The sequence below is a fragment of the Oncorhynchus clarkii genome, chromosome 25, assembly GCF_045791955.1.
Source record: "Oncorhynchus clarkii lewisi isolate Uvic-CL-2024 chromosome 25, UVic_Ocla_1.0, whole genome shotgun sequence".
Taxonomy (NCBI): Eukaryota; Metazoa; Chordata; class Actinopteri; order Salmoniformes; family Salmonidae; genus Oncorhynchus; species Oncorhynchus clarkii.
In genome coordinates this window covers 5,215,742-5,287,830 of record NC_092171.1, presented here as the reverse complement: position 1 = coordinate 5,287,830, position 72,089 = coordinate 5,215,742, and the positions used below count along the sequence as shown (strand labels likewise).

Sequence of the window (72,089 nt, the reverse complement as noted above, 5' to 3'; positions counted from 1 at the left end):
TAACTCGTGTGCAAGCAGTTGCTCCCGAAGCCACTTGGGTACACTGCAGCATCTACCGAGAGGCTCTTGCTGCCAAGGGAATGCCTGACAGCTTGAAAGACGTTTTGGACACTACAGTGAAAATTATGAACTTTGTTAAAGCAAGGCAGCTGAACTCTTGTCTATATTCTGCATCATGAAATTATATGTGCAGTGTTTTTACAACATACAGAAGTGCGATGGTTATCAAGGGGCAAAGTATTGACATGTTTTTTTGAATTGAGAGACAAGCTTAAAGTTTTCTTCGCAGACTATAATTTTCACTTGTCTGACCGCTTGCGTGATGACAAGGCTATGATTCCGTCATTGTATGATTGTTTGTGTGCAAATGAACTCAAGCTTACAGACAATGTCAAATGTGATATAGCGAAGCACCTGAGTGAGCTGGGTGCGCAATTACACAAGTAATTTTCAAAAACGGATGACACAAACAACTGGATTCGTTATCCCTTTCATGCCCTGCCTCTGGTCCACTTACCGATATCTGAACAAGAGCGCCTCATCATAATTGCAAAAAATAGAATTTAATCAGAAGCCACTGCCAGATTTCTGGATTGGGCTGCACTCGGAGTAACCTGCCTTGGCAAATCGTGCTGTTAAGACACTGATGCCCTTTGCAATCACGTACCTATGTGAGAGTGGATTCTCGGCCCTCGTTAGAATGAAAACGAAATACAGGCACAGACTGTGTGTGGAAAAGGATATAAGACTGAGACTCTCTCCAATACAACCCAAGGTTGCAGAGTTATGTGCATCCTTTCAAGCACACCTTTCACCATTTTTGATGAACAAAAAAGGTTTTATATGTAAGATCGCTAAATAAAGAAAGAAAATTATTGAGTATTATTCAATTATTATTTGTGCCCTGGTCCTTCAAGAGCTCTTTGTCACTTCCCACGAGCCGGGTTGTGACAAAAACTCACACTCATTCTTATGTTTAATAAATGTATCGTATAGTGTTTGTGTGGCAGGCTTACAATGATGGCAAAAAACAACATTTGAGAGTGCGTTGACCCTGGTGCTAGAGAGGGTACGCAGCTGGAGGTTGAATGTTTGAAGTGGTACGGGACTAGAAACATTTTGGGAACCACTGGTGTAGAGGGAGGGGACAGGTTAAAGAAGGATTTTTAAGCCTTGAGACATGAATTGTGTTTGTGTGCCACTTAGAGGGTGAATGGGCAAGACAAAAGATTGAAGTGCCTTTAAACGGGGTATGGTAGTAGATGCCTGGCGCACCGGTTTGAGTGTGTCAAGAACTGCAACGCTGCTCGGTTTTTCACGTTCAACAGTTTCCTGTGTGTATCTAGAATTGTCCACCACCCAAAGGACATCCAGCCAATTGACACAACTGTGGGAAGCATTGGAGTAAACATGGGCCAGCATCCCTGTGGAAGGCTTTCGACACCTAGTAGAGTCCATGGCCTGACGAATTGAGGCTGTTCTGAGGGTAAAAGGGAATGCAACTCAATATTAGGAGGTGTTCCTAATGTTTAGTATAACTCAGTGTGTTTGGACCAGTAAGATTGCAAATTCCCCATAAAATGTTAAACTAATGATTGGGTAAGAAGCAGACACAGTGCCTAGTGGAATTCGTCACACCCCTTGCACGGCTGTCGAATGCTGCTGCCTTAAAGGGATAGTTCATCCTAATTGTAAAATGGCATATTAGTTATTTCCCTGTAAGCAGTCTATCAACAAGGTATGACAGCAATCCATGCTTTGGCTTTGTTTCCCTGACCACTGTTTCAAATGCTAACTTTTTAACAATTGTGGCACAAATTCAATGCAAATAATTGGATTTGGGGCGGCAGGATTTGGGGCGGCAGGTAGCCTAGTGGTCAGACTGTTGAAAAAAAAAATCTGTCGTTCTGCCCCTGAACAAGGCAGTTAACCCATTGTTCCCAGGTAGGCCATCATTGTAAATAAGGATTTATTCTTAACTGACTTGCCTAGTTAAATAAAGGTTCAATAAAAAAACAGTGGTACCTATAATTATTATCATTTCCGCGCATTATGTCCAAATCATCCTAAAGTATCTAAAAATGGATTGTGTAACTGAATGAAGTTACTTATAGAGGATTTTGAAGTGAAATTAGAAAATGCTAATATAGGTACCATTGACTTGGATTTGTGGAAGCTACTCTGTGTAGCTTCCACAGTTAGTGTGAACCAGCTCACCCCTAAGACTACACACAAACTCTGGCTCTGTGAGATCCTTCTGGCAGGTATTGCACACCCGACCCTTATCCAATTTCAGCATTCTTTTTGAGGCTTGGGCCTGAGGGGACAAGAGATGAATATGAATACAATGCACAACATGTACTAATAAAACGGAGTCTACTTCCGCATCACGGAAACCCTGAAGATTCCCATTGTAAACAAAGCAAGTGCATCCCTGAAAAAATATTGAAGCGTGTGCTCACCCAAGTGTACTTGTGTCTAAGGAGTTCTACCTGGGCCAGGCCCCTCTCTACCCCTGCCATTCGTCTTTGATGGAAAGTCCCTCGAAGGGACCCCAACAGGAACTGGGAGACCAGCTGAACAGACCAGGAATCCGGCAGAACCTGGAGGACTGTATCCAGGTCAAAAGCAGCAGCGTTGGCATTCAACAGGTCCACGGCCGCACTCGCTAGCTCATTGGAGCCCAGGTAGATCCGGAGCAGGGTGAGGAAAAGGATGTGTTCCAGTTCCCTTTCCTGCCACCCAGCAGCCCTCCTGCAGTAGGCCCCTGCAACCTGGAGGTCTCTCTCTTTGTGGACCAAGGTCTGTAGGGCCTGATAGTGGTCACCAGCTCTCCCGAGCAGGATGGCCTGCTCGGTGTGCAGGACTGTCGGCTGGATGGCCTCTGTAATATCAGTCATACTTATATTATTATAAAACAATAATCACATACACTATTCAATCTAACCTGGGAATCAGGTTTCGAGAAAAAACAAATATGAATGATGAATGAATAGGAAGTTTATTAAGCTACATCAATCCGAATGAATATAGAGTTTAGTAAGCTACATAATTCTTAGAGCAACAAGAGTAATAATTATATTTATCCTGTTAAGTAGTTTTGATTAAATAGTTAGGTGAGTAAGGACTTCCTACATTCATTAAGCATGATACATTTTCATATGACTCACATACCATGTACTGTCATGGTGTCATAGAGGGAAGACTGCCACAGCAACTGTTGCAGTTTATCTCTGGTCATTCCTCCATCTGAATCCATACCCTTTCCATGTTGTAAGGCTCTGAGTATATGGGTGACATATGCGGTGGCCAAAAGGGTATGATGCTTCTCCTCCTGAGAAATGATAAAAAGGGGGGGATACAAATATGTGCCTTTAATTCATTTCAAACAACTGTTTAATATGGGTAAAAGTGGTGTGGTGCTATTGATATACTGGTGGTACCAACCTTGCTTTTCAAATCATGGACCAGAAATTCCAGGAACAACATCAAAGCTAGAGAGTACTTCTTTAAAAAAGTGAGGACATCCTCCTGTGCAAATGTGTCTTGGTCTTCTGGATCTCTTTTTGTGAAAATCTGTATTCCAACCTTAAATGTTACAGTAAAGAAATTACACTAAAATCGGTCAACATGAGGTATAGTTCCGATCAAATAATTATGTTATTTATTATAATTATAATATGTTTTATACTTTTCTACAGTTGCGCTATATGGATACTCAGATACCTCCTGGTTTCTTTGGAGAGCCCAGTCTGCAAACGTCCAAACGACGTCTCTCTGTTTTAGTCGACTGAGAGTTCTCACAATGTGCTCATACACATTTGAACATGAGCTTTCTTCATATTGCCCATCAGTAATTTTCACCCAAGTCTGCAACATCATAAGGACTTTAAGTTCTACCGGGAGTCAACCAAGGTCAAATAACATTTGTGATGACCGTACTTTTACACATCTTATTTTCAGTATGGTCTGAAATCCTAATTTAAGCAGAAACTACATTATATCATTGTTCACTGTCTTATAACACAAAGATGGTACAAAGTAAGATATAAAGAATATGCTATTGATTAGACTGGCTAAAATAAATGCAAATCATCTATTTATTGAATGCTAAACTCAGAGATTACCTGGATTGCTTTGATATGGTGACCATGACTCTGGTAGAGTAATCCAAGTGTGAAAAATCTGAGATGACAGTATAAGGAAATTATAGCAGTATTATATTTAATGAAGCATTGCAAGATTCAAATATATTGTTCTCAGTTTATACTGAACAGCCACCCATTCTCACCTCTTGTGCAGCTCAAGGAGAGGCACACATTTGTCGATTGAGCAGGAATTGGGAGAGGACACAAGTGCATCCAGGTCTACTCTGTCACCTTGCTCTGTGTACATTCTCAGTTGTGCATTATCGATATCCTCACTGCACTCAACTCCCTGCTTCGTCCCTCGAACCACCCTTAGGAAATCGCCCAGGAAGTCTAGATACTGTTGAAATGTGGTCCTGTCCTCTTGCCGTAGTGCCAAGAGCTCCTTTGCATTGTTCACTTTGACCAGCTGGGAATGAAAGGTCTCACAGAGTGGTTCCATCTCTGGATACAAGCTGATGATTTCTCTAGGGTCCAACTCTCCTTTGCTGTCAAAAACAGGAATGAATAATTGAAACATTATTGAAATATTTCAACAGACAGCAGAACTAATAATTCAAACTGTTATAACAAAGCAATACATAATGCTAGTGACATTATCTACTTTTACTATGATTGAAGGTAGTTTCTTTAAATGTAGGGGTCCATACTGAAAATAAGATGTGGAAAAGGACTGTCCTCACATAAAAAGTTCTTTGGCCTCTGAAAAAGACCCCTGGTAGAATTTAATGAATCCATCCATGCAAGTGATGATCTTATGCAGCTCCTGTCAAATCAAATACAACATTTGTCAACTCAAATAATATCACTTATCTTCTAAGATCTGGTACATATTTACAAATAAGCATATTTTAAATCAATTTATTTTTCTCAAGTCACTGGGGCTGAAGTTAATGTATTTGCAACTAAATCTTACGAGCAACACGTTAATGTATGTCTAAATTTAGTACCCACAAACCCAGATTTCAAAGCTTTCGAGACAGACAAAGTATAATGAAAAAGTCATGAACAGAAGGCATATTCATTCAAGAATACTCAATTCAACCCTCGACCTATAACTTGAGAATCTACCATGATTCCAACAAATCTCTGATACCATCTGTTGCCTTCATCATACACCATGTGCAGCTCAATAAATGATGAACATGATTACCCCGATGAAATATTACATTCATATACCATGTTATGAGGGTATTCATTTATTTAATGCTGTCTACACATCAGTTATAAAGTTGTAATATAGAATAAGGTTCTGATGCAATTTTGAACTTGTAGTCCTGTGGATTAGGCTATTGTAGTATGTTTGATTTGATTTTGATTTGATTTGGATCTCTTTTAGTCCCCATTTGGACTAATCTTCCAAGAGTCCTTAAACATTAAAATACAATTTATAATACAAACACACTTTCACATATAACACACTATTACAAACATACATAATATACTAGCATAATGACCCAATAAATACTCAATCTAAAAAATATTGATTCTTCATCTACTATAGTCCCACAACATTTCTATATACTATATTTAAATTGTTTTAAAATAATGTTTAAATCTATATATTGAAAGGTTTCTAGTTTGCTCAGTTAATTTATTCCATTCCTTTATTGCTCTAAATCGAAATGTTATTTTGCCTATTTCTCTTTTCTGTCTGGATAATGCATAGATGGTGAACAATCTATTCCTAGTATTTACGGAATGTCTGTCTCTTACCAACTGAATACCGTTGTGAATAGAACTTGGCCGTTTTAAATGATGTATATTATAAAATAAAATAATAATGTTGTTTTTTTCAATTATCTTGTCGATTGATGACCAACCAAGAACACGGCGCATGACTGCAACAGAAGAACCATATCTTCACCTTAAAATAATCCTTGCTGCTTTATTCTGCAGTCTCCTAACTTGTGAATATGTGAATAGTTGGATTCGTTTTTGTCTTTATTTTCTAGGATGGAAGAGTCAAGGAAGATGAGAGATTAATCATCTGTTAAATTTGTTAAAATCTGTGTTTTACCTTGTAAGAACCCTTGGGTACAAGAGCTTGCATTGTCTGGGTTCGACTTTCCTTTCATTTTCAAAGTCATAACCATGTTTGATTAATTACGTGAGAGTTGTAGTTCTTATTCTTGGTGTTCAGTTAGGCAATTTGATTCAGAGTCAAAAGGAGATCCTGTTTATTGTTAGTGATTACCTTGTAAGAAACCTGTGGAAGATGAGCTTGAACTCCACCAAGCAGTCCCAGTGCCTCCTCCACTCTCTCATACCTTACCAGGGTTTGGATCTGCTCCTCAAATGGTACATGGGACAAACCGAGGATCTCTCTCTCCATAAAAACGTACACACCCTCTGAAGAGAGGATAACATTGACATGTTCTGACAGAAACCCAAAACAGAGTATTTGAACCAGAGTGGAAGTCACAGTATGCAGAATGACCACAATTAAACCTTGTCACATTGTCATTGTCACTGACTGACTGACTGAATGAATTAAATGAATAAACATTTAAATGTGTTATTGGGTGGCAGCTTGATTGATTTGTTGGTCCAATACACTGCAAATAATTTCTTGTAAATTACTGTAGAAAAAGGTACAGCATGTTACCATACTGTATTTTTGCAGTATTCAATACTGTTACTGTGATCTTTTTTTACTATTGTTTTTATTGTAAGTTACAGGCAACTGTCTGCCTGTAAGTTACAGTAAAACAACAGTATAATGCATTACAGTGATCGTATTATGGTAATTGTAATGAATGAACGAATGGGTTAATTCATTAATTTAATTAATTGGGGGTGAATGGGGTTTGTATTTTACCGTAATTATATTGAATTGCTGCAAGCAGGTTGGCTGCTAGGTAATGTGTTTACATATGACAGCATATCAATGAATGCCAGTTTGGAAGCCTTTGTTAAGACCTCCAGAAGTGCAAGTGATATAAGACCACATTTTGGTAATTTATATCACTTGCAATTCTAGATGCCTTAACAAAGGCTTCCAAATAGTGACGGGGCTAAACAGACCAAAGGACATGTCAAATACTCAACCATTAAAGGTTCAGTGAACTGCTACTGTATTTTGTATAGCATATTTTATGGTAAAGTCCAAAATACATCAAATATTACGAGAATGTCCAAAATACGTCAAATATTTTCCAGCCGTTGAATATTTTCACATAATGCTACGTTTTTTTTACGGTAATCTACTGTATTCAGTTTATACAATGATTTAGAGTTTTTCTTTTATTTTACCTTTATTTAACTAGGCAAGTCAGTTAATAAGAACAAATTCTTATTTTCAATATTTTCAATAGGAACAGTGGGTTAACTGCCTTGCTCAGGGGCAGAACGACAGATTTGTACCTTGTCAGCTCGGGGATTACGATCTTGCAACCTTTCGGTTACTAGTCCAACGCTCTAACCACTAGGCTACGCTGCCGCCCCAAGAGTGATAATAACAGGATGGTTTTACAGTGTACCTGTTGTTGAGAGTAGGCCCCTGGCCCTAAGCAGAGGCATAGTCTGTTTGAGATGCTGATCCACCATACTGTAGACATAGAGAGCCTGAGGCTGCAGGGCCAGGATGTAAGGGTAACACACCACCGCTGCCAACAGCTCCTCAGGCCACTGCACTGGAGGCCGCTGGCATATGCCATTCTTCATGACAAACATGCCTGTGGCAAAGAAATAATAGTACATCTATACAACAAATATCCTATAGATACGTAAACTGTACCAACCAACACGTTACTTAAAATAACACATATTAGCCACTCATTTTGTAGTTTATAACGATATCTTACAGTAAATGTGTAAAAACAGGAAATCTATACTTTTCCCAGCAGTGGATTTGTATCCTTCTGTGTTCACTGCCGTCATGAACGGCGATATAAACATGACCATTTATTTTAAACTACTAGTGTGTAGTTGTTTATATTATGTACAGGCACAATGCTTGACTATAAAATCAGACAAAGTAGCTGTCTATAAGGTGTCTGCGTCTGGTGTGTTTGTCCACAGGCATTCTTTTGAAGGGCACAGAGCATGTGCTGCGTGCGAGTGTAATTGCTTTCATGACAGCAGCTCTTACCCAAGGAGCCGGGCCCATTTAAAAGGAATTCCCCTTTTCCTGCGGTGCTCACAATGATATTCTGCCTGCTCAGGTTGTGAGGGAAGAGATCAACGGTGCTTCCACTCTTGTGGTCGTGGAGGAAATACCTGTCACTGGTGGCCACACACAAAGTGTTATCATCCACAGCTAAGGCCACAGGGTCCTGGGGTAGAGACACCTCTTTAACACAATCCCATCTCTCCACCCCCACAACATGGATCCGGACCACTCTGCTCCTGCTAGAAGCTGTCACCAGCTCCACACACACAGACTGCGATGAGGTTGACAGTGTCGATTCACACACCTCAAAGAAAGACACGTGTTGGATCCGCTTCAGGAAAGGAAGGGGTTCTAGGGAGAACATGTTTAGGGCGCTAACGGAACGATCCCACAGAACCAGAAGGTGATTGAGAACTGGTATCACCCTTAATTGGGTGACTGGGCTGCTTGAGCCTAGCAGTTTCATCCTCCCCTCCCGAGGACTTTGACTGGAGTCCTTCGTGTCACTGCTGCTGGGTAGGATAAGGTGTTGGACCAATGAGTCTTTGGTTCCAATGTATATATTTCTGTCATAACACTCCAGGCTATGGATGCTGAATTTGTCTTTTTCTTTAGGGTTGGGAAGTTTTTCATAGACTTGCACTTGAGTGAAGGCTTTCAAACTCATTGCTGCTGTATTTGTTGATGTATGCCGATGCTGTTCTCGATATTAGATTAGAATACCCTAGACAAAAAAAATAAAGCAAATCATGTTTCATCAATGATCTACAACTGAACCCAAAAAAGTTGGAAATGGAAATGTATTTCACCAATGTTGTCACACAGACAATAATGCAAATCTATCATCAAATGAAAAAGTATATTCACGGGGTTTAGATGAACATCTATTCATATTTATTCTAATAAATTGTCCTTACCTCGATCTTGTGTTGTTAGAAATCCCTTCTCATGTGAAGTGTAGTTTGACCTCATCATGTGACTCCCATCCTGAGAGGAAGTCTGTGTCAGCCTTTTACACCACTTATTCTCAGCCTAGGAGTACAATTGCACAATGCCACCACAAGTTAAACCATAAAACACTTTTACAAGGATGAAAACAATCTGTGTGTTGAGGAATTATATTTTGACGTGCCACAAAACCTCAAATGAATTGTAGTGTTTGGTTTGTGGTCAGTCGCAAATGTGTCAGGAAACAGTAGGTGAACAATTCAGTATAAACTGGGGTATGTTTAGTATGGTGCAACATTCAGAATGTTATAGAAATGTAACAGGCCTTTCTGTAATATGGGAAAGAAAGTGCTCTTCCAAGATGTCATGTTTATTTGAAAAGTGTTTCAGCCTTTTAAATAAGCCAGAGAGGACTTATAACTTTTCTATGTACAGTATACACTGTTGTCTATTTTGCAGCAAGTTTAGTGCACTGTGTGTGTGACCTGACATAATTGGTTACGTCCTCTGGGTGGCATCATTGCTACAGGTTTCTTCCCAGAAACAGCCCTCAAAATCTTTGGTACAAAGGACAAAAGGGCATGATCACATACGTTTTATTAATTAAAGCAAAGCAGTGTCATTCATTTAACACGACAGATACATTCAATTTTAGGCATACATAAAAGAGGGTCACATTTTTTAGTTGAACAAAAGATTGTCACCTTATTTGAACTACTACAAAACAACTCCTACATTGATGTGAATAATGATGAACACATATAACACGCAAACAGGACAGACTAATGTGCAGACAAAATTATTGGGGTCAACTACACCCCTTTGTCATGTAGATCATCACAAGTTAAATTGTTCTGTGAATTATACATTTAACTTGGCAAACAATTCTATTACTTCTCTTGAAAAGGGAAGCTAAGGTGGACATCAAAGGGTCCTGTCCTCAAAATCATCACACTAGCAATGAAACAATAAAACAATTAAAGGTAAATATCGTGACCATCCTCTGTCACTTCTTGCCGGGTAGGGATTTGTTGTGGTGTTTCAGAATACGTTGTAGTAGTAATGTTTCGAGTGTGGTGCGACCATTTGCTGGATTGTTACAAGGTCATAAGGTCGTGACCTCACCAACTAGAGACACGGAGCACTGCATGCAGGTGAAAGACTCGCTGTGCCGCTGGTGCTCCTCAAAGGAGATGTACTTGGTTCCTTGCCAGACCTGCCACACAGATTCAGACACAGATATGCACACATATAAACACACCTACTGTATCAGCACAGCACACTATGCAGAATAATGCAAGCATAGACAGACACACACTTACAAGTACACACATATGATGTTACAAACACAAACACCAAGAGACAACATGTGATTGCCTGGCATCAATAGAGAATATTCATGGAAAATCTTAGCCTGGAGGGTGAGAAAATAAATGACAATATTTGTAGGGTGACTCACCGGTGACCAACAATTTACGACATTTGGAATGAGATTGACGTGAGGTAAAGAGTTCCTTGGTGCCCTGACTACCTAGTTAATTACATGTACATGATTAGTTTAATCACGTAATATTGATTAGATTTCACATTTAATGATGCGAAAGACATGACAGTGGTGTGTGAAGTGGTTTAAACTACAACTCTATCAAAGGACAAGACTACACCACGTGGCACATTGGCTTCACGGCTGGAAATGGTTCAACTCAGAGACTATCGATTCACTGCAGAATAAATGAGAAATTCTAGACGACACAAATTACTAGGCTGCAGGTAGAAATTACATAAACCTAGGACGAGAATACAGACAACCGCCGAATCATCTAATCTATGGGAACATTTCTGAATGGTACTCTGAAGTATCCATTCTAACCAACTACAACCACAAAAGACTTTATGACTTCAATTCATGTTAATCTGAGACTCTGATGAACCCTACAGGACGATCAAGGATTCCAACAGAGAAGACAACAACGACATACGGGCGTAAATATTGTAATTATTCTTGAATGAGCAGCCGTTTATGTGCAAAGATTTAGCAATTCAATGAATATAATAATAGACTGTGTGCAATGAATCCATTTTTTTCTTTCCCGCTCTTTCTTAGCCCCACCCCTTTCATTTTGTCTACCAAGCTGTCACATCGGCTTAGCCCACTAGGGACTTTTCTATCATTGTTAGTAACCAATATCTACTGTTTGTTTGTTATGTACTTCTGAGATTATTTAGTTAGGTAGTAAATCAATAATTAAGCCAATTTGTATATTGCTGAATGATAATTTATACTATGGTTCGTGCAGGTAACCAATCATTTTACGATGTTTGGAATGAGAATAACAAGGTAATAATAATAATAATACATTCATGACAATGACTAATCGATCAGATATTAAAATATCTGTAGAGTTATATTCTGAATGATATAGCTCTGTAAATCGACATTTTCCGTGGTGCCATTAGTTTAATCACGTAATAATAATTACACATAGAGTATTGATTTGATAAAATCTTCACATTTAATGACATTACAGGCATGACATAAGTAATATGCCTAAGTCCAGTTACAGCTTGTAACTGATCAAGTAGAAACAAAAAACTAAGTGTATTTTTCATTGTTTATTTGGTGGCATTACAAATGTGAATTCATATTTACAAAACATTTTACCAAACAAAAGACATTACAAAGTAACCTTTACTTAGGCGTGCCATTTAAGAACACATTCTAATTTATAATGACAGCCTACCCCAGCAAAACCCAGATGAAGCTGAGCCAATTGTGCACCGCCCTATGGGACTCCCAAACACAGCAGGATGTGATACAGCCTGGATACGAACCAGGGACTATAGTGATGCCTCTTGCACTGAGATTGTTGTTCAATTTCTTCAACAGATGATCAGGTTTATATACAGATGAAGTCAGAAGTTTACATACACTTTAGCCAAAAACATTTAAACCCAGTTTTCAAAATTCCTGACATGTAATTTCAGTTAAAATGTATTTGGCTAAGGTGTATGTAAACTTCCGACTTCAACTGTATATTCGACTTCATTTCAGCACCAATTGGTCGATAAAAAAATACTCTGATCTTGTATATTATACTATAAAAGAAATAGTGGTTTGATTCATCCTGAAAGTTGACATATTAAATAGTTCAATCCATGAAATATTGGAAGGTGAGAAGTGAATATGGGTGGAACAGTAGTCCTATAAATCAACCCTATAATCCTCACTAATCATGTTACTGTGATGACAATGGTCCAGTCGTTGTGAACCGTGTGCCAGGCTCCAGGTTTAAACTACTACATATGGTCTGCGTTGCAAAATGATTCAAATAGGCTACATGTCCCAAAATATTTCACAACTTGTAATAAGTTAGCCTAATATGATTCACTATTACTAGCGATCTTCGGGAACAACCACATGAATATGACAGAGGAAAGAAATGTAAACTAACGGCATGAAGGAAAATAACACTGAAGTGACAGTTATACATTAAACATTTATGTGGGTATAACAGACGGTGGCTGCTGATAGAGGGTAACATTTAACACAATACAAATTGTAAAAAATACAGAAGCATATACACCACTGTTCAAAAGTTTGTTGTCAAGTAGAAATGTCCTTGTTTTTTAAAGAAAACATATATTTTTTGTCCATTAAAATGACATCAAATTGATCAGAAACACAGTTAAGACATTTTTTATGGTGTAAATGACTATTGTAGCTGGAAACTGATTTTTAATGGAATATCTACACAGGGATACAGAGGCCCATTATCAGCAACCATTACTTCTGTGTTCTAATGGCACATTATGTTAGCTAATCCAAATTTATAATTTTAAAAGGCTAATTGATCATTAGAAAACCCTTTTGCGATTATGTTAGCACAGTTGAAAACTGTTGTCCTGATTAAAGAAGCAATAAAACTGGCCTTCTTTAGACCAGTTGAGTATCTGGAGCATAATCATTTGTAGGTTCGATTACAGGCACAAAATGGCCAGAAACAAAGAGCTTTCTTCTGAAACTCGTCAGTCTATTCTTGTTCTGAGAAATGAAGGCTTTACCATGGGAGAAATTGCCAATAAACTGAAGATCTCTTACAACGCTGTGTACTACTCCCTTCACAGAACAGTGCAAACTAGCTCTAACCAGAATAGAAAGAGGAGTGGGAGGCCCCAGTGCATAACTGAGCAAGAGGACAAGTACATTAGTGTCTAGTTTGAGAAACAGATACCTCACAAGTCCTCAACTGGCTGCTTCATTAAATATAGTACCCACAAAACACCAGTCTCAACATCAACAGTGAAAAGGAGACTCCTGGATGCTGGCCTTCTAGGCAGAGTTCCTCTGTCCAATGGTTGTGTTCTTTTGACCTTTTCTTTTTATTGGCCAGTCTGAGATATGGCTTTTTCTTTGCATCTCTGCCTAGAAGGCCAGCATCCCAATGGTAGCCAGTTAGCTTGGGTGCTTTACTGCTGTTGTTAAGTCAGTATGCTCAGATACACCCTACTCCTCGGTCAAGGCATCCAGTGTGCGCTCTAAACGCTCCGAGAGAGAAACACTCTGAATTTACGAATGGAAAATCTGACAATGCTCTGAGTTTACGAACACCCACAGCACACTCTGGCACTCCAGATTAAATTTACGAACACACCCATAGTATAGCCAGCCTTTAGTCTTGAAATCTTTGGTTGTTTAGTACATGGGCTCACATGTGAATCCTTAAATAGATGGGTGGGGCTAAAGCTTAAGAGGGTGTGAACAATGCTGAATGGGTGTAGACAAAGAAGAGCTCTCCAGTAGATACCAAGATCCTCAAAAGGTTCTACAGCTGCACCATCGAGAGCATCACTGCCTGGTATGGCAACTGCTCGACCTCCGACCTCAAGGCACTACAGAGGGTAGTGCATACGGCCCAGTACATCACTGGGGCCAAGCTTCCTGCCATCCAGGACCTCTATACCAGGCAGTGTCAGAGGAAGGCCCTAAATATTGTCAAAGACTCCAACCACCCAAGTCATAGACTGTTCTCTGTGCTACCACACGGCAAGCGGTGCCGGAGCACTAAGTCATGGTCCAAGAGGCCTCTTAACCGCTTCTACCCCCAAGCCATAAGACTCCTGAACATCTAATCAAATGACTACCCAGGCCTATTTGCATTCCCCCCCCTTTCAAGCTGCTGCTACTCTCTGTTATTATCTATGCGTAGTCACTTTAATGACTCTACCTAAATACACATATTACCTCAATTACTTCGACTAACTGGTGCCCCCGCACATTGACTCTGTACCGGTACCCCTTGTTTATAGACTCGCTATTGTTATTTTACTGCTGCTCTTTAACTACTCGTTGCTTTTATGTCTGACTCTTATTTAAAAAAATGTACCTGCATTTTTGGTTAGGGGCTTGTAAGTAAGCATTTCACTGTAAGGTCTTCCTACACCTGTTGTATTCGGTGCATGTGACTAATAACATTTGATTTGATTTGAAAATATTCAAGGGCCATTTTCTCAAAAGTGAGGTACAAGTTTATCAACTTTCAAAGCAGAATTACTTTCCCATTGTTCCTCAACTGTAGTGTATGATACACGAGATCTTCAGTTTCTTGGCAATTTCTCGCATGGAATAGCCTTAATTTCTCAGAACACGAATAGACTGATGAGTTTCAGAAGAAAGTACTTTGTGTCTAGCCATTTTAAGCCTGTAATCGAACCTACAAATGCTGATGCTATAGAAACTCAACCAGTTTACCTTCTTGTGGGCCGGTGGCAAGATTCGGAAGTTCGGATGACTGACGTGCCCAAAGTAAACTGCCTGTGACTCAGGCCCAGAAGCTATGATATGCACTATATAATATAAAACTGTTAAAAAGATGTCTGTGTGTATAACAGAACCTATATGGCAGGCAAAAATCAGAGCATTATCCATCCGTAAAAAAAAAAATTTGAGCTGACCACCCATTGAAAGGATTGTTTATGGGAAAATCAAAGGAAATCCTCCCAGATTGCAGTTCCTATGGCTTCCACTAGATGTCAACAGTCTTTAGAAAGGGAAAGGGTTTCAGGCTTGTTTTTTGAAAAATGAGCTAGAATTTGTAGTTTTTCAAGGTGGCTCTCATTTTGACTGTAGTCTTGTGGAGTGCGTGGATGAGGGTGCGCACTTCATTATTTATCTCCGGTATTGAACACACTATTCTCCGTCTTAAATTTGATTGTTTATTTACATATTTGGGTACCTGAGGATTGATTAGAAATGTTGTTTGACTTGTTTGTATGAAGTTTATTGGTAGCTTTTGGGATTCCTTTGTATGCATTTTGAACGAGTGGAACAAGTGGATAACTGAATCAAGCGCACCAACTAAACTGATTTTTTTGGGATATAAAAAAGTACTTTATCGAACAAAACTACCATTTGTTGTGTAGCTGGGACCCTTGGGATTTTAAACAGAGGAAGAAAGTCAAAGGTAAGGGATTTATTTTATTGCTATTTCTGACTTTTGTGATGCCTCTGCTCGTTTGGATTTAATGCTTTTGTACGCGGGGCGCAGTCCTTAGATAATCGTGTGATATGCTTTCACCGTAAAGCCTTTTTGAAATCTGACAAAGCTGCTGGATTAAAAAGAAGTAGCAGCAGCATGAAAACAAAGGGGAGGTTCAATGTAAATAGTCCGGGTGGCCATTTGATTAGCTTAGTTGTTCAGCAGCCTTATGGCTAGTAGAAGCTGTTAAGGAGCCTTTTTGTCCTAGACTGGCGCTCCGTTTCCTCTTGCCGTGCGGTAGCAGAGAGAACAGTCTATGACTTGGGTGACTGGAGTCTTTGACAATTTTTGGGGCGTTCTCTGACACCGCCTAGTATAAAGGGGCGGCAGGTAGCCTAGTGGTTAGAGCGTTGGGCCAGTAACTGAAAATTTGCTAGATCGAATCCCTGAGCTGACAAGGTAAAAATTGTTCTACCCCTGAACAAGGCAGTATACCCACTGTTCCTAGGCTGTCATTGTAAATAAGAATTTGTTCTTATTTGTTCTTAAAGAAGGTCCTGGATGTCAGGAAGCTTTCCCCCAGTGATGTACTGGGCCATTCGCACTATGCTCTGTAGCGCCTTCCGGTCAGATGCTGAGCAGTTGCCATACCAGGCGGTAATGCAAGTGGTCAGGATGCTCTCGATGGTGCAGCTGTAGAACCTTTTGAGGATCTGGAGATCCATGTCAAATCTTTTCAGTCTCCTGAGGGGGAAAAGGTGTTGTCGTGCCCTCTTGACAACTGTCTTTGTGTGTTTGTTGGTGATGTGCTTGGTGATGTGGACACCAAGGAACTTGAAACTCTCAACCCACTCCACTTCAGTCCCATCGAGGTTAATGGGGGGCTGAAAGGCCCTTTTTCCCCTATAGTCCACGATCAGCTTTTTTGTCTTGCTCACATTGAGAGAGAGGTAGTTGTCCTGGCACCACACTGCAGGTCTCTGTGATCAGGCTGTGATCAGGCTACCACTGTTGTGTCGTCAGCAAACTTATTGATGGTGTTGGATTCATGCTTGGTCACGCAGTCGTGGGTGAACAGGGAGTACAGGAGGGGATTAAGCACGCACCCCTGAGGGGCCCCAGTGTTGAGGATCAGTGTGGTAGATGAGTTGTTACCTACCATTACCACCTGGGGGTGGCCTGTCAGGAAGTCCAGGATCCAGTTGCAAAAGGAAGTGTTTAGTCCCAGGGTGAGTGCTACGGGTAATCATTTCGACAGGTTACCTTCGCTATCTTGGGCACAGGGACTATGGTGGTCTGTTTGAAACATGTAGGTATTACAGACTCAGCCAGGGAGAGGTTGAAATTGTCAGTGAAGGCACTTTGGTGAAGGCCAGTTGGTCTGCGCATGCTTTGAGTACACATCCTGGTAATCTGTCTGGCCTCGCGGCTTTGTGAATGTTGACCTATTTAAAAGGTCTTGCTCACATCGGCCAAGGAGAGCGTAATCACACAGTCGTCCGGAACAGCTGGTGCTCTCATACATGCTTCAGTGTTGCTTGCCTCAAAGCGAGCATAAAAGGCATTTATGTACTCTGTTAGGCTCGCGTCGCAGGGCAGCTCACGGCTGGGTTTCCCTTTGTAGTCCGTAATTGTTTTCAAGCCCTGCCACATCCGACCAGCGTCAGATCCGAAGTAGTAGGATTCAATCTTAGTCCTGTATTGAAGCTTTGCTTCTTTGATGGTTCGTATGAGGTTATAGAGGAATTTCTTATTAGCGTCCGGATTAGTGTCCCACTCCTTGAAAGTGCAAGCTCTAGCCTTTAGCTGGGTGTGGATTCTGCCTTTAGTCCATGGCTTTGGGTTAGGAAATGTACGTACGGTCACTGTGGGGACGACGTCGTTGATGCATTTATTGATGAAGCCGGTGATGGGGGTGGTATACTCCTCAATGCCATTGGATGAATCCCAGAACATATACCAGTCTGTGCTAGCAAAACAGTCCTGTAGCATAGCATCCGTGTCATCTGACTACTTCTGTATTGAGCGAGTCACTGGTACATCCTGCTTTTAGTTTTTGCTTGTAAGCAGGAATCAGGAGGATATAATTATGGTCAGATTTGCAAATGGAGGGTGAGGAAGAGCTTTGCTAGCATCTCTGTGTGTGGAGTAAAGGTGGTCTAGAGTTTTTCCCCCCTCTGATTACACATGTGACATGCTGGTAGAAATGAGGTAAAACAGATTTAAGTTTGCCTGCATTAAAGTCCCCGGCCACTAGGATGAGCATTTTGTTGTTTGATTTTGTTTGATTATGGTGTTGTTTGATTATGGCCTTATGCAGCTCGTTGAGTGTGGTCGTAGTGCCAGCTTCGGTTTGTGGTGGTAAATAGACGGCTGCTAATAATATAGATGTGAACTCTCTTGGACGATAGTTTGGTCTACAGCTTATCATGAGGTATTTTACGTTCACTATTTTACGCTTAGTCTATGAGACAAGGCTGATAAGACTGGTGGAATCGTTCATAGAGGGTTCTCTGCAATGGGTTCTACCTAGCACCAAAAAGGGTTCTCTATGGGGGAAACCGAAGAACCCTATATGGTTCTTCTCAGCACCTTTTTTTCAAAGAGTGTAGTTTTTCATATACAGTATATACACAGGAAGGTCAGTGACTGAGAGGAATGCATCTTATGTTATGGGCTTTTCCTCTGCTGTCTACTCCACAATTCTCGCTAATGTACATAATTAGAATGTAGCATCACTAGTTGGTCGATGTTTAGTGGGAGGCAGACACTATTATATTTACTTTGTAATGTGCTGAGTAAAGGGGACTGTTGAAGAATCTTTGTCAGATAGCAGAGGTTTAATTAGTCTTGGCCTGTAGTATTCATGTGAACCTTATCAGCTTAATATAATGTTAGCTATCATGTTTGCTAACTTCACAAGTTTTTGAGGACGCAAATACTAATTATACTCAGGTGGACTCAAAGTCACAAATGCTGCAAAAGTTGAGACTGTAGATCCAACTACACTTGAACTATTCACACACTTCTAAAATGTGTTGCTTTCATTGGCATGTCTTTCTGCAATGTAATGTACAAAGACAGAATAGATGTGGCCTATATTTATGAGCAAACAAAAGGGCACAGATCTCATGCTGTGGACTGGCTTAATCTCACAGTGGTTGTGAAATAGCACTTCTGTGTTAACACTACTAAACAAACATTAACACATTGAGGTTTGCTAGTTGAGCACTATCTGTCAGACAACAAAGCGGCTGCATAGGCTTGAAAAGTGATGTGTAATTTCTATTGAAATCCAGCCAGAGTGGAAAAACCCTCTCAGTAACGGGTGCAATAAATGTATGTTATTTACCGACATCCAAAAATTGGAACTGTTAATTTAGAAGGACTACGAGGGTACAGGCATTTGACTGATGAGACTGCCTGGAACATCTAAACTGGAACAACCATCTCAGTAATGGGTGCAATAAATCCAACTACAAACAGATTGGATTCATTTGGAAAAATATGTTATCTATGGCTGCATTAGGCCTTGAACAACGAGGCTTCAAGAAAGTGTGATTATTTGACTTTGTTGGGTACATTAAGGTGGTGACTTGTTGGGGAGGTGGTGTGATGTTTCACATTGAGGCACAAAGCTTCCCTGCAATGAGCCTTATAGTTGCCTGGTATGGTGATGACAGGATAAGTGGATCCATTGGGTTGAGATGGGGCTTGTTCTAGTGGTTAATGAGAGGCCTCACACAAACCTGTTCCTCAGAGCCAGGCGATACACTTTTTCCGCCATGGAGACCCAAGGTCCAGGCTCTCAGCCAAGTACTCTGCCTAAACAGGATAGCCTCAAAGGGAGTGGGCAGGGGACAAGTAGGAACAATCGCAAACTCTGTGATCTAGCAAAACCTTACACCTCTTCAGGGCTAATCTGTGAGTGCCTGTGAAATTGGTTCCCACCCACTCTTGCCAAGTGAGTCATCGTAAGACAAGACCTGTTAGCGAGCCAGACATCTGATCCCTTCTTCTAAGGAGGAGTTAAAAGCTATAACACGTTGAATAGAGTAAACATCTACTATTATATATTTTGACAATGAGAGTAGGGTAACAATGATTACATACAGTAATCATGCAGCATGCATCTGACAGGTTTGCAGGTATAGCACGTCATCAATCAACTATTTCTTGATTGATGAAGAAAAAATCTACATGTTCAACCAGAGTCAAGGAAAATGGCTGAGAATAGAAGGATCCTCAAAAAGTTCTACAGCTGCACCAGAGAGCATCTCGACTGGTTGCATCGTCGCTTGGTATAGCAGATGCACAGCGCTGCAGGAGGTGGTGCGGACAGCCCAGTACATCACTAGGGAAAAGCTCCCTGCCATCCAGGACCTCTATATCAGGCAATGTCAGAGGAAGGCACGAAAAATTGCAAAAGAGTCCAGCCACCCAAGCCATAGACTATTCACTCTGCTACCTTCCGTCAAACGGTACCAGATCAACAGGTTCCGAGACAGCTTCTACCCCCAAGCCATAAGACTGCTAAATAGCCAGACTGCTAAATAGTAATGCTACCCAAACTATCATGACTGACTAAGTAATGCTACCCAAACTATCATGACTGACTATCTTGCACTGACCCTACACACACTCACTAGACTCACTTTGCCTTCAAAGTATTCACACCCCTTGACTTTTTCAAAATGTTTTTTTGTTGTTGTTACAAATATGTTTTTTTTTGTACAAATACGAGGTATTTGAGGTAGGGTAAAGTGTCTAGGCATTAGGATAGATAATAACAGTAAAATAAAGAACAGAGAAGCAGCAGCAAAATGATGAATAAAATTGTGTGTGTGTGTGTGTAGGTGGAGGCACATTTATCTAGTTTTGGCACTCCCTGCATATAGCTCCAGTCTCGTGTATTTTATGTTATTATTATTTAACTCTGCATTGTTGGGAAAGGCTCGTAAGCAAGCATTTCACTGTAAAGTCTACACCTGTTGTATTCGGAGCATGTAACGAATACAATTTTCGACATTTTTTTTTTTTACAATTCTGTGTTGAATTGAAACAATAGCTGTTGATGACTTCGCAAATGGTATTTAGGCCTAAATGGCATCATTGATTACATATGACTGATATGGTTCTATTTAATTTGCTCTGTGAAACTTATCCTTTGAAATGACTTCCATAGCCACAGTGAATCTATTACATTGTTAAGTGGAGATCATTCAACAATCATTCTCACAATTGATAATAGTCAATGACAAATATCATGGCTGGGCTTGGTTAAAACCCTGGATGGGAGACCAGAGGTTAGCTGTAGATAAATCAGGTGCTGCTGCCCAGCCTTTTTTCTTTCTGATAGTGGATATAATGTTGAAGATCTGATGTTGTTTAAAAGGTACAATTTCAACATATTTTATACAAGAGTTGTTGATGCTGAAAATTGGTTACCATGATGACATAACCCCGTGGTTTAAATTTTTACCTATTTTCTGCGTAGATTCCATGCCACATGACCTTGACAAATTACATTGAATCAACGTTGATTCAATCAGTTTGTGACCAGTGGGGTGACTCTTTTAATAAAAAAAAACGTGTCTCTGCAGGCCTTTTATTTGAAAGACAGAGTGGTTTAAGGATCTCTACAGATCGGTGTCCCATCCGTTTTGTTCAAGAACTTGTTGCGTTAGATAGCAAACGTGTCCACACTGGTCTTGGCACGTGTTCTCTAGCCAGCTCAACAGCTTGCTGATAAGCCTACAGTGTGGGTAGTTTACCTACATTATGAGATTATTATGGATAAGAGCAATATTTTTATTTGTCAAACAGCAGCCAAGCATCAATCATCATGTCACCAGAATAAGACCCTCAATATTTATTGGAAAGGAGCATCAAGCTTATCATTGTGCACTTTCACCACCATGTGAAGTTCATCATAACTTATGTAATCTGTAGCCTAATAAACTGTATGGTTTGTATGAGTCATAGTGGGAGGACCGCTCAACATACCATAGGCCCACCCACTTGGGAGCCATGCCCACCCACTGGGGAGCCAGGCCCAGCCAATAAGAATGAATTTGTCCCTACAAAAGGGCTTTACAGACAGAAATACTCCTCTGTTTCTGTCTGTCTGGGTGTCTGGTCTCAGATGATCCCACAGGTGAAGAAGCCAGATATGGAGGTCCTGGGCTGGCGGGGCTACACGTGGTCTGCGGCTGTGAGGCCGGTTGGACATACTGCCAAATTCTCTAAAATGACATTGGAGACGGCTTACAGTAGAGAAATTAATATGAAATAATCTGACAACAGCTCTGGTGGACATTCCTGCAGTCAGCATGCCAACTGCACGTTACCTCAAAACTTGAGACATCTGTAGCATTGTGTAGTGTGACAAAACTGCACATTTTAGAGTGGCCTTTCATTGTCTTCAGCACAAGGTGCACCTGTGTATTGATCAATCTGGTTAATCAGCTTATTGATACGCCACACCTGTCAGATGGATAATTTCTTGGCAAAGGAGAAATGCTCACCAAAAGGGACGTAAACAAATTTGTGCACTAAATTTGAGAGATATAAGCTTTTTGTGCGTATGGAACATTTCTGGGAACTGTTAAGGATCGGGGTCCCGTTAGCGGGACAACTTCCGGTGAAACTGGAGGGAGCGCAATTCAAATCAATTCTAATATTTATATTATATTTGAAACATTTAGGTAAATATAAGTGTCTTATATTTGCTGAAAGCTTACATTCTTCGTAATCTAACTGCACTGTCCAATTTACAGTAGCTATTACAGCAAAAAAAATGCCACGCGATTGTTTGAGGATGGAGCCCCACATCAAAATATTTTTCCACTGGCACAGGTTTCATACATTCACAAATAACGATTAAATATTCACTTACTTTTTGCAAATCTTCCTCTGATTTGTCATCCAAAGGGTCCCAGCTATAAAATGTAGTGTCGTTTTGTTAGATAAAATACTTCTTTATATGCCAAAATGTCAGTTCAGTTGGTGCCATCGATTTGAGTAACCCACTCCTTCAACTTGCAGTGAAAGGAATCCGAAAATCTACCCCTAAACTTAGTTTCAACAAGTCAAAATACGTTTCTATTTACTCCTCAGATACCCTTAAATGTAATCAAACTACATAATTTATTTCGGAAAGAAGTATGTTCAATAGGAACCGACTTTAGCAGGTGCATAATTTCTTCAGGGCGTCCCCTGACACGGATTTCCAAGACTGTGTCCTTCTACAAAAACTGTTCTTTCTTATTTGTTTTTCAAGTTACAAGCCTGAAACCTTGAACATAGACTGCTGACACCCTGTGGAAGCCATGGGAATTGCATCCAGGGAGCTATTTTACAATATGGCCTTTCTCTTGCATTTCTGGTCTCTCAAAAAAAAACATTTCCGGGTTGGTTTTTCTTTGGATTTTCTCCTACCATATCTATTGTGTTATATTCTCCTATATTATTTTAACATTTCTACAAACTTCAAAGTGGTTTCTTTCCAATGGTACCAATTATATGCATATCCTGGCTTCAGGGCCTGAGCAACAGGCAGTACTTTGGGCACATCATTTAGGTGGAAATGGAGAAAAAAGTTGCCTAGCCCCATTTTACATGTTGCGTTTATTTTTTGTTCAATGCAAATATAAACAATATTGGTTAGTCTGTAAGAAATTGTAACCTCCATTTGTATGCGGACGATACTGTTGTGTATTCTGTTGCTTAAGGTGGACAGATTTCTGAAATTAAAACCGGGGACATTTCCAGTTTGGCGGTTAATATATCATTAAAATATCCAATGTTACTATCTATGAAATAAAAAAAGGGGACAATTCCAGTTTCATGTATTTAGTAGTGCTCCAAATTCGCTCCATTCATTAAAATCAACATCTATTTGTTGGACTACCTGGACCTGCCATTTGGTTTTTAAGGTTTGAAACCAAACTATTTGAATTAAAAGTATTTTAAATTAACAACATGAAAAGGTTACTGTAAGAAATAGAAATAGGCTAAAATGTTGAAATAGGCTACATGTTGTTTTAATTGGCATATAAACACTCTTTTAATAGGTCAGGAGCCAGAAAGGTAGCCTAAGAAGGAAAGAAAATGTATTATTTTGGCTATGTTATTAGCCTATTTCAAGGATGTAGCCTATAAAGAAATACATTGGAGAAAAATTGGAGCGGGTGAGAAGGCTGGTGCTCAAGCCTTTGGGAAACTCGCTCACCACTCCAGTCAAATTGGGCACGATCCCGCTCACATACTTTGGTCAGGAAGAGGTTGAAAATGCGAGTGAAGACACTTGCCATCTGATCAGCACATGCTCGGAGTATGCGTCCTGGTAATCCATCTGGTACGGCGGCATTGTGAATGTTAACCTGTTTAAAAGGACTTACATCAGCCAAGGAGAGCGAGATCACACAGTCGTCGGGAACAGCTGATGCTCTCAAACTTCGAAGCGAGCATAGAAGGCATTTAGCTTGTCTGGTAGACTCGTGTAACTGGGCATCTCGCAGGTGGGTTTCCCTTTGTAATCCATGAGTACTGCCACATCCAACTCAGTCCTGTATTGACGCTTTGCCTGTTTGATGACTCGCCAGAGGTCCTAGTGGGAATTCTTATAAGCCCTCTTGCACAAACAAAACATGGAATAAACAAACACACAGTCAATAACACAATAGAAAAAAACAAGTCTATATACAGTGTGTGCAAGGTAAGATAAGGCAATAAATAGGTCATAGTGGCGAAATAATTACAATTTAGCAATTAAACACTGGAGTGATAGATGTGCAGAAGATTAATGTGTAAGTAGAGATACTGGGGTGCAAAGGAGCAAAAATAAATAACGGTATGGGGATGAGGTAGTTGGATGCGCAGATAACATGTGCAGTTATCTGTGAGCTGCTTTGACAGCTGGTGCTTAAAGTTAGTGAGAGAGATATGAGTCTCCAGCGTCAGTGATTTTTGCAGTTTGTCCCAGTCATTGGCAGAAGAGAACCGAGAGGAAAGGCAGTCAAATGAGGAATTGGCTTTGGGGGTGACCAGTGAAATATACCTGCAGGAGCGCATGCTACGGGTGGGTACTGCTATAGTGAGCTGAGATAAGGCAGGACTTTACCTAGCAGAGACTTATAGATGACCTGGAGCCAGTGGATTTGGCGACGAATATGAAGCAAGGGCGAGCCAACAAGAGCATACAGGTCACAGTGGTGGGTAGTATATGGGGCTTTGGTGACAAAACGGACGGCACTCTGATAGACTTCATCCAATTTGCTGAGTAGAGTGTTGGAGGCTATTTTGTAAATGACATTGCCGAAGTCAAGGATCGGCAGGATAGTCAGTTTTACGAGGGTACGTTTGGCAGCATGAGTGAAGGTTGCTTTGTTGCGAAATAGGAAGCCGATTCTAGATTAAATTTTGGATTGGAGATGTTTAATGTGAGTCTGGAAGGAGAGTTTACAGTCTAACCAGACACCTATGTATTAGTAGTTGTCCACATATTCTAAGTCAGAACCGTCCAGAGTAGTGATGCTGGATGGGCGGGTAGGTGTGGCCAGCGATCGGTTGAAGAGCATGCATTTAGTTTTACTTGCATTTAAGAGCAGTTGGAGGCCACGGAAGGAGAGTTGTATGGCATGGAAGCTCATCTAGAGGTTAGTTAACACAGTGTCCAAAGAAGGGACAGAAGTATACAAAATGGTGTCGTCTGCATAGAGGTGGATCAGAGAATCACCAGCAGCAAGAGCGACATCATTGATGTGTACAGAGAAAAGAGTCGGCCTGAGAATTTAACCCTGTGGCACCCCCATAGAGACTGCTAGACGTCCGGACAACAGGCCAGCCGATTTGACACACTGAACTCTGTCTGAGAAGAAGTTGGTGACCAAGGGGGGGCAGTCATTTGAAAAACCAAGGCTGTTGAGATTGCCAATAAGAATGTGGTGATTGACAGAGTCGAAAGCGTTGGCCAGGTAGATGAATACAGCTGCACAGTATGGTCTCTTATTGATGGCGGTTATGATATCGTTTAGGACCTTGAGCATGGCAGAAGTGCACCCATGACCAGCTCGGAAACCAGATTGCATAACGGAGAAGGTACAGTGGGATTCGAAATGGTCGGTAGACTTTTTAGAAAGGCAGGGTAGGATAGATATAGTTCTGTAGCAGTTTGGGTCTAGAGTGTCTCCCCCTTTGAAGAGGGAGATGACTGCGGCAGCTTTCCAATCTTTGGGGATCTCAGACGATACGAAAGAGAGGTTGACAGGCTAGTAATAGGGGTTGCAACAATTTCGGCTGCTAATTTTAGAAAGAGAGGGTCCAGATTGTCTAGCCCTGCTGATTTGTAGGGGTCCAGATTTGCAGCTCTTTCAGAACATCAGCTATCTAGAGTTGGGTGAAGGAGAAATGGGGTGGTTTGGGCAAGTTGTTGTGGGGGGTGCAGGGCTGTTGACCAGGGTTGGGGTGGCCAGGTGGAAAGCATAGCCAGCCGTAGAAAAATGCTTATTGATTTATCGGTGGTGACAGTGTTTCCTAGCCTCAGTGCAGTGGGCAGCTGGGAGGAGGTGCTCTTATTCTCCATGGACCTTAGTGTCCCAGAACTTTTGGAGTTTGTGCTGCAGGATGAAAATTTATGTTTGAAAAAGCTAGCCTTTGCTTTCCTAACTGCCTGTGTATATTGGTTTCTAACTTCCCTGAAAAGTTGCATATCGTGGGGGCTATTCAATGCTAATGCCGTATGCCACAGGATGTTTTTGTGCTGGTCAAGGGCAGTCAGGTCGGGAGTGAACCACGGGCTATATCTGTTCCCAAGTTCTAAATTTTTTGAATGGGGAATGCTTATTTAAGATTGTGAGGAAAGCACTTTTAACCTCTCTTGGGTGGGGGGCAGTATTTTGACTTCCAGATGAAAAGCGTGCCCAAAGTAAACTACTTGTTAATCAGGCCCAGAAGCTAGGATACGCATATAATTGGTAGATTTGGATAGAAAACACTAAAGTTTCTAAAACTGTTAAAATTATGTCTGAGTATAACAGAACGGATATGGCAGGCGAAACCCCGAGGACAAACGATCCCCCCCCCCCACCCCCAAAAAAATCGGCCTACCCCTATTTTCAATGTCTATCACTTTTATTATAAGGCCAAGTCCTCCCAGATTGCAGTTCCTAGGGCTTCCAGTAGATAGTCTTTAGAGTAGTCTTTAGAAAGAGTTCCAGGCTGGTTTTTGGAAAAATGAGCCAGAAATTGTAGTTTTTCTAGGTGGCTCCCCTTTCACATATGGTGTCCAGGGCACAGCTTTGGGCAGAAGGTGGTCTATAGCATGCAGCAACGGTGAGTGACTTGTTTCTGGAAAGGTGGATTTTTAAAATAGAAGCTCAAATTGTTTGGGCACAGACCTGGATAGTAAGACCGAACTCTGTTGGCTATCTCTGCAGTAAATTGCAACTCCGCCCCCTTTAGCAGTTCCATCTTGATGGAAAATGTTATAGTTAGGGATGGACATTTCTGGGTTTTTGATGGCCTTCCTAAACCAGGATTCAGACACAGCTAGGATATCCAGGTTGGCAGAGTGTGCCAAAGCAGTGAATAAAACAAACTTGGGGAGGATGTTAACAGGCATGAAACCAAGGCTTTTGGGGATGAGAGCACCTGGGGAATAGGAGTGGAGCTAGGCTCTGCAGGGCCTGGATTAACCTCTACATCACCAGAGGAGCAGAGGAGGAGTAGGATAAGGGTACGGCTAAGGGCTATAAGAACTGGTCGCCTAGCATGTTTGGAACAGAGAGTAAAAGGAGCAGATTTCTGGGAGCGGTAGAATAGATTCAATGCATAATGTACAGACAAAGATATGGTAGGATGTGGATACAGTGGAGGTAAACCTAGGCATTGAGTGATGATGAGAGAGGTATTGTCTCTCGAGACATCAATTAAACCAGGTTAGGTCACCGCATGTGTGGTGGGTGGGACAAGAGGGTTAGCTGAGGCATATTGAGCAGGCCTGGAGGCTCTACAGTGAAATAAGGCAATAATTACTAACCAAAACTGCAATGGACAAGGCATATTGACATTAGGGAGAAGCATGTGTAGCCGAGTGATCATAGGATCGAATGAGTAGCTGAATGGGCTGGAGACACGGCGATTCAGACAGCTAGCAGGCCGGGGCTAGCAGGCTAGCAGAAGGGCCTTAGAGGGATGTCACGACGGAAGAAGTCTGTTGTCGCCCCCTCTTGCGGTCACGTCGGCAGGCCAGTCATGATGAATCAGCAGGGGTCCGGGTAGTAAAAGGGTCCAGGCAAATTGGCAAAATAGGTATAGTAGAAGAAATTGACTGATGGACCACTTCAACTAACAGTCCGGTATGCTCTAGACAGCTAGCGGGCCACGGCTAGCAGGCTAGCAGATGGGCATTCAGGGGATTTCGCGATGGAGTTGCCTGTTGAAAAACCTCCTCGGGCGGATTATGTCGGTAGTCCAGACGGGATGGATCGGCGGGGCTCCGTATCGGCAATAAATGGGGTCCAGGCCAATTAGCAAATAGATATTGTAGACCAAGGAGTGGCTGATGGACCTCTTCAGCTATCCGGGAGATGGGCCTAGCATAGGCTAATTGGTGCTTGCTTCGGGACAGGAACATTAGCCAGGAGAGGCCAATCAGGATAGCTGCAATGATCCAGGTGAAGAGGTTCAGAGCTTGCAGTACGAATCCGGAGATATGGAGAAAGGGAGTCTGATAAACTCTGGGTTGAATCAGGCTGTGCAGACTGGCAGGAGTTGTCCAGGTTTAAGGTTAGCTGATGACCACTAGCAGTGGGTAGCTGACTACTATCTAGTAGCTAGTTAGCTGGCTAGACTCTGTTGGGGGTTCCGGTTCTAAAGTAAAGAAAATAGCAGAGAGAGTTGCAGGAGAGTATATTGAAGTTGGGGTTAATAAAAATCTAAAAATACAGTGCCTTGAGAAAGTATTCGGCCCCCTTGAACTTTGCGACCTTTTGCCACATTTCAGGCTTCAAACATAAAGATATAAAACTGTATTTTTTGGTGAAGAATCAACAACAAGTGGGACACAATGGGGGCCGAATACTTTCGCAAGGCACTGTATTTTTAGATTTTTATTTACCCCAACTTCAATATACTCTCCTGCAACTCTCTCTGCTATTTTCTTTACTTTAGAACCGGAACCCCCAACAGAGTCTAGCCAGCTAACTAGCTACTAGATAGTAGTCAGCTACCCACTGCTAGTGGTCATCAGCTAACCTTAAACCTGGACAACTCCTGCCAGTCTGCACAGCCTGATTCAACCCAGAGTTTATCAGACTCCCTTTCTCCATATCTCCGGATTCGTACTGCAAGCTCTGAACCTCTTCACCTGGATCATTGCAGCTATCCTGATTGGCCTCTCCTGGCTACAGTTTTATATCTTTATGTTTGAAGCCTGAAATGTGGCAAAAGGTTGCAAAGTTCAAGGGGGCCGAATACTTTCGCAAGGCACTGTATATGCAAAGAAAAAAAAATAGAGAGAGAGTGAACAGCAGGAAAATGAGTCGGAAGCACAGTAGTATTTTGGATGCATTTTAATAATGTGGACAATGTTAGCGCACAGTGTAGAATTTGCCAAAACAAAATCTCATATAAAGCCGGATCTACGCACAACCTACAGCGTCATATGCGAACTGTGCACCCAACTGTGAAGCTAGCTGTAGCGGAGCTTCGAGAAAGTAGCGGGCCTGCTAGTGATAGTGGTGGAGCCAGCACCTCCACACGTGGAGATGTATCTACTCAGTCAAGTAGGCCTACTCCACGACCCACAGCAACGCAGTCTTCTATGGACCAGTTTATGCCAAAGTCTATGTCTGTAGCAAAACAAGGCTAAATTGATTTTGCTTTGGCTAAAATGATTGCCACCTCGATCGTGGAGGACAGAGGTTCTTAGAAATTATAGCTATAGTCTAAATCCAATGTACACAATTCCAAGGAAAACCCTTTCAAAATCACTTATTCCACAATTGTACGAGAGCACACAGGCTTCAGTGCGGGACCTGATAGTAAGAGATGCTCTGAAGATGATGAAGCCCACTGTGGACAAAGTTAAAGCAACTGTGGAATACTTCCAAAGGAGCGCAGTAGGTGCTGAAAAACTAAAGTCTACACAACTCCAGATAGGGATGTCTGAGCTGAGGCCTAAAACAAGACTGCACTACAAGGTAGAATTCAACATGTTGAAGCGGTTTCCTGAGTCAAAGGATGCCATCATCTCTACCCTGGCCATTGTCAATGCACCTGTTGATGCTCTGACCCAAGAGGAATGGGAGGTGGTGGAGGAGGTGTGCAGAGTCCTGGAACCCTTTGAGCAGGTCACTGTGGAGATCAGTGGAGAAAGGTACAGTAAGCACTTATTCCTACATCATTATTTAATCCAGTATTATATATGTATATGATGAGAATGTAGTATCAGTAGACAAAACAGGAACCTGAACTAATAAGTTACTGTTCTCTCTTTTCAGCTATGTGACAGCCTCACAAATGATACTACTGTGTAAGGGTCTGCAGCGAATCACAGCCAGCTGCCAGAGAGAAGCAAATGTAACCACAGGACATGTGACGGACACCCTTATGTTCATCAATGGACAGAAAGTTCCACAGAATGGAATACAATCACGTGCTATCAGAAACCGCTGCAATTTGACCCCAGGTTTAAGAAGTTAGCCTTCAGTGATGCCAGAGCGATTGATGAGGCTCTTCAAAGAATAACCTCAGCAGCAGGGAGGGACAGCCCCTCCTCCAAAGAACTGCAGATCTTCTGAGCTGGTGGAAGAACAAGGCCTCTGTCTACCCACGGCTTAGACTCTGCATAGCGGCCTCTGAGAGGGTAGTCTCGAAAGCGGGACAAATAATTACTGGGAGAAGAAACCGCATCAGCCCCTCGAAAGTGAGGCAGCTTGCATTTTTGAATGCAAATCTCTCATAAAAGCGAAATATGGGCAGCATCGCTGTGTGCTGCTGGCAATAAAGAAGAGAGAGAAGAGAGAGTAACGAGGGACCAGTTTAATGTTATAAGTGGGATGCTGCAGTTTTGTTATTTATTTTTCTTTCATATTGTTCAATATTCTATTATTATGTTGTTCAGATTGTATGTGTTTTGAATTGCTACATGTATATCCACTTTGTTTATATACATTAAAAAGTTATACTTTAAATGCAAATGTTTAATAGCATTCTTTTTCATAACAAACCAATGCATTTTTAAATACATTGTGTCTAAGGTAGAGTATGAATTAATTTAGTAATTTAATTAGAATTGTTTTAACACCAATCGTAGTCAAAATATCGCAAACTGTTTGACTTGAAAAAATGCTAAACATATATTTTTAAATGAGCCGTTTGGGAGCCAAAAGAGCCGGCTACATTTTGGTGAGCTGAGCCGAATGAGCCGGCTCACAGAAAAGAGCCGGAATGCACATCACTAATATCAACACTACCACATATCAGTTAAATTGGTAGAGCACTCTCACAAACGGGTGGCAGAAATGTAGCCCCTTATAAGGCATGCCTCCATGTATGTTGATGAGCCAGAAACAACAATACCATGTAACCACTAGTGGTCAAAAGGTTTTTGGTGTGCCAACCATACTGTACGATACTATATTCTGTGGGGTGGAATTACAGAAAAATTTGAAATACAGCAATTCTTTGCACCATAATTTACAAAAGGTTGCCAGCATCCCACCATACTGTGCAGTTACAGTAATGTACTGTTAAACCAAAGTTAATTTGAAATTTAAGGAATCATTTACTGTTTACACCTAAAATCCCCGACTGCATTGCCATTTATGGCAATTTACTCTAAATAATTCATATGGAACTTTACTGTGAGTTTTATTGTATAATACTGTAAAAACAAGATTATTTTACAGTGTACAGTATCCACATTTAAGATTCATGCAAATCTTGCATTGAATTCTATCATGCTTATCTAAAGTTAGGGTTTGGCCCGCCGTGTCCAACTGAGACCATGGATCAATCTGTGTCAACTCTGCATGTTCGAAGGGATGATTGTGAATGCCAGAGTTCTAGTGAGGATCTTGGGTAACTAACAGCCAGAGAATTGAGGCGCTACCATCATAACACTGGGCCCTTTTTTTTCAGGATCCTATACTGGTCTGAACATGTTTTTTTTTACAGGATCTAAACAGAATTAGCTACAGTCTGGGATTTGGGACACTCTTCATTTAGAAGACTTTCTTATTGAAACCTTATGAACATAAAATTTAGTCAATCTGGCACATTGTCTTCCAATCAATATGTAACGTATATGAACAACTTAAAACGTATTTTCTTTTATCAATTTCTTTATTTTCTTGACACTAAAACACATCTACAGTTCAACACAACATTTGGCAAAATACAATGATTTGGCAAAAACCTTGTAATGATTGATTCAACATCTCTTCCAGTAAACTGGCAAAAAATTAGCATTGTTCAATTAGGATTCGGCAAAACATGAAGAATGCACTTCAATGTCCATGACACTAACTTTGTGCCAACTTGAATAAGAAACACATCCTAAGCTGCTCTCCTAATACACTCACTCACAGACTTGAAAAGGGAGAACAGAATTTGTGCAAAGAAAAAAAGAGATCTGAGAACAAACCTTTTGCGACAGATCACCACCACATTGAACCTCAGTTTCATTTCTGTACAACAAAACAGTTTCATAATCATATTCTGGGACAGTTCATGAACTCACAATAGCTCAATTTGAGACAGCCACCAGCACAATGAGTTACACATGAATAAAAGTTATACATCTCTGCTGAATTTCAAAAAGATGGTTGAAATTAGGTAACGTCACAACAGGATTAGCATCTAAGCCAATAATTGTCTGCATTCTCCTTTGTGTAATTGTCTCACTGGTGGAAAAATGTCCTTCCCACAACAGTATTACCACTGTCTTCAACACTGGCTCTCCGGTTTAAGTGTCTCTTTTCCCCCCATCATTCATGAGCTGCTTTGAAGCACCAACATTATTCGAAGCTGAATACACTTGAACGTTAGCGACTGAAATATTACAAATACAAAATATACACTGTATTATGCTACAGTGTTTAGAATGCCGTTTGACGGTCTTGATTGACTGTATTTTATTGCATAATTTGAAAATATGATTGGTTTATACAACTATGACATAGCCAGAAGATCGAAGCAAGGCAATGCTAGTGGCTGAGCTGAAGAATACAATATTTTTATTAGCTATAATCTGTGGCTGTAAAAATGTAGTGGTCTGCTGACACTAATAGGCTATGTGCTGTCATTTTATTTTACTAGCAAGTTATTTATTAATACCTACCTCTGCAAGTTGGGCTCCCGAGTGGCGCAGCTGTCTAAGGCACTGTATCTCAGTGCAAGAGGTATCACTACAGTCCCTGGTTTGATTCCATGCTGAATCACATCTGGCCGTGATTGGGAGGTGTAATTGGGAGGTACACAATTGGGCCAGCATTGTCCGGGTTTGGCCGGGGTAGGATGTCATTATAAATAAGAATTTGTTCTTAACTGACCTACCTAGTCAATAGTTGTTGGTCTATTCACTGGGCATTATTAGCTAGTGAGAATTAGTGTTAGCAATTTGCTTTCCAAACTTAAATAGCTATTAATGGACAAGCTAACTTAGTTGGAGTATAGGTCAACTCTGGGCTCCCGAGTGGTGCAGCATCTGCATCTCAGTGCTAGATCTCTGCATCTCAGTGCTAGAGGTGTCACTAATGACCCTGGTTCAATTCCAGTGTGTATTACAACCGACCGTGATTGAGAATCCCATAGGGCGGAGCACAATTGGCCCAGCGTCGTCCGGGTTAGGGTTTGGCTGGGGTAGGCTGCCATTGTAAATAAAAAATGACTTGCCTAGTTAAATAAAGGTTATAAAATGGGCCAACCAAGGGTAGCCTACATATTACTGTCAGCTGCCTACAATATCAGCTAGATTGATTGACTTTGCTGTGCAGCTCAAATCAAATCAAATTTTATTTGTCACATACACATGGTTAGCAGATGTTAATGCGAGTGTAGCGAAATGCTTGTGCTTCTAGTTCCGACAATGCAGTAATAACAAGTAATCTAACTGCTCACCCTCACCCTCACCCTTGACTGGCGGCAGGCTATAATGCACTGCTGGCGCAGCTCTGCTTCAGCCTTTGGAACTAGGCTATGTCACAGCGGTATAAACCAATCACAGACCGGAACAGTGGAACAAAAAGCCATTTGTTGAACGGCCTTCTTAAATTTTTCTACACTGTTTAATTAATGGTAGAGCTGTGGGGTGTTTCTAAAATGAAAGTTACAGAATTCCGCTTGTCTACCTATAGGCATTGATATGTGTCCGTGGACTAGTTTGTTTGAAGGATGGAACACACCATTACGAATGTCGGCCGTGCACAGTACTCTAGATCATCTTCTGGGAGTCAACAAAATGTGACGTTTCGACATGTAGAGGCTATGATTGTTTTTTTCCCCCTACATAGTCTATAAGAAAAATACGTATTTACCCTCTTTATACAAATGGTCCCACACAAAAATGAAAGCAGCCTGATAGTTGTTTACACCGTTTGCTCTAAGATTCAATGGTAACCCTTTAGGTGACAATATCTTTGAAGGTTGCATGTATAACTTGATTGAATGCGTATCGTGGAAGATGGCGCAAGTTGATATTTAAAGGCAATGTCCCTGTGTTTGCGGAGACTGCATTCATGGTAAAACGCTGCGTATGTTCGGCTCAAACGGAAATGACCTTTACACTTGAATTGCGCCATACTGCGGATCTTCTGCGAAATGGATTGAATCAAGCCCGAACTTGGCTTGAAAGCACCACCCGCAGCACTGCATTGGTGATGTAGCTTTTTGGTAGAGCAGCTTGCTCAAGGTGTTTCAAGAGGGTTGTCGTGTGTTGCGAGGCAGAGGTTATTTTCTCGGTGTGAGCTGGAGGAAGTGGCACGGCTTAGCAAGCACAGTGACATCCATTACTCCTACATAAAGCATTGATAACAGCATATGAAACATTCATAACACATCCATTAAGGTATAAGTCACATTAATAAAAGACCTTCCATAGTGCATTCGTAAAGCATCCACAGAAAGAACTCAACATTGGGAATGGTGGTAGTTCGGAACACTGAAATGTCCTTAATGTCCTTAACTTTTAAATTCAACTTCTCAAACCTTTTATTATTACTTTTATTGATTGCATTTTTACATGTGTTTGCAAAACATATAGCCAGATACTGTAAACATCTGGTGTATTTCTAGAGCATGTAAGCAACAGAAGTTATATTTCCCATTCGGTTGACCGGTCAGTCTAACTCTGAGGTTCATATATTTGAGGATCAACTGCATGTCATTAGTGACATTAGTCCACAGTTAATTATTGTTTCATGACAAATATAAACATTTTCTTATTTCATGTTTTGGTTGATCACTATCATTTACATTACGAAATAGTATATGGTAAGTAAACCTTGTGTTTTTTACATTTGGAAAGCAAAAGGAAATGGCTAAATTGTTTTTAACAATTGCCGGTGACAGTGTTCTGTTTTTGGTAAAAACATCAGAGGTAGGATATTATTTCAGACCATTTCAAGAATATGCTTTATGCTGGCTATGGATATTTGGAAATTAAATTCAAAGTAAGCAAAGTATAACAACGGCAACATTCATGATTACTTTGTAGTGATACATAATCATGCTCTACAGGGAAGAAAAATATGTGTTCTGACAAAAATGTATTTGTTCATGTGACTTTTATTTTCACATTTATCCTGTCATGTGACATACTATTCAATAATGACTATATGAATGCACTCTGAAGGTCATTAGGGTGCCGATTTCATGAACATTTTATGAATCGTTTATGTATGCTGAATGGTTTGTGTATTCAACGAAAGAGATACACTGTATTTGAAATATACATCATACCAGCATCATAATAAACAAACATGACATAATGACAGGTACTATCGTTCAAAAGTTTGGGGTCACTTCAAAATGTCCTTGTTTTTGAAAGAATACACTGCGCTCCTCAATACACTGCATTTCTGATCAATTTGATGTTATTTTAAATGGACAAATATTTTATTTTCTTTAAAAAACATTTTGACGTGACCCCAAACTTTTGAACTGTAGTATACATAATGTACATACTACCTCAGGTCATTATGTGGTGTTTAAGTTCAAGGTTGGAGGTATCTTTGGTATAAAAATAAAAAAAACAAATCTAAGAAAGTTAATAGCATTTTCAATCTTTCACAATGAAACCACAGATGTGTGGGCAGATCCAAGCTTGAATGGTTATCCTATTTTTCATGCACTGAAATTTGCTCAAAGGTTAAAAATATACAAGTGAATATTTAAGACAATGTGGCTAGATGGCAATAGACAAGCCCACACAGATAAGCATATGATTCATTATTCATGTCAAATTTGTGCTCTCATCATTGTACCACAATAGGTGTAAATATTTGAGAGCAAAAACATTCTAAATGAAATTGGATAATGTTTGCATTGTCAGTAAAATATTCATGGAGCATATGATAGAACTGCATTGCATTTAATGTGATAATGCTCACTAAGAAACCACTATTAACATAATAGTTATCTATTTTTTATTTATCTTCCTTTCCTTCTTTCTGCACTGTATTACTGTACATACATGATCAAAGATGAGTGACAGTGTGTTTTGCAGTGCAAATGCTACCTTTAAACAATACAAATGTCGATTTTTACAGTAAATGACACAATTTAATTACTTTCATGTGTTCAATAAACACTGCATAGATGACTGTATCACTAATACATATGAAGGTCTATCATAAAATGCCTCAATTGAATAAATAGTACATATTTTAATTGACAACTATTTCTTCAATTTCAAAAATGTATTCATTACTGCCATAAGAAAATGTCATGCCAGCCCGATTCCCACATAGCAAAACAGTTACAGTACATCATAAAAAACAAAATAGCAGCAAATGCAGTCACATTCAGAGATTAAACACCTATATACACAAAAGTATGTGGACAGCCCTTCAAATGAATGGATTCTGCTATTTCAGCCATATTCGTTGCTGACAGGTGTATAAAATCGAGTACACAGCCATGTAATCTCCAATTGCAAATATTGACAGTAGAATGTCCTTACTGAAGAGCTCAGTGACTTTCAACGTTGCACTGTCATAGGATGCCACCTTTCCAACACATCAGTTTGTCGAGTTTCTGCCCTGCTAGAGCTGCACCAGTCAACTTTAAGTGCTGTATTTAGTTTTTATTAGGGATGTGGAAACGTCTAGGAGCAACAACGGCTCAGCGGCGAAGTGGTAAGCTACACAAACAGAGTGCTGAAGCGCATAGCGGGTAAAAATTGTCTGTCCTCGGTTGCAGCAGTCACTACCAAGTTCCAAACTGCCTCTGGAAGCAACGTCAGCTTAAGAACTGTTCGTCGGGAGCTTCATGAAATGGCCGAGCAGTCGCACACAAGCCTAAGATCAGAGAGGTGTAAATATTACCTCCATTGGACTCTAGAGCAGTGGAAACACGTTCTCTGGAGTGATGAATCACGCTTCACCATCTGGCAGTCCGATGAACAAATCTGGGTTTGGCGGATGCGAGGAGAACGCTACCTTCCCGAATGCGTAGCGATAACTGTGAAGTTCGGTGGAGGAGGAGTAATGGTCTGAGGCTGTTCATGGTTCGGGCTAGGCCCCTTAGCTCCAGTGAAAGGAAATCTTAACCTCCATCATACAATGACATTCTAGATGATTCTGTGTTTCCAACTTTGTAGCAAAAGTTTGGAGAAGGCCCTTTCCTGTTTCAGCATGACAATGCCCCTGTGCACTAAGTGAGGTCCATACAGAAATGGTTTGTCGAAATCGTTGTGGAAGAACTTGACTGGCCTGCACAGAGCTCTGACCTCAACCCCATCGAACACCTTTGGGATGAATTGGAATGCAGACTGCGAGCCAGGCCTAATCGCCCTATATCAGTGCCCGACTTTACTAATGCTCTTGTGGCTGAATGGAAGAAAGTCCCTGCAGCAACGTTCCAACATCTAGTGGAAAGCCTTCCCAGAAGAGTGGAGGCTGTTATAGCAGCAAAAGGGGGGACCAACTCCACATTAATGCCCATGATTTTGGAATGAGATGTTCGACGAGCAGGTGTCCACATACTTTTGGTCATGTATAAAAGTGAGATTTTATGAAACAAATATTAAATGCATTGCAAATGACAACATAAATCATGATTGAATTGAAATGCAAGAGACAAATTAAGGCTGAGCAAATCTGTCTGGCATCAAAATAAAAAAGAGAATGGCTTATTTGGGCCCCTATAACCAGTGAGAAAAATAGGTTGGAACATTGTCAATGACAATGTCAAATTCATCATGACTGAATATATTTTAAAGCAATGCCTCCAACTGCAAAACAACAATTTCATGGCCCTTCAAGAAATTCCACCCCAAAACCATTTATCAAGGTTATTGAATGCCTTGTACTCCTTGTGCCTTTTGAGATGATCACAAGCGAGGCATGTGTGTTCAGCCCAGAAGTATGCCTTTTTCACTTTAAAGTGCCGTCGCCACTCAAAGTATCTGAGATACATTTCCTCATTCCTGTCCAAGAGCAGGAGATAATCAGCCAGCTCTTTGGGTGAGGTGAAGTCATCCACATGGATAAAGGCTTCCCCCTGGACAAAGTTCTCGTAGTTCTGTCTTGGTGGACCTAAAACCACAGGCACCGTCCCTACAGAGAGTGGGTTATACAGTTTCTCTGTGATGTAGTCTTTGTGAATTGAGTTCTCAAACGCCAAGTAGAATTTACAACTGGCGATGGTAGGAAAGTATTCTTGATCTGCAATGTACTCTCCAAAGGCTTGTCCATAAGCGTGAACCTCAATATGTTTATAGAGCTCATTGTAGTACTTCACTCGCACGTGATCCTGGTTCCAGTTGCTGACAATCCAGCAGATCAACTTGCTTTTGCTCGGTGGCACGAAATCCTCGTCCCCTTGGGCCGTCACAATCGACCCATAAGGCACTTCGATATCAGCATCCTGACGATAGTTCAAAGTTAAATTGAACAAGTTTTCAATACCGGGCAGCTGAGAGGAGTGGGATGGTGACTCTAGGTTCATCCATATCCACTTTTGGAAGGAGGGACGCTGAAGGGGGGGCAGGTTGGAGAGATCAGTACAGATATCCCTGTGATGTATGACGACCCCATCTGACTTATTATATAGGTTCCGATCTGCTGTGATGAAACAGCCCTCGATGTTGAACAGAGAGCTGCAGACACCCAGGTCATAGGTCTGTCCAAAGGGCCAGAGCCAGACGAGTACAGTGGTAAGGTTTTTGTCACCCTTGGTAGAGAAGAGATTTTTAACTTGGATAGTGGATGCGGTTGACTCTACAGGACCTGATAGCCAGCTAGTTGACGGTTTGAAGTACATCAAAACCAGAGTCACAAAACAGCCCAGTAGAAAGGTGCCAAGTAGAAATGGTCGTAGAATTCTGTGGAAAGATGCAGATGGCATACTCTGTCCTATAAAGATACGTAAAAAAAAAGAAAGAAAAGAAATGACATTAAACTCAAATCAGTAAATTCCTTATAATTTAATCAAAGTTACTCTTTCCAGTGAATAAAATGGAAGACTGTGCGAAATCGGCTACAATTTTGCCTAGAGGCCTGATGACACATTTTCAAGATTGTTTGTAAACAGTATATCTCGTGGCATCCTTGCCTGGTACAGTATGAGAGGGCCAACCACATTAAGATAATGGCTTTTATGTTATTTTGTCACGTCCAATTAATAGTTTGGCAAACATTTTTGTCATGTCTCGTGCAGAGTGAGGCAATTTGTGAACAGAAACACTAGATTAGCTCGCCCGGTTTATAGAGTAGGTGGAGTTTGCAACTAGGAATAAATAGAATAGTTCCAAACGTGAAACTCCGCTGGCCAGGGTAGGTCAAATGTGCCTTTCGACAACCAGCAATAACCAATGGATATAAACAAACTATGGGGCAAATTGCTGAAAGTGTACTTGCATCATGTTGTGTAGTTTGGTTTGAATAAAGACCGCAAGACGTGGAAGCTTGAACGTACAGTGTGAGATGCTTGGGCTCGTTTACGATTGGTGAAAATGTATTGCCTCTCGCTCTTACATTGCAATCCTATAATTATAATCCAGATCTTCCATCTGTAGATGCTCATACTATCAACAAACTATCTGTTGATAAGTAAGTGCTTGCTAAGGTTATGGTTAAAATAAGGTTTAGGTTAAGGGTTAGTAGATAGTTAGTTGACATGTTAATGATAGTCTGTAAAGCATCTACAGATGGACTATCCAAATAAAGTGTTACCTATAATAATTCTTCAATCAATAAGGTAATGTAACATTGAATATGCATTATAGAATTTTACTAGGAGTTACGAAATAAAAAAATAACTATTCCACACCTGGTAGATCTGACTGTGTGCTGAAATCCAGGCAAGGAAAGAAGTCATGCAATCCTGAAGGTGCAGGTTCTACATTGGCTCAGCAATGAGATTGCCCTTCTCGGTGAAGTAGCGTTTGAATGAAGTGTTGCTGCACACAGTTGGAATAAGGTCCTTAGTCGTCTAGTGAATTTGGTCTGATTTTGAGTTCCCAGGTCATCTCATTGATGTCTCCTTAGGAAAGAGAGAATACGTGAGGTTACAATAGTTTGTTAAAGAGACAATCTTCAGTTCAAACAATACTCCACTACTGTTTTTGGGATAGAGCTGGAGAAATTCATAGACGGAGCTATGGATGCGAGGACTGACCATGAGATCATAATTATAGTTTTAATCATGTTTTCAGGCTATACAGTGTTTATTTACGATTACAGCGTTTACAAACAATGGAGTAAAACAAGCTTGTATTTGTAGCAAGATTGCTCCTTTAACCCCCTAGAGTCGATTTGACTCACCAGTACAACAAAAAAAATCACCATAAAAATCTGTCAATTTAAGCTAGAGATATGTTTTTTTTGCATTGAATGTGTCCACTAATGGAAAGGGGAGATTTTTACGAACACGATGGTGTCTCCATTTTGCTCTGTCACAGGACGATTCTGAAGGTATCTGATACCGGTTTTAAAAAATGAATGGAATTATGAAGGTAGTGTTGTGCCTAACCAAATTGGTAGAAACACTTAAAAACCTAGTTTCTTAAGTCTTTTTTTTGCGTTTCTTTAGGCTATAGTAGTAAAAAGCCAAATTCAATAATTTATCCACATTTTATTTATATCCCAAATCCCCAAAAATCCAAATCAAATAGCTAAATGATCCATAGTATGACCACCTTAAAACAATGTTATGTCAGTTGAGACCCCCCCCCCCCCCCCCCATGGCTTAGAATTGTAAAACTTAAATGACAATTAAGGCTATAGACTTGCACAACTGAAATAACTTGCTTATATTACTTTACATGTGTGACTGGCCTGATACTGAACTTGATTAATATCAGTGATGCAAGACAGTGTTAGCCTATTTAGTTCAAGCCTAGGTATAAGTTCCGGGAGCTAGCACAATTCTTCAGGTCTCAGGCATGGATGCTCATCACACATGCATACTGGTAGTTCAATTAAGCACCTACTCCTCCAATACACATGACACTCCGAAAAATACAGTATTAATATCTTAAGATATGACACACATCAATCACACGCATATGAGAATGATGTTATCTTAAGGCTAAGAGGAAAGTGGACATGTGACATATGCTGGCCCATATTTTTATTTAATTTAATCTTTATGTAACTAGGCAAGTCATTTAAGAACAAATTCTTATTTACAATGACGGCCAAACCTGGACGATGCTGGACCAATTATGTGCCGCCCAATTGGACTCCCAATCACAGCCGGCTGTGATGCAGCCTGGAATCGAACCAGGGACTACAGTGCCATCTCAGGGGAGGTTTAAAATGTCAGTGGCCACATGACAGTTGGTCCACGCGTGCTCTGAGCACACGTCCTTGTAATCTGTCTGGCCCCGCTCACACAGTGGTCTGGAACAGCTGGTGCTCTCATGCATGCTTCAGTGATGCTTGCCTCGAAGCAAAAAAGGCATTTAGCTCATCTGGTAGGCTTGACTCACCGGGCAGCTCGCGGCGGACAGTTCTGTATTTCAGCCCCTTTTCAGGTGTCCCAACTTTTCTTTTTGTCAGCAACACGCATGAATCGCCAAATGTCATTTCACTTTTTGGTTCATCAAATGGTGTGATTGCTCTTTTTGGATGCTGGAATTATTTTGGATAAAAAATAATATAGTGGATGAACAGACGCAGGTATCCTACTTTTTGAAGTGATTTGTTTTAAAATAAGATAACGTGACGTCTGGTTGTATTCATACCCAATTAAAAAGGTAATAAAAAAATTCAACAATACATCTGCCATGCTGATCCTCAACACGGGGGCCACTCAGGGGTGTGTGCCTAGTCCCCTCCAGTACTCCCTATTCACCCATGACTGCGTGCCCAAGTACGACTCCAACACCATCATTAAGTTTTCTGATGACACAACAGTGGTTGGCCTGATGACCGACAACGATTAGACAGCCTAGGAGGTCAGAGACCTGGCAGTGTGGTGCCAGCACAACAACCTCTCCCTCAACGTGAGCAAGACAAATGAGATGATCGTGGACTACAGGAAAATGAGGGCCAAACACGACCCCATTCACATCAACAGGGTTGTATTGGAACGGGTCGAGAGTTTCAAGTTCCTTGGTCTCCACCTTACCAACAAACTTTCATGTTCCAAACACACCAAGACAGTCGTGAAGAGGGCACGGCAACACCTTTTCCCCCCCAGGAGACTGAAAAGATTTGGCATGGGTGTCTAGATCCTCAAAAAGTTATACAGCTGCACCATCGAGAGCATCCTGACCGGTTGCATCACCACCTGGTATGGAAACTGCTCGGCATCCGAATGTAAGGCACTACAGAGGGTAATGCGTATGGCCCAGTACATCACTGGGGCCAAGCTTCCTGCCATCCAGGAACTATATACTAGGCGTGTCAGAGGAAGGCCCCAAAAGTTGTCAAAGACTACAGTCACCCAAGTCATAGACTGTTCTCTCTGCTACCGCAAGGCAAGCAGTTCCAAAATAAACAGCGGGGGTGGCCATTTGATTATCTATGCATAGTCACTTTACCCATACCTACAAGTACAAATTACTTCGACTAACCTTTAACCTCACACATTGACTCGGTATTGTTATTTTATTGTGTTACTACTTTATTTTATTTTATTTTATTTAGGAAACATTTTCTAAACTCTTTCTTTAACTGTATTGTTGGTTAAGGGCTTGTAAGTAAGCATTTCAGTGTAAGTTCTACTGCACCTGTTGTATTCGGTGCATGTGACAAATACAATTTGATTTGATACAATGATTATCTACACTCAGTGCTTGTTCTGTCACAAGCTGGTAATTAGGTGAACTATTACAATTTTTGCAACCACAAAATGGCGTAGTGATTTCTGCATATAGCACCTTTAATAACAAACGTGTATGTAATCTGTAAATATAAATCATATGTGAAATCACAAGGATGTTTAGCCACAGAGAAAATTCTGAATCTTGCCTGACCACGGCTGGTTGAGATAATGAGGGGGCTGGGACATTGACGAGAAAGAGAGTCCATTCTGTCACTCAAGGCTTCTCTGTCAAATGGCACACCCTGCTCCCTGCGGATATAGAACTCACCAGTTTATAGTCCTGAAAGCCAGAAATTAGTTACCTCTGGTTCGTTCAGCCATCTCTATGGGGAAAGAATAGTGTTTTGTAATTAACACTAAAAATAAGGTCTGAGGTTAACACAGGCTTAGTAGATATTATACATTTTGTTCTATGAGATAATAGCAGTCAGTTAAAATGACCTTTGAATTATGAAGCCTTTATGTGCTTTTTACAAAAAGACACCATTTCTATTTCTCTCTATTTGAAAGATCCATAGCTTGATCAAAGACAAAAATGCCTTGATCATTGGACTTACTCATATTTTCATAATGGACAACATGCAAAATGTAGCTACAGCTTTTGAAAACAGTGTTGTCCTGAATTCAGCTGTAGGTATCAACACAGCTCTGTCTTCAGTGGCAAAGGCAGTCTGGTTGAAGTCCAGTGGGAACGATTATTTTGAAACTGTTTCAGTCTGCCGTGAATCATAAACCCTAATGGTACACAGGTAAGAGTCTACAGTGGAAATGGCAAGCTAGCTACATGTGCATACGTTATTGGCTCAACTGTATCAAAAAGTAGTTTTCATTGCTACGTAGCTAGCTAGACAGTTAGATACAGGTATAGTCAGCTGGCCAGTTGCATTCTGCTGTTATTGTTGATTGTTGATGTATTCTTTGTCATGTTTAACTTACTAGCTACCAAAAATAGACACTGTGGTGTGAATGGTAATTGATTAGCAAGTTAATCAAATCCCATGTTAAGTGATAGGGGCACATGTTACCTAAATTGACTAGCTAGCTAGCCATGATGAAATTAAGGCTAAATACATTGGATTATACAGTAGATTCTGAGGTCGTTTTTTGCATGCTCAACTAGCTGGTTAGTTAGATGAATACAGTGGGGAGAACAAGTATTTGATACACTGCCAATTTTGCAGGTTTTCCTACTTAATAAATGTAGAGGTCTGTAATTTCTATCATATGTACACTTCAACTGTGACAGACGGAATCTAAAACAAAAATCTAGAAAATCACATTGTATGATTTTAAGTCATTCATTTGCATATAATTGCATGATATACGTATTTGATCACCTACCAACCAGTAAGAATTCCGGCTCTCACAGACCTGTTAGTTTTTCTTTAAGAATCCCTCCTGTTCTCCACTCATTACCTGTATTAACTGCACCTGTTTGAACTCGTTACCTGTATAAAATACACCTGTCCACACACTCAATCAAACAGACTCCAACCTCTCCACAATGGTCGAGACCAGAGAGGGTGTAAGGACATCAGGGATAAAATTGTAGACCTGCACAAGGCTGGGATGGGCTACAGGACAATAGGCAAGTAGCTTGGTGAGAAGTAAACAACTGTTGGCGCAATTATTAGAAAATGGAAGAAGTTCAAGATGAAGTTCAATCACCCTCGGTCTGGGGCTCCATGCAAGATCTCACCTCGTGGGGCATCAATGATCATGAGGAAGGTGAGGGATCAGCCCAGAACTACACAGTAGGACCTGGTCAATGACCTGAAGAGAGCTGGGACCACAGTCTCAAAGAAAACCATTAGTAACACACTACGCAGTCATGGATTAAAATCCTGCAGCGCACGCAAGGTCCCCCTGCTAAAACCAGCGCATGTCCAGGCCTGTCTGAAGTTTGCCAATGACCATCTGGATGATCCAGAGGAGGAATGGGAGAAGGTCATGTGGTCTGATGAGACAAAATAGAGCTATTTGGTCTAAACTCCACTCGCCGTGTTTGGAGGAAGAAGAAGGATGAGTACAACCCCAAGAACATCATCCCAACCGTGAAGCATGGAGGTGGAAACATCATTCTTTGGGGATGCTTTTCTGCAAAGGGGACAGGACGACTGCACCGTATTGAGGGGAGGATGGATGGGGCCATGTATCGCGAGATCTTGGCCAACAACCTCCTTCCTTCAGTAAGAGCATTGAAGATGGGTCGTGGCTGGGTCTTCCAGCATGACAACGACCGGAAACACACAGCCAGGGCAACTAAGAAGTGGCTCTGTAAGAAGTATCTCAAGGTCCTGGAGTGGCCTAGCCAGTCTCCAGACCTGAACCCAATAGAAAATCTTTGGAGGGAGCTGAAAGTCCGTATTGCCCAGCGACAGCCCTGAAACCTAAAGGATCTGGAGAAGGTCTGTATGGAGGAGTGGGCCAAAATCCCTGCTGCAATGTGTGCAAACCTGGTCAGGAATCGGTCATATGGACACCGAAACACATGGAGACATTCTTTTACTGTAACAGAGGAGAAGTGAACCTTTCCAACCATACCCTGTTTATGGTTCAACTCCTCAAATTGCGAGCATAGCAGACACTATTAAAATGGATGTACCAATGAACATTCATTCTGCAAATTGCATGCTCGGTTTTTCTAGCACGTATTCCGGTACAACGTATCACTAGCAGCATCTTTGTTAAATAATGATTGTTATACTAGCTGTTTAGTCTGTTTTATAAATGTGCAAAAAGCATAAAACAATTATATAAAGATTTTGCCAATAGTCAATACAAGAAAAAGAATGGTGTACATGTGAAAATAAATAATATTCTCTTGCCTGGGGATTCTGAAATCTCCAGGGATCTGTATAACCCATTCTGAACCATAAAACCAGAGAAGGACTTTGACATAGCAGAAGGAGACATTGTTCTGGGGTTGGAGCGGTCTGAAGCTGGGCTAATAACACAATTCAGATCCCGCTAAATGTCAAAAGATGGGTGTTCAGAGAAGAGATTTAGTACTGAGGAAAGCCGTATTGCATGCTCAAGAATGTGGTGGTTCTCATATCGCTGCTTCCATTTCAATGGCATTTGAGAACATGTTTGAAACTTGGAAACATGAACACACTCCTAGCGCCATTTGAACAACTGACTGGAGAAATAAGCTAATCAACTGCGTTTGCAGCAACCTCTGTCATGGCATTGAAACGCCCTCTCAACAAAACTGTCGACACAAACCGTGGGGTAACTTACAAAAGTACTTGAGGCCGTGAACAAGCTATTCGGTGGTATTCTCTCTGAGCCTCTAGTGTGTCGCCGCCATACTCGATGCTAGGTACAAGGACCGCTACTTTAATGCATACAAGAACCAGGGTTTACGTGAAATGTTACATACATAGCTGTACAAGATAGAAATAGACACAGGGACGATGCGCACAGAAGAAGAGAGGCCACGGACAGACAGAGCTGAAACTTCATACTTGACATGTATGATGACATCCTAGACAGAGCTGAAACTTCACTGCTTGACATGCATGATGAAATCCTGGTTGAGAATGAAATGACTGAACAAATGAACAATGAAACAGCACAGCATGTAAGTGAAAGAAATAAGGTGTTCATTATGTTTTACTGGTAAAGGGGACATATACGTAAATGCCCACAAAATAACTTCTTGGTTAGTGGTGTGTGTTTGTAACCTTTATTTAACTAGTCAAGTCAGTTAAGAACAATGATCGCCTACCCCAGCCAAACCTGGACAACGCTGTGCCAATTGTGCGCCGCTCTATGGGACTCCCAATCACGGCCGGATGTGATACAGCCTGGAATCGAACCAGGGATTGCAGTGACGCCTCTTGCACTGAGATGCAGTGCCTTAGACCGCTGTGTGTGTGTGTTTGTGTAACTATTTAACTGTCCTAGAATGCTTAAAAGGATGCTGAAATTTCAAATATTGGTTATCGGTATCTTTTTTTGGCAAGGAAAATATTGTATAATGGTATCAGCCAAAAATGTCATATCAGTGCATCACTAATCAAAAATATTGAAAGGAAAAATGTGTGAAAATAGACCAAGTGTTGGCAAAGCCTGCTACATTATTAGTGTATGTGCATTATGCATGGTTCTGGTTCATTTTGTTACAAAAAGGTCATTTTTATAGACAGAAGTGAAAGCCAGGTCAGTGATTCATGTGCTTGAAAGCAGAATCCAGATGCATCGGATGTAGTGATCACAATATAGTAGCCATATCTAAGAAAACCAAAGTTCCAAAGGCCGGGCCTAATATAGTGTATATGTTTTGTAGTGATTCGTATGTTATTGATGTAAATAATATTTGTGACCGAACGGGTCGAATTGGTCCTATGTAGCAAAACTTGAGATGGTATTTTGTTTTTACATTGGATAGAAGTAGAGACTCAGAGCTACAAAATGGTATATCATACACTTCAGTTAAAGAAAAATGGGAAAGTAATTCTGCTTTGAAAGTTGCTAAACCTTTAACCTCACTTCTGAGAAAATGTCCCTTGAATGTTTTTGGTACCTACTGGAGAGCGCTTCTTTGTCTACACCCATTCAGCATCGTTCACACCCTCTTAAGCTTTATCCCCACCCGTCACTTTAAGGATTCACATGTGAGGCTATGTACTAAACAACCAAACATTTAAAGACTAAAGGCTGTCTTATCCTACGGGTGTCTTCGTAAATTTAATCTGGATTGCCAGAGTGTGCTCTGGGCATTCGTAAACTCAGAGTGTTGTCAGATTGTTCGTTCGTAAATTCAGAGCGTTTCTCTCTCCAACAGGGTGCAAAGATGTCATCAAGGCAAAGGGTGGCTACTTTGAAGAATCTCAAATATAAAATATATTTTGATTTGTTTAACACGTTTTTGTTAACTACATGATTCCATATGTGTTATTTCATAGTTTGTCTTCACTACTATTCTGCAATGTAGAAAATAGTAAAATAAAGAAAAACACTGGAATGAGTAGGTGTGTCCAGACTTTTGACTGGTACTGTACCTGTGGGAGGCATTGGAGTCAACAAGGACCAGCATCCCTGTGGAATGCTTTCGACGCCTTGTAGAGTCCATGCCCTGACAAATTGAGGCTGTTCTGAGGGCAAAAGGTGCAACTCAATATAAGGAAGGTGTTCCTAATGTTTGGTATACTCAGTGTAGTTTAATGTACACTTCAACTAGTATACAATTTAAATGATTTATGGACAAACTACAGCAACACTTTGTTTTATTAAAAAGAAATGTCCCGAGAATTTAATCCAGATGCATTTCGGTAATGAGAATTTTGGTTGAAAAATGTACAAAATTCAGGCGAAATTGTAAAATGTACTTAAAAAAGACACTTTCCCAAAAACATCTTATTCCTCAGAATAGTTGATTTTTGTAGATCATGGTTTTTGTAACTCAATTTGCTACATACATTTTAAAGCTGGTTTTATAAGAATCATACACTTGCATAGAAGCATCACTCCAGCATATCACACCTGTAAAGAAAGATATCAGACACGGCTGTTATTTTGAGAATATACAAGAACTCAATGCAAATGGGTCTAAAGTAATATCATGGTTTGTGATCACGGATCCTTATGAAACAAGTATTTTTTGATAGGGCGAAATAATTTCTCAGCTGTCAGGATGCAATCTTCCTGCATGTTTATGGACCAAGTACACTGTAGATCAGCACACGTGTGTCTGTGTGCGCATTCTTACTTCTCAAACTATGGGCAGATTTGAGTCATTCACACAGAATGTATCACGTTTTAGGAAAGACGCAGGTGAAACAGTACCCCCTCTAGGGGCGCCACCTGGGCGCGCGCATACCTGGTTGACCGGGGTGTCGGCATTGGATATCCGCGATGAGGCCTGGGTCCAGGATGTCCCTAGCGGGGACCCAGCACCTCTCCTCCGGGCCATAACCCGCCCAGTCAACCAGGTACTGGAATCCCCTTCCCCGAGGTATAATCTTCAGGATACACCTCAAAGTGTACGCAGGTTGGCCGTCGATGAGACAGGGGAGAGGGGTGGGCCTGGAAACAGGAGACAAAGAGCTGTGAGACATGGGTTTGATTTTAGAAACATGGAAAGTGGGATGTATACGGAGGGAATGGGGCAACAGAAGATGAACAGCAGAGGGGCTAATGACCTTGGAGATGGGGAAATGGTCAATAAACTGTGGGGAAATCCTGCAGGACTCCGCCCGGTGGGGGAGATCCCAGGTGGACAGCCATACCTTCTGCCCGGGGAACCTGGGATCTGGTGGCGGTCTGCTTGTCGTCGATACCTGGAGGTGGTCTTAAGGGCCAACCAGGCTCTCTTCCAGCAAGGAAGGGCGTTGCGGACATATTCGACCCACACTAGTTGCTGGCTCTAGGTGGTGGGGTCGGCGGAAACCAGGCAGCGAAGAGTCGTTTCCAAGTCTTGGTTGGCTCGCTCCGACTGCCCGTTGGACTGGGGGGGAACCCGGAGGACAGGCTGGCCGACGACCCAATGAGCATGCGTAACGCCTTCCAGAACCTGGATGAGAACTGAGGACCTCAGTCAGAGACCATGTCTACCGGGAGTCCATGAATCCGGAAGATGGCCCAGCTCATGGTGCAGCACGTCTCTTTGGCAGAGGGTAGCTTTGGGAGAGGAATGAGGTGGGCAGCTTTGGAAAACCGGTTCACTATTGTAAGGATGGGGGTGTTGCCATCAGACAGGTTAAGGGATATGTGAGACCAGGGACAGTGAGAGACAGGCATTGGTTGAAGAAGACCAGCCGATGCTTGCCGAGGAGTCTTGTTCTACGCACAGACCGTGCATGCGGCGATGAACGTGGAGACATCCGGGACCATGGTAGGCCACAAAAAGCATTGTCGCACAAAGTCCTGGGTGGCAGGCAAGCCTGGAGGAGTGGGCCCACTCCAGGACCAAGGAGCGGACAGCATCAGGCACAAACATCCGGTTATCTGGGACCCCGTGGGGTTCAGCTGGGAAAGCTGTGCCTCAAGGACCTGCTTCCTATTCCCCAGCTGAGTGTCGTCGCCAGACACAAGGTAGGAAGGAGGGTCTCGGGGTTCGAGTGTGTAGCCACGGGGCTATAGTGGCGTGACAGCGCATCCGGCTTGATGTTCTTGGATCCTGGTCAGTAGGAGAGGGAGAAGTTGAACCGGGTGACAAACAGGGACCACCTAGCTTGCCTGGAATTGAGATAATTGGCGGTGCGGAAATGGAATCCAGATGGAATTCGCACTTCTCAGCTTTCACAAAAAGCTGTTTCCACAGGAGACATTGGTGAACCTGTCGGATGTGGAGCACGTGTTCTTTGGCGGAGCGGGAGAAGACGAGGATGTCGTTGAGGACGAACCGGTTCAACATGCCGGAGAACATCATTAACCAGAGACTGGAACACAAGCTGGGGTGTTAGTAAGGCCAAATGGCATGACCAGATATTCGTAGAGACTGCTGGCCGTGTTGAAGGCAGCCTTCCACTCTTCCCCTTCCCGTATCCGCACCAGGAGGTAGGCGTTCCGTAGGTCCAGCTTGGAGAACACGGTGGCCCCCTGGAGCGGCTTGAAGGCAGAGGAGATGAGTGGTGGTAGGTAGCGGTTCTTCACCGTGATGTCGTTGAGGCAGCGGTAGTCGATGCACGGGCGCAGGGTTTTGTCTGTCTCCACAAAGAAGAACCCTGCGCCGGTGGGGGAGGCAGAAGGATGGATGAACGCTGCAGCTTAGTCCTCAGTGTAGGTCTCCATAGCCATGGTCTCCGGACCTGACAGATTACAGTTGTCCCTGGGGCAGATTGGGGCCTGGGCGAAGGTCAATCCCGCAGTCATAGGGTTGGTGCCACGGAAGCGAAGTGGCCCAGGCCTTACTGAACACCTGCCGGAGGTCCTGGTACTCCGGGGCAACTTTCGAGCCCACAGGAAGATGTCCCGGGGCAGGCTGCGCTGACTTCAGACAATGGGCATGGGAGGATGGGCTGCACCAGGAGTCCAGCCTATGATGGGATTGTCGTTGGAGCCAAGAGAATCCCAATACCACTGGGAACCTGAGGAAACATATTAATCAACATAAATTGGATTGCCTCGCTGCGGTTCCCTGACACTCGTAGGTTGATGGGAGTGGTATTGTGAGTGACCCGGCCTATAGAGCACCCTTCCAGCGCTCTAACATGCATGGGAATGGAGAGTCCTTCAGTGATTCCCGAGATAACTAGGGTGACGTTGGGTTCACGCGGACATGTAGACTTCGGGGGTCTCCGGGATTCTTCAGAGGCGAGGTGGGAATCGAGGGCGAACAACGGGGACAGGGCACAGATTCCCTGTCCCTCCTACGTTCTCGAAGCCGCCCATCGATCTGGATGGTCAAGGCTATGAGGAAGTCAAGGTCTATGGGCAGCTCCTGGACTGCAAGTTCATGTTTGACCACCTCCGATAATCCGTGAAAGAACATCTCGAACAATGCTTCCGGGTTACAGGCACTCTCAGCCGCCAACATGAAAATCCACCACATAGTCTGCCACACTATGGGAGTCTTGACGCAGCCTGTCTCCCGGGCAACAGAGAATCAAACATCTTCCGAACTTCCACCATGAACTCCTCTAGACGGAGGCGGACGGCGGGCTGTTGCTCCTACAACACCATAGCCCAGGATAGCGTGTACGCTATCCTCGAGCGGTCAGAGGGAAACGAAAAAGGCTGCAGCTCGGAAATGAGGGAGCAATGGGAGAAAAAGCTCTGGCAGGTTCCGGAATCTCCAGCGTAGCGCTCCAGAGGAGCTAAATGGGGTTCTTGGTACACTGGGGTAGGCTGGGAGATTACGGGTGTGGCCCGCTGCCCAGTGGGGAATCCGCGGAATTGCTCCAGCAAAGTCTCGAAGTCTGGTCATGGCGTTCTGCCAGGGTATGGAGTCCCTCCATAAGACATTGCAGTAACTTCTCGTGTCATCTAATGGTGGCTCCTTGCAGGGAGACAGCATTGTGAAGCTAATCTGAGTCTGCTGGGTCGGTCATGGCCAGTTCGTACTATCACATTTTAGGAAAGACCCAGATGTAGACAGTGTCAAAGTAATAAAAGTTAATTAGAACAGGGGGCAGGCAAAACGACAGGTCAAGGGCAGGCAGAGGTAAGGAAGGTACAAGATGGCAGGCAGGCTCAGGGTCAGGGCAGACAGAATGGTCAAAACTGGAAAAACTAGAAAGCAGGAACTTTGGCAAAGACCGGAGCAAGGGAAATAACGCTGGTAGGCTTGACAAACAAAACGAACTGGCAACAGAGAACACAGGTATAAATACGAAGGGATAATGAGGGGAGATGGGAGACACCTGGTGGGGGGTGGAAACAAGCACAAAGACAGGTGAAACAGATCAGGGTGTGACAGAACGTGCATCGTCGTTTCATCTTTTTTTCCTACCCTCGCTCTCCTTGTTAGATTTTATGCCAAATTATAAACAACTCAATTGGCTATTTCAGCTATCTGTCAAGCAATGGGCAGGTTGTAAACTTGATCCTACTGCTATGATTGGATAGAGTGAGGCTAACTCCGCTTCCTTTCACATCTCCTCATATCACTTGCTGCTGTTTACTGCCACTATGAGAAATAGCTCAATGGCGATGACATTTTCTACCCAGCCATTTTCTACCCATGTGCATAATATCTAACAAAGAGTGCTAGGGTTGTAAAAAATCTGAAATGACGATGCACGTTCTGTCTGAATGACTCAAATCTGCCCATAGTTTGAGAAGTGAGAACGCATACACGTGCGCTGATCTACAGCTTTCTTGGTCCATAAACATAAAATAACATTTGTAGGTAGCTAAACCTATTACCAACTTTTTATTTAGGCATTTTACAACGCTTCCTTCTTTCCCTATAACATCAGTAAATAGCTAACGTTACACTGCAAGTCAGATGACTCGTTGCCGAAAATGGTGCATGTTCAAAATGATAACCAGCTAACATTAACTAGCTACGTTGGCTATTAGCTCATACCTGATATTTTAGCACCATGTTTATCTAACCAGTTAGCTAGCATAGAAACTAATATACAGTTGAAGTCGATCAAACGTGTTTTTCAACAACCCAACAAATTTAATGTTAACAAACTATAGTTTTGGCAATTTAGTTAGGACATCTACTTTGTGATTGACACAAGTAATTTTTCCAACAATTGTTTACAGGCAGATTAATTCACTGTATCACAATTCCAGTGGGTCAGAAGTTTGCATACACTAAGTTGACTGTGCCTTTAAGCAGCTTGGAAAATTCCAGAAAATTATGCAATGGCTTTAGAAGCTTCTGATAGGCTAATTGACATCATTTGTCAATTGTAGGTGTACCTTTAGATGTATTTCAAGGCCTACCTTCAAAGCCAGTGCCTCTTTGCTTGACATCATGGGAAAATCAAAATAAATCAGCTAAAATATATTATAGACCGAAGAAGAACGCCAACACCATCTCAACCATGAAGCACGGGGGTGGCAGCATCATTTTGTGGGGGTGCTTTTCTGTGGGAGGGACTGGTGCACTTCACAAAATAGATGGCATCATGAGGCAGGAAAATTATGTGGATATATTGAAGCAACATCTCAAGACATCAGTAAAGCTTGGTCGCAAATGGGTCATCCAAATGGACAATGACCCCAAGCATACTTCCAAAGTTGTGGCAAAATGGCTTAAGGACAACAAAATCAAGGTATTGGAGTGGCCATCACAAAGCCCTGACCTCAATCCTATAGAAGATTTGTGGGCAGATCTGAAAAAGCGTGTGCGAGCAAGGAGGCCTACGAACCTGACTCAGTTACACCAGTACCGTCAGGAGGAATGGGCCAGAATTCACCCAACTTATTGTGGGAAGCTTGTGGAAAGCTACCTGAAACGTTTGACCAAAGTTAAACAATTTAAAGGCAATGCTACCAAATACTAATTGAGTATATGTAAACTTCTGACCCACTGGGAATGTGATGAAATAAATAAAAGCTGAAATAAATAATTCTCTCGACTATTATTTTGACATTTCACATTCTTAAAATATAGTGGTGATCCTAACTGACCTAAAACAGGGAATTTTTACTAGGATTAAATGTCAGGAATTGTGAAAATGTTGTATTTGGCTAAGGTGTATGTAAACTTCCGACTTCAACTGTGTGTTATATTTGAGATTCTTTAAAGTAGCCACCCTTTGCCTTGAGAGCTTTGCACACTCTTGGCATTCTCTCAACCAGCTTCATAAGGTTGTCACCTGGAATGCTTTTCAATTAATATGTGTGCCTTGTTAAAAATGTATTTGTGGAATATCTTTCCGTCTTAATGCGTTTGAGCCAAGCAGTTGTGTTGTGAAAAGGTAGGGGTGGTATAAAGAAGATAGCCCTATTTGGAAAAAGAGCATGTCCATATTATGGCAAGACAAGCTCAAATAAACAAAGAAAAATGACAGTCCATCATTACTTTAAGATGTGAAGGCCAGTCAATACCGAACATTTCAAGAATTTTGAAAGTTTCTTCAAGTGCAGTCACAAAAACCATCAAACGCTACGATGAAACTGGCTCTCATGAGGACTGCCACAGGAAAGGTAGACCCAGAGTTACTGTACCTCTGCTGTAGACGATAAATGTATTAGTGTTAACTGCACCTCAGATTGCAGCCCAAATAAATGCTTTATAGACTGTTGCCAATTTTTTTAAAAAAAAGTATTTAATTAATTTTAGAACAAGGCTGTAACACAACAAAATATGGAAAAAAGTTAAGGGGTCTGAATACATTCCGAAGGCATTGTATGCAGTTTAAGGTGAGTGCAATCATGTTGGCCATATTGGATTCAGAATCAAATTGATTCACACCAACAGCCTTTATAGGCATGAGTGTTGCAAATCTCTGAACAATATGCCTAATTTACAAAATGCATATTTACAGGTGATTTATCCTGCATCAAATGTTATTATGGCAGCCATATTTAATTTTATTTTGGAAGCCATATTGGATTTGAGACTAAATATAAAGATCATCTGTGATTGCACCTTTGATTTAATTGCAAGACTTGGGGCTAAAGATCCAAAAACCTTGATGGAACCTTGCACTCCCAACATTTTAATTCTGATGTCTGTGCCCACTTGTTTTTCTTTGGCGCTACAACATCAAAAAACTTGTAACTATATGCCTTTCTTTCAGGCACGGCCATACAGCACTGAATGAGAGCAAAGTTGTCTATTGAACAGCTATGAACTATTGTGTCTGTGTTTACAGTTCTATATTTCCCCGATTAATTTAGATTTCCTAATGCTGTTTGTGTGTGTAAGTAGACAGCCGACTACTTGTAATCCACATTTGAGCAATATCAGAGCTTGCAATATTGGGTTACATGAGTTTATGTGGCCCAACCCCCTCCAGCCAGTTTAGGTTTGTTTTCAGTAGAGCAGATTACAATGACCACAACATCAAAAACATGTGTTACTGTATGGACCATACAGCACTGATTGAGAGCAAATTTGACTTGGAAAGTTGTCTATTGAACAGCTATCAAAAAGTGAAGTCATCATAAATATGAATAGTTGATATTTCCGCATATTGTATCTGTGTGTTTACTGGTCTATATTTCCAACTTGCTTTAAGATATCCTGTTGTTGTTTGTTTCTGTATGTAGGGCAGACTATTGACTACTTGTACTCTACCTTTTAGCAATATCAGAGCTTGCAATATTAGGTTACGTGAGCTCAAAAAAAATCATAGGTAGGCAAATGCTTTTAGTGGGGTGTATGCAATGGTCTTGTGCAGGCTATTGAATTTAACCCGAGGGCAGAATAAAACGGATCCATTTGCAGGCTAGCTATTAGAATAATTCCCTAAAACATTTCTCCTTTGGTTTATAGGCTACACTAGCAGAAGCTGGTATAAGAGCAGTATCAAAAGTGAGAATGGATTTTTAGCCAGTGCAACTGAAGGTCATTTAAAAACGTGATGTAGCCTACACACACTTGCAATGAGTGTCATTCGTCATGATGCAACATTGTGTTTAATTGTTTAAAATAAAAGCAATTGTTCAAATGTAGCCTTATTAGATTGTTAACCAGAGAGAATAGGTAGCCAAACGCCCTTTTACGCACCAACACAGGTTCATATCACTGTTGGCCGTAAGCATATTTGAGAATACTACTCGTTATCCTCATGCATCAAGAGGCACATTGAAGGATAACGTCAATGACCTTAATACAAATGTGTACTTTTCGCAATGCATCATTTTAATCCAAAATTGTGACTTGAACGAGATGACGAGATATACGCATTTCGTAGAATTTTGTATTGATGTTTTATTTTTAATTAGCTAGCACAGAATGTCTTGCGAAATCAGGTACCACTGTTCTGACATGGAGCGGAGAAAAAAATACATTTTACTCACCATCTCGACAAGCGTGTGTTAAAATATGCATATCTTCCCATTGGCTTGCCAGGTCGTTCCCTCATACCATCCTACATGCCGAAAACGTTAAGGATGTAAATACACTGCGCCGGTGGCAATATTTGCAGGAATTGGCCAAGATTCATGGGAGCCGAAACCCATATCGTTTCCACGATCTTGCAACGGAGGGCTATAAAAATACACATCTAATGCGACCTGATTGCCAAGGTTACCAGAATTCGAAAATGACTGTTAGGCTATTGTTAATTCACAAAATATGATCAAATGCAACGTTTCGTTAATATAAGGACACAATGTAAGGCATGTGATGCGATGTGGGATAATTCCCCACAGGCTGCCCATGCGCTACCTTGTCCCTATTTACCAATAATGCAGCTGTACACTGAAAGCGTTTTCGCAAAACCGAATGTAGGTAGACTAGCAGAGATTCTAGTCGGGCGTGCATGCTAAAAATGATTCGGGCTATTGATTCAATTGAATGTGATTCATGCGTTCCCAATCTGAATTAGGAATGATTGTGCAATATTGCCGCTGCTCATACAATTAGCCTATTTGTTCGCAGGTGATGTGGGTTTTCCAAGTAAATGTTTAAAATTACAAATACAACATAGGCATTGCCTATATCCAAACCCACGTTCACATATTTGACAAGATTCGTGCTTTATTTGGTAGACAATTTTGAATAGTCTAATCCTCTATCTAAATTGTCTTGGAGGTACATTAGTCTACAGTGCACATCACCAGAGATTATGTTGATGTATCCAGGTTGATGATTTCAATGACAATGACAATGTTGCATTTCCTATATTTAAAGAAAGCTTATGGAGGAGAAGGATAATTCTGAAATGACACATCACATAAGAGTAGCCTAGATGTTCTCGATGTTGATTTAATGGTATGTTCCTCAATTTTAACATAATCTTCAAGCTAGAATCCTTAGTTGATACATATATTTTTGGACATACATTGTATATATATATATACCCATTGATTCTTAAATGTATAACTTGCCTCATTAACTTAGTTCAACTGTTTACCCCATCAGAACCCAAAATATGAGCTTATTTTACTCTAATGTTTGTAAACAATGTAAATGTAAAATAACGGTATAATTTTTGGTATCATGGATGATAGCTCTGTCTATGAATTTGAGAGTGGTTACATTACTCCAAGCCTATCTCTCAGCTTTTCACCAAAACAGAGGAGGGTAGACCACTTTGTTATTGTTTCAATTAAGGACTCAAGCTTTAAACTGTGTAGTCATTGGTATGTATATGACAATTTGATTTATGGGGTACATTCACATTATTAAACATTCTCAGTGTCCTTTTAAATAGTGATGTGATCGAAAAGTAAGTATACAATGCTCTGACGTAAGAACTGTCACATCGTGGTGGGTTGCACAGAACCAGGTTACGCATTCCCTGGACTAGGAAGCATATTCAATTCAGACCCTCCATTAAAAGTACTTTTTAGTCAGGAAGGGGTTTATACGGGGTAGGCCCTAGGTAGGCAACTGCCCAAATATAATTTAAGTAAACAGTTACACATTAAAGTGCAAATCATCATAATCATATGAAGCAGGAGAAATATCACATAATTCTATACTTCTGCACATAAGGCTGACTTTTTATTTGTTAGCATGTTAATGTAACTCCACAGGATAAAAAGTGAACATAGGTTTTCTGTCACACTATTGTTGTCAAATTCTACAATCTATACTGTGTATACCTGGCTGATTAATGCAATATGAAGTACATTTGAAGTACATTTCTGGTCAGATTAAACAATGTTACACACTCATTCTGGCCATCTCTTCCTCTCACTGCTAAATATTGCTGCTTATTTGCGAGTTCTCAAAATAGACAACAGGCTTGTTGAGTAAGCAATCTAGGTGTCACGCCCTGGCCATAGAGAGGCTTTTTATTCTCTATTTTGGTTTGACTAGGGTGGGCATTCTATGTTATTTTTCTATGTTTTGTATTTCTTTGTTTTGGCTGGGTATGGTTCTCAATCAGGAACAGCTGTCTATCATTGTCTCTGATTGAGAACCATACTTAGGTAGCTCTTGCCCACATGGGTTTTGTGGGTAGTTGTTTTCTGTTTTGTATCTGTACCAGACAGAACTGTTTCGGTTATTATTTTTGTCATTTTCGTATTTAGTGTTCAGTTGCTAATAAATAAATAAATAATGAACATGTACCACACTGCACCTTGGTCCTCACCTTCTTCCACCAACAGCCGTTACAGAACTACCCACCACAAACGGACCAAGCAGCATGGTGAGGAGCATCAGCGTTATCTGGAGAAATTGACATGGGAGGAGATACTGGAAGGCAAGGGACCCTGGGCACAAGCTGGGGAGTATCGCCGTCCACAGGAGGAATTGGAGGCAGCAAAGGCTGAGCGGCAACACTACGAGGAGTTGGCACAGCGGCGCAAGCACGAGAGGCAGCCCCCAAAAAATGTTTTGGGGGGGGGCACATGGGGAGTGTGGCGGCATCAGGTTGGAGACCCCGTGCTTACCGGGGCGAGCAGGTGACATGTCAGGCCCCGTGCTATGGGTGATGCGCACTGTGTCTCGGCCGAGCATTCACAGGCCGGTGTGCTCGGTGCCAGCTTCCCGCGTTTGTCGGGTGGAAGCTGGCATCCAGCCAGAATGTGGGGGGCCAGCTATGCGGTCGAGACCGCCAGTGTGCCTCCACGGCCCTGTGTATCCGGTGCCTAGGCCAAGGAAGAGGCCGCCTGTATGTCTCCCCAGCCTGGTGAGTCATCTGCTTGCTCCCAGAACCAAGTCTCCCTCCAGTCCGGATCTGCCAGAGCCTCCCTCCAGTCTGGATCTGCCAGAGCCTCCCTCCAGTCCGGATCTGCCAGAGCCGCCCTCCTGTCCGGAGCTGCCCTCTACGAGGGTCTCCTTTAGAGTCAGGTTTTGCGCCTGGAGTCCGCACCTTTTGGGGGGTGCATACTTAGGTAGCTCTTGCCCACATGAGTTTTGCGGGTAGTTTTCTGTTTCGTATCTGTACCAGACAGAACTGTTTTGGGTATTATTTTTGTCATTTTCGTATTTAGTGTTCAGTTGCTAATAAATAAATTATGAACATGTACCACGCTGCACCTTGGTCCTCACCTTCTTCCACCAACAGCCTTTACACTAGGTCAGTCTGGCTTGTTTTTGTAATTGCCATCTCAATCTGGGTTCGTTCATGCCATTCATTAAATTACGTTATGGAGATATCAGCACCTGCATCTAGGACTGCACGCAATGCCTTTTCATAGTACTTCACGTTAATGCGGTTGCATGTATTCTGGAAATTCCAAGGCCTAATATTGGTGTCAATATAACCTGGCCCCACACTTGGAATGAACAACAGGTTGTCTTTACAGAATGGATTCCCAACTGCAGTAAGTGGAGCCATAGGAAAAACCTATTAGTGGCAAAGTGTAAACTCCGTTGAAACCTGAGGTGACTATATCCCTCTTGTTTCTCTTCAAGAGGAGTCCTATGAAGATGCCCTCCTAGGGAGTATCTCTAATGCTATTGCTTTCAGATGTTTTTCCCACTCTTCTGAGTTGAGTAGATCTGAATCGTACATGTAGAATAGTGGAAGAAACTTTCCAGTGTTCTATGCCTGTAGAATGCAGAGTGCTCACCATCTCTTAAGATAGAATGACACAATTACAAATTAAGTACAATTTTACACATGGGTCTACTTAAAAAGGTGAAGAATTAGACAATCTGCTTGAGTTAAACATTGGACTTCAATCATAGACAAATCCATGAAGCTGAGGTAGTATTTCATACATCACCAAGATAAGGTATTACTGAACAAATACATGAATTAAGCTGGTTTTCAGTTTTTCACAATTCCTAATATATAATCCTAGTAGAAATTCCCTGTCTTAGGCCAGTGGGTCAGAAGTTTACATACACTCAGTATTTGGTAGCTTTGCCTTTAAATTGTTTAACTCGGGTCAAATGCTTCGGGTAGCCTTCCACAAGCTTCCCATAATAAGTTGTGATTTTTGGCCCATTCCTCCTGACAGTGCTGGTGTAACTGAGTCAGGTTTTATTGGCCTCCTTGGTCGAACACGCCTTTTCAGTTTTGCCCACAAATTGGCTATAGGATTGAAGTCAGGGCTTTGTGATGGCCACTCCAATACCTTGACTTTGTTGTCCTTAAGCCAGTTTGCCACAACTTTGGAAGTATGCTTAGGGTCATTGTTCATTTGGAAGACCCATTTGCGACCAAGCTTTAACTTCCTGACTGATGTCTTGAGATGTTGCTTCAATATATACACATAATTTTCCTGCCTCATGTTGCCATCTATTTTTGTTTCATCAGTCCAGAGGACATTTCTCCCAAAAGTATGATCTTTGTCCCCATGTGCAGTTGCAAACCGTAGTCTGGCTTTTTATGGCGGTTTTGGAGCCGTGGCTTCTTCTTTGCTGAGCGGCCTTCCAGGTTATGTCGATATAGGACTCGTTTTAATGTGGATATAGATACTTTTGTACCTATTTCCTCCAGCATCTTCACTAAGTCCTTTGCTGTTGTTCTGGGATTAATTTTCACTTTTCACACCAAACTACGTTCATCTCTAGGAGACAGAAAGCGTCTCTTTTCTGAGTGGTATGACGGAAACTTGTGGAGGTCTAAACTTTTTTTTTGAGGTCTTGGCTGATTTCTTTAGATTTTCCTATGATGTCAAGCAAAGAGGCACTGGCTTTGAAGGTAGGCCTTGAAACAGGTACACCTCTGATTGACTCAAATGATGTCAATTAGCCTATCAGAAGCTTCAAAAGCCATGACATAATTGTCTGGAATTTTCCAAGCTGTTTAACGGCACAATCAACTTAGTGTATGTAATCTTCTGACCCACTGGAATTGTGATAGTGAAATAATCTGTCTGTAAACAATTGTTGGAAAAATGACTTATGTCATGCACAAACTAGATGTTCTAACCGACTTGCCAAAACTATAATTTGTTAACAAGAAGTGTGTGGAGTGGTGTAAAAATGAGTTTTAATGACTCCAACCTAAGTGTATGTAAACTTCCGACTTCAACTGTATTTGACATTGGAAACGACTTACTTGTTTCATCTCTTCCTTTGTATGGTTCAATGTGAAAAGCAACCTGTGTAGTAGACACAAATCAATGGCAATCGGGACAAACGAGGCATTACATTTGAGTAAACAAAAAAATGACTTAGGACACATTTTTCTTAGCTTTGTTTTATGATATTTGTCAAAGAATAAATATGTATGAGCCATGCTTGCTTTTTTTGCATTATCATACACACCTGTTTTCATCCTAAATGCCAGGTGGGTACCAGGAAACAGCAAGAACACATACATGCACAGACTAAGAAATCCAACTGATGATGAATGAGATTACAAACTTGGGTCTTGTCCATAGAGGGGTGAATTGTTGAGGGGTGATTTTACTCAAATGTAAAGTAATTTAAAAAAAGAGGTTCCATTACCAACATCAGAGAATTACCAATAGCTGCCATTCACAGTTGCTTAATGTGAGCTTCAATAACAAAGGGGTCCCAGGAACTAAAAGCTCCCAAAGCAGGATAGAAGAAGGCTCCAATGTCATCTGGTGGGCTGTCTCCCCCTCTTGGCTATCTTGCTGCCACCTTTGAGTCCCAGTGTGGCAGAATAGGGTGGTGCCAGTGAATGTACTTTTCATCAAAAATGTGTGTTGCCATACCATGTGTAGTAAAAGGCATGCACATCAAATCAAAGTTTATTCGGCACGTGTTACAGTGAAATGCTTACTTTACAGGCCCTAACCAACAGTGCGATTTTTAAGTAATTGCACATTGTAGTTTAAAGCAGGGAATTGCCCGAGGGCAGCCTCCATGTTCTTGACCCTCTCGGGGGTCTGTGTCATTCGTTTTGATTAGTGCTGCTTCAGTGATGACAATGTCAATGTTACTATGGATTTGAATGTCATTTTTTCCAGGTCCCTTGATATTAAGGAACAATTTGAGACCAAATGGACTTCCAAAATTTAGAATCTTGTGGTGTAAAGGGCTTTAAAACAACTGTTAACATGAATATGAGCCATACCAAATCAATAAATGTCTAAACCTTGCCATTCTTATGTTAATGCTTGTTGTGATCCACTGTCCATTCTTGTGTTTTTTGGGCTTATTGTTGGCTTTGAAATTTGGCTGCTGAATGTTGGTTCATCCTACACATTGAAATATTAAAAATAAAAATGTTGGCTACTTATCCATTTATGATCGGTCAGAAGTAGCCTACCGACAACTGAAATGCAAGTCACAGAATTGCTACCCCCAATTTTTGAAATTCTAGTTTGTTACATTATTATTAACTTGTTATGGCTTGGGGGAAGAATTTCGACATCTGGATGAGAAGCATGCCCAAAGTAAACTGCCTGTTACTCAGGCCCAGAAGCTAGAATATGCATAGAAAACACTCTAAAGTTTCCAAAACTGTTAACTTCTTGATGCATCCATCCCGTTACCGGGATCCTTTTCATAAACACCAGCTGAATTGCAGCGCACCAAATTCAAATTAAATTACTAAAAATATTTAATTTTCATGAAATCACAAGTGCAATATAGCAAAACACAGCCTAGCTTGTTGTTAATCCACCTGGCGTGTCTGATTTCAATACAGCTTTTCGGTGAAAGCATAACAAGCGTTTATGTAAGAACATCTCTCTCAGTAGGCAAAATATTACAAACAGCTAGCAGCCAAGTAGATTGGTCACGAAAGTGAATAAATTAAATCGCTGACCTTTGATGATCTTCGGATGTTTTCCTCATGAGACTCCCAGTTACACAATAAATGTTATTTTGTTCCATAAAGATTATTTTATATCCAAAATACCTCCAGGTGTTTGGCGCATTATGTTCAGAAATCCACAGGCTCGAGCGGTCACGACATCACAAACGAAAATTCCAAATTGTATCAGTAATATCCACAGAAACATGTCAAACGTCAACCCTCAGGTTGTTTTTAAAATATATAATCGATAATATATCAACCGGGACTGTAGCTTTTTCAATAGGAGCGGGAGAGACAATGGCTGCCCCACTCGGTTGCGCATGCAAAACGCTGCTGGCACCCAGCCATCCACTGACGCGATGTGATCTTTCTTGCTCATTTTTCAAAATAAAAGCCTGAAACTATGTCTAAAGACTATTGACACCTTGAGGAAGCCATAGGAAAAGGAATCTGGTTGATATCCCTTTTAAAAGGAGGCAAGGCATCCAATGGAACAGAGAGCTTTCAGGAAAAACAGCACTTACTTGTTGGATTTTCCTCAGGTTTTCACCTGCAATATCAGTTCTGTTATACTCACAGACAATATTTTGACCGTTTTGGAAACTTTAGAGCGTTTTCTATCCTAATCTGACAATTATATGCATATTCTAGTTTCTGGGCCTGAGAAATAGGCAGTTTCAAATGGGTAAGTTTTTTAGACAAAAACTAAAATCCTGCCCCCTACACTCAAGAAGTTAAAGTAATGTCTGTGAGTATAACAGAACAGATATGGCAGGCGGAAACCAGAGGAAAATCCATCCAGGAAGTGGGATATTTTTGATGTGTGTAGCTTTCAATTGAATGCCTATAGAGTATCTAAATGGTTAGTACCCAGATTGCAGTTCCTATGGCTTTCACTAGATGTCAGTCTTTAGATATTGTTTCAGGCTTTTTTTCTGAAAAATTAGGAAGATTGAGACCATTTTGTAAGTGGCATGCAGAATTAAGCAGAGCTTCATCGGTCACGCAGAGCTTCAGCGTGCGTGACCGATTGTGTGCCCTTCGTTATTTTTCCTTTCTATTGAATACGCTATTGTCCGGTTGAAATATTATAGATTATTTAGACAATAGACAACCTGAGGATTAATTAAAAACATAATTTGACATGTTTCAACTAACTTTACCGGTACTATTAGGATGTATTCGTCTGCATGTTGTGAACGCCATTGAGCCAGTGGATTACTGAACAAAATGCGCCAACAAAACAGAGTTTGGGACATAAAGAGGAACTTTATCGAACAAAACAAACATTTATTGTGCAACAGGAACTCTTGTGACTGCAACCAGATGAAGCTCATCAAAGGTAAGTGATTCATTTGATCGCTATTTCTGACTTTCATGACTCCTCTACTTGGTTGTAAAATGTTTGTATGCTTTTGTAAGCGGGGCGCTGTCCTCAGATAATCGCATGGTATGCTTTCCCCGTAAAGCCTTTTTGAAATCTCACACAGAGGCTGGATTAACAAGAGGTTAAGCTTTATTTTGATGTATAACACTTGTATCTTTTATGAATGTTTACTATGAGTATTTCTGTATTTTGAATTTGGTGCTCTGCAAATTCATCCGATGTTGTCGAGGTGGGTCGCTAGCGGAACGCCTGCACCAGAGAGGTTTTAAGACAAATGCGGACGGGGTACACTAACCTAATGTTAACTTTTATGCCTTTCCCTAACCCTCACTGAAATTATACCCATGTCACGACTCCTACCAAAAGTGTCTCCCCTTCCTGTTCGGGTGGCGCTCGGCGGTAGTCATCACCGGCCTACTAGCTGCCACGGATCCTTTTTTCCCCCTTGTCTGTTTGTTTGGGTTGGCGTCGTTTTCACCGGTGTGGTGAATTAAAAGTATCGCTAACCTGAACTCTCTGTTTCCTGCGCCTGACTTCTTCCTCCACTACACCCCGGGCGTTACAACTCAACAATAACCTTATTATTATTATTATTATTGTTATTATTAGTATGCTACAGACTGCAATAAAACATTTTTAAAAAACGTTTTTTTTCTGATATAATTCAGCTTTTCTTACATTTTTCTGTGGGCAAGAATCAGTAAAGTCAACCACACTAAAAATATATAGACAGTCCATGACACCCAAGATCCTAGTTTTAACCATATTTTGAAGCTATGCATTCTTTGTTACATTCTTGTTGCTTGTAAACAGGAACGTTTTATGTTGGGTTATGATAAGTCAATCAAATCTATTTATAAAGCCCTTCTTACATCAGCTGATGTTACAAAGCGCTGTACAGAAAACCAGCCTAAAACCCCAAACAGCAAGCAATGCAGGAAAAACTCCCTAGAAAGGCCAGAACTTAGGAAGACACCTAGAGAGGAACCAGGCTATGAGGGGTGGCCAGTCCTCTTCTGGCTGTGCCGGGTGGAGAATATAACAGAATATGGCCAAGATGTTCAAATGTTCATAGATGACCAGCAAGGTCAAATAATAATAATCACAGTGGTCGTCGAGGGTGCAACAGGTCAGCACCCCAGGAGTAAATGTCAGTTGGCTTTTTATAGCCGATCATTAAGAGTATCTCTACCACTCCTGCTGTCTCTAGAGAGTTGAAAACAGCAGGTCTGGCACAGGTAGCACGTCTGGTGAACAGGTCAGGGTTCCATAGCTGCAGGCAGAACAATTGAAACTGGAGCAGCAGCACGGCCAGGTGATCTGGGGACAGCAAGGAGTCATCAGGCCAGGTAGTCCTGAGGCATGGTCCTAGGGCTCAGGTCCTCCTCCTCCGAGAGAGAGAGAGTGAGAGAGAGAGAGAGAGAGAGAGAGAGAGAGAGAGAGAGAGAGAGAGAGAGAGAGAATTAGAGAGAGCATACTTAAATTCACATAGGACACCGGATAAGACAGGTGAAATACTCCAGATATAACGGACTGACCCTAGCCCCCCGACACAAAACTACTGCAGCATAAATACTGTAGGCTGAGACAGGAGGGGTCGGGAAACACTGTGGCCCTGTCCGACGATACTCCCGAACAGGATCAAACGGGCAGGAAACCCCACCCACTTTGCCAAAGCACAGCCCCCACACCACAAGAGGGATATCTTCAACCACCAATTTACCATCCTGAGACAAGGCCGAGTATAGCCCACAAAGATCTCCTCCACGGAACAACCCAAGGGGGGGGGGGGGGGGGGGGGGGTGCCAACCTGGACAGGAAGATCACGTCAGTCACTCAACCCACTCAAGTGACAAACCCTCCTAGGCACGGCATGGAAGATCACAAGTAAGCCAGTGACTCAGCCTCTGTAATAGGGTTAGAGGCAGAGAATCAGTGGAGAGAGGGGAACTGGCCAGACAGAGACAGCAAGGGCGGTTCATTGCTCCAGTGCCTTTCCGTTCATCTTCACACTCCTGGGCCAGACTAGACTCAATCATAGGACCTACTGAAGAGATGAGTCTTCAATAAAGACTTAAAGGTTGAGACCGAGTCTGCATCTCTCACATGGATAGGCAGACCATTCCATAAAAACGGAGCTCTATAGGAGAAAGCCCTGCCTCCAGCTGTTTGCTTAGACATTCTGTGGACAGTAAGGAGGCCTGCGTCTTGTGACCGTAGCATACGTGTAGGTATGTACGGCAGGACCAAATCGAAAAGATAGGTAGGAGCAAGCCCATGTAATGCTTTGTAGGTTAGGAGTAAAACCTTGAAATCAGTCTTTGCCTTAACAGGAAGCCAGTGTAGAGAGGCTAGCACTGGAGTAATATGATCACATTTTTTGGTTCTAATCAAGATTCTAGCAGCCGTGTTTAGCACTAACTGAAGTTTATTTAGTGCTTAATCTGGGTAGCAGGAAAGTCGAGTATTGCAGTAGTCTAACCTAGAAGTGACAAAACCATGGATTACTTTTTCTGCAACATTTTTGGCCAGAAAGTTTCTGATTTCTGCAATGTTACGTTGATGGAAAAAAGCTGTCCTTGAAACAGTCTTGATATATTCGTCAAAAGAGAGATTAGGGTCCAGAGTAACGCCAATGTTCTTCACAGTTTTATTTGAGATGACTGTACAACCATCAAGATGAATAGCCACTTTCAACAGAAGATCTATTTGTTACTATGGACGTAAAACAAGCATCACTGTTTTGTCTGAGTTTAAAAGTAAAACCTTTGCCGACATCTACAGGCAGGGCAATTTTGAGGCTTCACCATCGAAATGTACAGCTGTGTGTCATCCACATAGCAGTGAAAGTTAACATTATGTTTCCGAATGACATCACCAAGAGGTAAAATATATAGTGAAAACAATAGTGGTCCTAAAACGGAGCCTTGAGGAACACCAAAATGTACAGTTGATTTGACAGAGGACAAACCATCCAGAGACACATTGATATCTTTCCGACAGATCTAAACCAGGCCAGAACTTGTCGGTGTAGAACAATTTGGGTTTCCAATCTCTCCAAAAGAATGTGGTGATTGATGGTATCAAAAGCAGCACAAGGTCTAGGAGCACGAGGACAGATGCAGAGCCTCGGTCTGATGCCATTAAAAGGTAATTTACCACCTTCACAAGTGCAGGATCAGTGCTATGATGGGGTCTAAAACCAGACTGAAGCGTTTCGTATACATTGTTTGTCTTCAGGAAGGCAGTGAGTTGCACAGCAACAGCTTTTTTATTTTTTTTGGAGAGGAATGGGAGATTCAATATAGGCCGATTAGTTTTTTATATTTTCTGGGTCAAGGTTTGGCTTTTTCAAGCAAGGCTTTATTACTGCCACTTTTAGTGACTTTGGTACACATCTGGTGGATAGAGAGCCGTTTATTATGTTCAACATAGGAGGGCCAAGCACAGGAAGCAGCTCTTTCAGTAGTTTAGTTGGAATGGTATCCAGTATGCAGCTTGAAGATTTAGAGGCCATGATTATTTTCATCATTGTGTCAAGAGATATAGTAATAAAAAACTTGAGTGTCTCCCTTGATCCTATGTCCTGGCAGAGTTGTGCAGACTCAGGACAACTGAGCTTAGGAGGAATACGCAGATTTAAAGAGGAGTCCGTAATTTGCTTTCTAATAATCATGATCTATTCCTCAAAGAAGTTCATGAATTTATCACTGCTGAAGTGAAAGCCATCCTCTCTTGGGGAATGCTGCTTTTTAGTTAGCTTTGCGACAGTATCAAAAATACATTTAAGTTCATACATCTCAATTAAGTTGGAAAAATAGGATGATCGAGCAGTAGTGAGGGCTCTTCGATATTGCACGGTACCGTCTTTCCAACCTAGTCGGAAGGCTTCCAGTTTGGTGTAGCGCCCCTTCCGTTCCAATTTTCTGGAAGCTTGCTTCAGAGCTCGGGTATTTTCTGTATACCAGGGAGCTAGTTTCTTATGACAAATGTTTTTTGTTTTTGGGGGTGCGACTGCATCTAGGGCATTCCGCAAGGTTAAATTGAGTTCCTCAGTTAGGTGGTTAACTGATTTTTGTACTCTGATGTCCTTGGGTAGGCGGAGGGAGTCTGGAAGGGTATCTAGGAATCTTTGGGTTGTCCGTGAATTTATAGCACAACGTTTGATGATCCTTGGTTGGGGTCTGAGCAGATTATTTGTTGCGATTGCAAACATAATAAAATGATGGTCCGATAGTCCAGGATTATGAGGAAAAACATTAAGATCCACAACATTTATTCCATGGGACAAAATTAGGTCCAGAGTATGACTGTGGCAGTGAGTAGGTCCGGAGACATGTTGGACAAAATCCACTGAGTCGATGATGGCTCCCAAAAGCCTCTTGGAGTGGGTCTGTGGACCTTTCCATGTGAATATTAAAGTCACCAAAAATTAGAATATTATCTGCCATGACTACAAGGTCCGATAGGAATTCAAGGAACTCAGTGAGGAACACTGTATATGGCCCAGGAGGTCTGTAAACAGTAGCTATAAAACGTGATTGAGTAGGCTGCATAGATTTTATGACAAGAAGGTTTTTTTGTAAATTGAAATTTGCTATCGTAAACGTTAGCATCACCTTCGCCTTTGCAGGATGTGCACTTGTGATATGGTCACTAGTGTAACCAGGAGGTGAGGCCTCATTTAACACAGTAAATTCATCAGGCCATGTTTCAGTCAGGCCAATCACATCAATATTATGATCAGTGATTAGTTCATTGACTATAACTGCCTTGGAAGTAAGGGATCTAACATTAAGTAGCCCTATTTTGAGATGTGAGGTATCACAATCTCTTTCAAAAATGGCAGGAATGGAGGAGGTATTTATTCCAGTGAGATTGCTAAGGCGAACACAGCCGTGTTCAGTTTTGCCCAACCTAGGTCGAGGCACAGACACAGTCTCAATGGGGGACAGCTGAGCTGACTACACTGACTGTGCTAGTGGCAGACTCCACTAGCTGCCTGGCCTGCACCCTATCTCATTGTGGAGCTAGGGGTGTTAGAGCCCTGTCTATGTTCATAGATAAGATGAGAGCACCCCTCCAGCTAGGATGGAGTCCGTCACTCCTCAACAGGCCAGGCTTGGTCGTCTTGAGTGTAGGGGTAGGTATTTTGATGTTTGGATGAAAAACGTACCCAAATTAAACTGCCTATTTCTCAGGCCCAGAATCTAGAATATGCATATTATTGTCAGATTAGGATAGAAAACACTCTAAAGTTTCCAAAACTGTCAAATTTGTCTGTGAGTATAACAGAACTGATTTTGCAGGTGAAAACCCGAGGAAAATCAAACCAGGAAGTGGCCTCTATTTTGAAAGCTCCATGTTCCATAGCCTGCCTTCGCTCCATTTAAAGGGATATCAACCAGATTCATTTTCCTATGACTTCCCCATGGTGTGAACAGTCTTTAGACATAGTTTCAGGCTTTTATTTTGAAAGATGAGCGAGAAAGATCACATCGTGTCATTGGATGGCTGTTTGCCAGCAGCGTTTTGTATGCGCAACAGCTTGGAGCATCCATTTTCTCTCTCTCTCCTATTGAAGAATCTACATTCCCGGTTGATATATTATCGATTATATATTGTAAAAATCGTTTGAAATGTTTCTACGAACATTACAGATACTATTTGGAATTTTCGTCTGCGATGTCGTGACCGCTCGAGCCTGTGGATTTCTGAACATAACGCGCCAACCAAATGGAGGTATTATGGATATAAAAATAATCTTTATGGAACAAAAGGACCATTTATTGCATAACTGGGAGTCTCGTGAGTGCAAACATCCGAAGATCATCAAAGGTAAGCGATTTAATTTATTGCTTTTCTGACTTTCGTGACCAATCTACTTGGCTGCTAGGTGTTTGTAATATTTTGTCTACTGAGAGAGATGTCCTTACATAAACGCTTGTTACGCTTTCGCCGAAAAGCTTTATTGAAATCTGACACGCCAGGTGGATTAACAACAAGCTAAGCTGTGTTTTGCTATATTGCACTTGTGATTTCATGAAAATTAAATATTTTTAGTAATTTAATTTGAATTTGGCGCTCTGCAATTCAGCGGTGTTTGACGAAAATGATCCCGCTAAGAAGTTTTTAAGCCTTTCTAGAAGAATCATATCTGAATCTATCTACACCTATCTACACCTCATCCATTCTACAACACCTCACTTTAAAGTCTCCTACCAGTATACAGTTTTCTGAGCAGTGTTTTTAGGTTATGAAACGTTTCTCTCCTTTCAGATTCAAAGCATAAACATTAATAAACAAAAAGTTACATATTAAACTTCAAAATCAATTATTAATCAACCAAGTCATTTCTAAACCTACTTTTTATTTTTTCCAAATCCCATCATATCCCTAGCTTTCGACAATGACCTCGTATTTCTTGCAAACAACTGAGGATCCTCACTATCTATTTCATCTTCAATCTCCTGATTTTGACTTTTGGGTGGAGCAGCAGGAAATCCTTTTGAGAAGTTATCTTTAACAGTGCAGTGACTTCAGTGGACACCGCTCTCTCTTTGGCGTCCTTTTTAGACTTGTTCCGACACCTGAGAAGCACCTTGCACCATCTCTACCTGTGTATCTAGTTCACCCATCATGTGTTGCTGTTCCACCATGTCAGCAGCACAGACTAAAACTGCGTCTTGTGTTTCTCCAAACTTATCTGCCACTGTCTCTGGAGTCACCTGTAGCTGCAACACACTCTGTGTCACTCTCTTCCTCTCTCTCCATAGGCACACTCCCCTCATCTTCCTCAGAAGTGATGTCCATTGTTTGCAAAAGTAAGTGATAGATGTAGCTGCAATAATGAAAAAGAAAGCTATCTTTGGGTCTGTCACACATTCTGCACACATTACCTACGTTCAAACATTCTCTGGCATAATGCCCTTGTTCACTACATTTATGGCATGTGAATTCCGGATATTCCTTAAGTATTTGCCCCGGCTGAATACAAAGCCTACATATCTTCATTTCATTGTCATGGATCACACAGAACTATTCAAATCCTTCGACCGTGTTAAATTTGATGGAATATGACAAGGATTGCACATTGTCTGTAAACTTCACCTTGCAAAATCATGTCCCGCCTACAATGTAAGTTCCTGGCCACATCCTCCTCTTGATCGGCCTGGTCGCCTTCACTTTCCAGCCTTTTAGCTTCTCATATATTTTGCCATCAGTGATTGTGATTGTGGGCAAGTTCAAAAAGGACAACACAAATTCATCATTCCCCAGTTATTTAGCCATGATTTTCTCTCTCTCTCAAACACTCCAGCCAACTGCTGCCCGTCCACTTCCTGAAACTAA

General features: G+C 41.5%; 2 protein-coding genes and 2 pseudogenes across 2 annotated transcripts; all 4 read right to left on the bottom strand.

The window, feature by feature from the left end:
- Nucleotides 1–2,099: 2,099 nt before the first annotated feature.
- On the bottom strand, nucleotides 2,100–9,242 carry LOC139383962 (transforming growth factor-beta receptor-associated protein 1). The gene is made up of 12 exons (XM_071128585.1): nucleotides 9,180–9,242; nucleotides 8,242–8,986; nucleotides 7,631–7,825; nucleotides 6,346–6,500; nucleotides 4,832–4,914; nucleotides 4,292–4,636; nucleotides 4,128–4,185; nucleotides 3,727–3,870; nucleotides 3,448–3,588; nucleotides 3,175–3,334; nucleotides 2,463–2,884; nucleotides 2,100–2,317 (listed from the first exon to the last, which is right to left on the bottom strand). The coding sequence occupies exons 2-12, from the start codon at nucleotides 8,927–8,929 to the stop codon at nucleotides 2,177–2,179; spliced, it is 2,532 nt and encodes an 843-aa protein (XP_070984686.1). The 5' UTR covers nucleotides 8,930–8,986; nucleotides 9,180–9,242; the 3' UTR covers nucleotides 2,100–2,176.
- A 28,929-nt stretch (nucleotides 9,243–38,171) lies between these two features.
- LOC139383707 (4-galactosyl-N-acetylglucosaminide 3-alpha-L-fucosyltransferase 9-like) lies at nucleotides 38,172–40,257 on the bottom strand. The gene is made up of 2 exons (XM_071128261.1): nucleotides 40,185–40,257; nucleotides 38,172–39,268 (listed from the first exon to the last, which is right to left on the bottom strand). The coding sequence occupies exon 2, from the start codon at nucleotides 39,258–39,260 to the stop codon at nucleotides 38,172–38,174; it is 1,089 nt and encodes a 362-aa protein (XP_070984362.1). The 5' UTR covers nucleotides 39,261–39,268; nucleotides 40,185–40,257.
- A 19,477-nt stretch (nucleotides 40,258–59,734) lies between these two features.
- LOC139383265 (glycoprotein endo-alpha-1,2-mannosidase-like protein) lies at nucleotides 59,735–62,100 on the bottom strand (annotated as a pseudogene).
- The window catches only part of LOC139383264 (glycoprotein endo-alpha-1,2-mannosidase-like), a 17,681-nt pseudogene continuing 7,692 nt past the window's right edge, over nucleotides 62,101–72,089 (bottom strand).

Coding starts and splice junctions, on each gene's coding strand:
- LOC139383707 (XM_071128261.1), bottom strand. CDS start 39,260: ATGCCATCTGCATCTTTCCACAGAATTCTACGACCATTTCTACTTGGC.
- LOC139383962 (XM_071128585.1), bottom strand. CDS start 8,929: ATGAGTTTGAAAGCCTTCACTCAAGTGCAAGTCTATGAAAAACTTCCC. Junction 3,335..3,447: donor TCCATGATTTGAAAAGCAAG/GTTGGTACCACC, acceptor ATCATTTCTCAG/GAGGAGAAGCATCATACCCT. Junction 2,318..2,462: donor TTAGACACAAGTACACTTGG/GTGAGCACACGC, acceptor TTGTCCCCTCAG/GCCCAAGCCTCAAAAAGAAT.